Source organism: Camelus dromedarius, chromosome 22 (genome assembly GCF_036321535.1).
Source record: "Camelus dromedarius isolate mCamDro1 chromosome 22, mCamDro1.pat, whole genome shotgun sequence".
Classification (NCBI taxonomy): domain Eukaryota; kingdom Metazoa; phylum Chordata; class Mammalia; order Artiodactyla; family Camelidae; genus Camelus; species Camelus dromedarius.
In genome coordinates this window covers 19,533,243-19,603,391 of record NC_087457.1, presented here as the reverse complement: position 1 = coordinate 19,603,391, position 70,149 = coordinate 19,533,243, and the positions used below count along the sequence as shown (strand labels likewise).

Here is a 70,149-nt window from a genome sequence, read left to right as displayed (position 1 = left end):
GAGAAAGAAAATTAATCCATGTAAATCCAAGATCACAATCTTCCTTTAGTAAACTAAATCTTTTGGTTGATCTTGGAAAAACTAGTTCACCTACTCTCTTTCAATTATACCATTTACCAGTCTAATGCACTAAAAGTCAAAAGATAGAACTGGATAACTTTACTCCTCCACAGGCAAGACAACCTCTTGGCCTTCAGTTTCCTCCTCTTTTACAGATGGATCACATGAAAATACTTTAAAAACATAAAGTATGACCCAGCAATTCAAATCCCAGGTATAGACCCCAAAGAGATGAAAACCCATGTCCATACAAACACTTGTACACTAATGTTCACAGAAGCCTTATTCATGGCAGCCAAAGAGTGGAAAAAAGCCAGTGTCCATCAGCTGATAAACGGACAAATAAAATGTACTACATCCACTCCACACCATGGAATATTATTCAGCAATAAAAATAAATGAAGTACTGATACACACTATGACACGGATGAACCTTGAAAAATATGCCGTGTGAAAGAAGACAGTCAAAAAAGCAACTATACTGCATGGCTCCATTGATACAGAATGTCCAGAAGAGGCAAAACTATAAAGACAGAAAGTAGATTCAGAGTTGCCTGGGAGGCACGAGGGCTTGAGAAGTGATGGTTTACATGAGGGTTTCTTTATGGAATAATAAAAATGTTCTAAGATTGTGACGGTGAATGCAAAATTCTGAAGTTACTAAAAGCTACTGAACACTATAAATGAGCAAACTGATACGTGCATTATACCTCAAGTTTTTTTTAAAAGTAAAGCATTTGTATGATAATTGAGTATTTTGCTTGAAGACTGGGGATCTAGAGAGATACAAGGAATACAGCAGCACTTCCCAAACTATGTGCAAACAAATCACATGGGGATCTTGTTAAAATGCAGCTTCTGACTCAATAGGCCCTGGGTGGAGCCCGAGATTCTGCGTTTCCAGCAAGTTCCCAGGGGTGCAGAATGCTGCTGACTCATGGATCATATTTTGAAGGATGTAAAAGAAGAGGATAAAGTCATTCTCCTTGAAGAATTTAAACAAGAATTGGTGAGACAAGACATCCAGAAAACAGATTTAAAAAGGTATATTTGAAAGAGGTGTGTGAGCACGCAAACTTTAAGTGCTGTTATTCAAGTTTGTGAGGATTATTCAAGTTTCAGCACTTAGAAAATGACCATAACTTTTTTCAAGCCCTGACTCAGTGCTGACTTATTTTGGCCATCATTGCCTGACTATCCCTGTCTTAAACCCACAATCCTTTCTTCATCTCTATCAGTCTCACAGGTAAAAGTCACAGGGCCTGGTCATGTCTTTGATCTCTAGTTTTTTCCCACATGGCTACTCTGTTCCTTACAAGGATGCTGGACAGGTGGTTCACAAAAGAGTGAGGGTCTCACCTAGGTGCAAAAGTGACTTAGGGAAACTCTCTGAGAGTATCACAGATCTTAGAAGCTGAACAGTGCTACACATTTTTAGTAATCAAAAAAACAGTGACTTGAGGACGTTAGGGCTCAGGGCATCCAACAGTGATCACAGTACAGCTCAGTGATTGACAGAGAAAGCATGACTTCTCACTCCAGGATTGTGGCATGTCACATGTTTCATTGACTTTTGTTTTTAATGCAGACACATTTCCTGAGGAGGTCTTATGGATGCAAAAATGAGTTAAACAGGAAGATGTACATATTTCTATCTCTCATGTGTTCTTTAACAAAAAATCGAATTTTAGCATCCCTCAAGATCCCAGATTTTACCAAGAACTGGATGTTATCAACTCAGACAGAAGCTTGAAAGAGGTTTTATGATCTTCATGGCCCACCTGGCAGCCTCTGCCCACTTTGAAGATTTTCAGTACTTGTCAGGGCCCTCGTATTGTCTTAACTTCCTCTGACCTTTCTGGATGACAAGAGCTGGGGGGGAGGCGTGGCACCCACAAAAATGCACCCTGCTACAGCCAGAAAGGGTCCACTGCAGGCAGCCCCTGGCTCCGGATGCAGAGAATAGTCATTCTCAGCCAAAGCAAACACTTCCCCATCTGGGAAGCCCACTGAGTGACAAGCAGCTTTTGATGCAGACATCACTTCCCCAGAGAGCTATTTGTTTGGAGGCTCTGGAGGAGAGAGGAAAGAAGCTTGTCCGCCAAGATGCCATGCTATCATATTTTTGCTTCCTGCAACATGATCCTCATGAGTTTGGGTAGCAGTGGTTACCTTGGCACTTTAAAAGGAAAGTTGCCTCTGAAACCAGATTCTTCCTGGCAGAGTCCTGACATGCTTTTATGAAGGCTGATGAAATAATCTGCTGAGGCTTGAGCTTACTTTCACAGACCTCTCCAACAGAAACCAGGCAGAGATCAGAACTCCACCGACCGTAGCTGTGAGGGACGCAGGGATAGGTTCGTGAGGTCTGTGGATCCCTTATCCCAGAAAGACTGAGAAATTATTTTGGAAAACTGAATTCCTACTGTCAGAACATCACACTGAGAAGCAGCTCAAAAGGAAGGCACCATGGGGCCATTGCCAGGCAACAGAAGTGTGTCTTAAAGCTGATCTGAATTTGGGGAAACCCAGAGAACAGAGCACTACATAATGGAAATTTTTGCTCAACAGTATTCCTTAAAAATCACTGATAAACATTACAATGACTTGTAAACTTACGTACACTTATGAATTCAGGTGGTTCTTGTTAAATTTCATCCTACGTTTTACCTAAGCACTGAAGAAAAAGTGCACCTCCTGTCTAGGAAGTCACATGAAATTCTCTATTCCAAGTAACTCAATGAATGCACAGCGTGGAGTTCTGCTGAGACAACAGGGCGCCCAGCCTTTCAGCCCTGAGCCCTGAAAGGCTGAGCCCCACTGCAGGTGTCCAGTACTGGGGGGTACTGGGACAGCCTCACTACAAACCTCATGAGTGCCACCAAGCTGGCGTCTTAATGACACTCGGACTCAGTCTAAAGGTGAAAAATCTCCCACTAAAGAGTGAAAAATAAGCAGCTTGAGGAGTTTGAAAACTCCTGCTCCCTTTCTGTGCAGGGAGCCTCATTTTGGGGCAGGAAATGGTATTTGGTGTTTTAGAACAGTCTGGCCAAGAAACCACACCGCTCTGTCCGGCTGTCCTGCCTGGGGCTGGACACTAGGCTGACAAGCCTGAGGGGAGGGAGACACCACAGGAAAGTGACTGTGGAGTCACAGTAGTGTCAAGTTGAGTTTGCTGCCTGGGACATGCCCCACATGCCCATCACAGGCCCCTCGAGGCCTCAGCGCAGGGGAGGCGGCAGCTTGGCAGAGCACTGATCAGGGCTGAGCAGATGGTCCAAGAGAGAATGCTCTCCCTCTGGGTACCAAGGGGGATACTGTCACTCTGGGAGTGCACGTAAGGTAATTCAATTGAAAATGATGTCAATAAAACTTGGGTGCATCTGTTACTACCCACCTCATTCCCACACATCTCAGAGGGTCAGATGGTGTTTGCATGACATGCTTGAGAAATTGTAAAATGTTCCTTTAAATTTAACTTTTGACATTTGTGATGGAGCTCACTGTAGTCACTACTGCAGCGGAAAAACAAAGGACAGCTTAGGTGTAAAAGACAGAGGCTTTGGGGGTCCCTGCGTGAAGGCCAGTGCATCATTCCTCAGAAATGTGGAGAATGTTGGGTCTGACCACAGATGACATGGTTCCAGGCTGGGTCCTGTCACTCACCAGTCATTAGGACTCTCCAGCAAGTCACTCAGTTTCTCTGAGGCTCCCTGTCACGCTCTGTGCTTGGGGATGCTGTGCCACCTTAGAGGGCTGCTGTGAGATAAGGCATGTGGAAGTGCTTGGCTAACTGGAAGGCCCTGGGTGATGTGTGAGCCACCATTTTTCCTGAGCAGTGGTCACAGCCATCAACTGTAAACCACACATCTTCATAAATACCAGCAAAGCATTTATTAAGCACCCACTGTATACAAGATAAGGGGTTAGGGAATGGGGAAATGAAGTTGTCTCAGACGTGGTCAATGCCTGCAAGGGGCTCATGGTCAACTTAGAGAGGAACATACTACATCACCACTCTTGTTATAATGAGATACAAAACAAAGCCTACCTCTCCAAGCAGTGAGTCAGGAGGATGGGGTCGAGAGTGACCCAGAGTGAGGGAATGCAGGGCTGAAACGGATGCTGCCTTACCTGGGCGAGGTGAAGCTTGAGCTGAATGTTGAAGGACAGCCAGGATGTCCATGGGTCCCCAGGAAACATTCAATCACACAGCAATGCTTAGCAGAGACTGGAAGGCATGCAGTATACATGCCAGTCCTGGTTTACACTTCACCTATCAGTTCACCTTTCCAGACCTCGATTTTCTCTTAAAATGTAGATTTTCTGTCTTGATTCCTAAATATATCAGAGAAGTATTGTAAGGAGGTAAAACGATATTTAGAATACCAAGACTCTAAGTTGTTTAGAAAAGTCAGGTAAACAAAGAGACTATTATTATGTCATTCATAGTTTTCCAGTATTTTCATTTGACGCCAAACTAGAAATCTGTGTTTATGCAACCCAGGGAGCCCAGGAATGGAAGGTTGCTGGTGTGAAGGCATTCCTTTCTCGGTGCTCAGACCACAGGGGTGTGTGAGCAAAAGCCTGATAAAGAACTGGATTACATGGCCGGTTTCTGCTCACTACATGTCGTGGTGTCCGCTTACAGACACACAGACACCACACAGAGCCCAGCGGTAGCCACTGCCAGGGCTTGTGGCGTGCTCTTAACATCACTCTAGAAATATCAAGTGTCTTTCTCCTACGTCCCTTCCTTCCCTTCATGGTCATGTTAGAGGTACCACAGAGGAGAAATTCCAGACCTTCCAGGGCTTGTTCCCTGGAAGGTGATAATCCCAACTCTCCAGCAAACTGCTCCTGGAGAGCTGCTCCCAGAGGCCTACGTGCACCATGGTGAAAGCCCCTTTGTAGGTACCCTGGTGAGCTGGATGCTGCTCAGAAATAGTTATCCTCCCCCAAAGGGCAGCAAACCCCAGGGCACAATGCCCTTGGTTTTCTTCATTCCAGTGCTTTCTCCAATGGGCTGTTGCCTTTTCAGAGCTGAAACAAAGGGGGTTGCCCGGCGATAAACCAGGGCCCAGCAGCTGGCTCGGGGCCCGTCTGCAGGATGAGGGTTGCAATCAAATGTGTGATTCATAGCTGGGAGGAGGCTGCCAGCTCCAGCTGCAGGGGCAGAGGCAGCACTGGCTAGAAGGCTCTCCCTGGTGTGCCCTTGTGTGCCTTCTGTGTTGGAAATACAGCTCCCCCTGCCCCTCCACTTCTCTCCACCCCACCTTCCTTGTCTCCACGTAGAACCGTTCCACCGGGCAGAACAGCCAGTGAGCCCCTTCACTCTGTCCAGACACAATCAGGTACTTGAAAGAGCACATGACTCACACTGAACTCAGCCAAGACCAACAGCTCAGGCTCCTTTTGTTGAAGAGTTAAGTCTAAGCTCCATAAACAATTTCAATGAGTGGAGTTCTTGCTGCTTACATGGCAGTGTCTACAGCCAGGGAAAGAAATGACCACACTGGAGCCACAGAAAAGCCAAGCGGCAGAGTAGCACAATCTTTTTCTTCCTTGAACGCTCTTTCTGGACAATCATCCTGAAAGTATTTTCCTCTGAGACCCAGCCATCATCAGCAGGTCGGGTTTGCTGTCAGGGATCAATGCCAAGCTTATCAAAGAAGTGCTGGGTTCCAAGTGCGAGAACCAGCAGTGCCACTCCAGGAGTGAGGGCCAAGGATGAATTTCATCACTGAACTTAGAGGTCTGCTGCCAATGCTGACTGCGGTTTGGGGTACACCTCAGGATTTCTATCTGGGAGGAAAAACAGTCCATCTCTCTCCATGGAAATGACATGGGTTGTCTAAGAACCAAGGAGCAGTTGCAGTAAGGTGTCAATTCACACTCTGGTGAATGATGCTCTTCGAGCTGCACAAATGATGCTTTTAACGCCTGAGTAGAGGGCGATGAAATCCCTGAATTCTCTGAATCCAGTGAGGGATCAAGTTGTTCCTCACTTTAAGAAAGCTTCTGCTGACACCCTGCTAAAAGAGAAAAGCAAAGTGCTCTTGCATCCCTGATCTACTAACTTTTGTGTGAGACAGAAGAAATATATATGCATCTGCTCTTTGGTGCACACGGAACACAGGAAAAAGAAAGAAGGAATTAGGGCATGGGTGACTACAAGGGACGGGTGAGAGCAGGGTGGGAAGGATGGAAGGATGGTGACAGGGGATGAGGCGTAGTGATACTTTGCTGAGTATATCTTTTAGAATAGTTTGGGCTTTTAGTGCCATGTTATGGTTTATATACTCAAAATCAGTAAGACTGAGGGGTAGTGAGAGGCGAGCTCCGTTACTCCTTTAGGAAAACTGAAAATTAATTCCATCATCATGGTGATGGGAATGGTCAGTAAAGAAAGGACATAGATAAAATGTACATTTCTTAAAGCCTTTCTGACTTTTTAAGTAATCTATGAACTCAGAAATTGAAATCTACCCAATCTAGAGCTCTACATCTTCCATTATCACTGGAGCTCTTTGAGAACAGAATAGATGTAAAGGTGTATATATGATCCCAGCAAAGGTCTGACAAGAGTGATGCTGTAGACTGAATATTTGCGTCTCCCGCAAATCCATACATTGAAACTCAATTCCCAGTGTGATGGTATTAGGTGATGGAGCCTTTGAGAATTGATAAGGTCATGAGGGTAGGGCCCTCGTGAATGGGAACAGTGGTCTTATAAGGGACACCACAGCAAGCTCCCTTGCCCCTTCTGCAATGTGAAAACACACAGTGAAAATATGGCATCTATAAACCAGGAAATGGGCTCTCATCAGAACTGAATCTGCTGGCACCTTGTCTTGGACTTCCCAGCTTCCATAACTGTGAGAAATAAAATCTTGTTGTCATAAGCCACCCAGTGTATGGTATTTTGTTACAGCAGCCCGACTGGACTAAGACACAAGAATATCCTTTTGGGGGTTGTGGGAAGTCCTCAGGGCTGGATCCAGGCAAGTGGTAAAGGTGGTTTGCCTCTGAATCTTGCTTTCTCATTTCCTGCCTTCTCTTCTACCCTCAGAAAAAGAGTCCGGTTCCCATGCTCAGTTCCCTCAGTCTGTCTCTATGCCTGGTGATCCCTGATAAAGCACTAAGTCAGGAGTCTGAAGAATGACCTTTAGGTCCTAATATCATACACGAACTTTTTGATAGCTAAGGACATTTGGTGTTCAGGTCAGTGTTTTTGCAGGAAATAGCTGTTACTGCTTCTGGTAAAGGATCTGGGAAGATTTGAATCCAGTATTTAGATTTATGTGATAAACATATATGTTCAAGTCCCATTGGGATTTTCCAATAAGCTGGCTTGTTGGCATGCAGAAAAATCCTGAGTACACTTGACTTTGCTTCCCCTACTCCAGAAAGTTGGGAAGGATGTAATCAAGTCTCCAGAGGAAAGATGCAGATCAGAGAAGACCTGAATATCCAGGATCCAGTAAAGATCCAAATCGATCATGGAAGTTCTGGTCATCCAACCCCAGTTCCCCCCAATCAATGACATCATATCTCTTTGGGTTAATTTAGACTCCTTTCCTGAAGACCTCCTTTCCAGGACACAGATCCTCCAAAGGCATCTGTTGCCTGGAGTAGGTTTCCTTGACTATCCTTTAACAGCATTAATTAGCACTGGAAGAGGAGGAAAGAGTAACTTGTCAAGACATTAGCAATCATCCATAGAACTTGCCCCAAATGTTTTGTCTTTCATTTTTAGTAATGACAGCAGCTGGTTTAAATTTTAGTTTGCAATAAATCAATTCCATTTACTTCAGCCTCTATTAAATACGCCACGCAGATTTTACCTTATAAACCTACTATTCTAATAAGCCTATCATTAGATCTTCAAAGATTTATAGACATTCATCAGAGCGCGAAAGGGCTGCTTCCTTTATTGGTTGTATACTTAAAGAACACATTTTAGAGAAGTCATTAAAGTAACATGTGCCTTCCCTCTTCAGAATCTTCATAATTGTTTTGTGCACATGTGTACATCACAAAAGAGCTTTCTCCAGCCCCTAGCTTCTGAAAACCAGGACGTGACACGCAGAGCGGTAACTACAGTTCCCCAGAGCCCTGTCTTTTTAGATCTGAGCCATGTATTATGATAAACAAATAATCCCTGAAGTGCTTATCTTGCTTCTGGCAAAGATATAATAATTTCGATGATTGCTTCGAAACGCCTACAGGAAAGAATTTAGGAGAAGAAAAAGATTCCACAACTTGGCATGAAAAAGGAAAAGGCCCGTTAACAGCCAAAATTACAATGTGGAAAGGATGTGGGGGCGACTTGACTCAGAGTTGGAGGGGGAAAAACCTGGAGATGTAAATACCAGTAGCTGGGTCTAAAGCCAAGAAACATAGGAGATGAACTCACAGACAACAGGATTATTAAACAGCCAGATGTTACGAGACTGTCATCATACAAAGGTCCCCACTTACTCTGAACCTCAGTCTCGTGGAACATACTCTTGTTTTTGGACTTAATCTGTTTGGTGCTTGAGCTCTGTATGAGGCAGAGCCATGCATCCTTGGTATATTTTGAGGTAACAAAAAACCAGTGATCATGAGCCCCTGAATTCTGTGTGACTGAAGCTATTTGCCAAACTGAATATCTCTAGCCACGTGACTTACCATTCAGGGAAAGAGCTGATTCAGGGAGTTGAGTAGGTGGTGAATGCCCTGTATAACCACCTTGAAGAAACTAGGCCTGAACGATTCTCACCGGAATTTCACCTACGGTGGATATAAGAAATTGCCCTATCTAGAAAAATGCCTTTTTATTTTTATGTGCTACTGGGAACATTATTTGATGCCTCTAAAACAGGAAATCCTTGACAAAGTCCCTTCAAAACCAAGCACTGGGAAAAGCTTTGTTCCTCCCATAAACTGTTTCCTAAAATTACACAAAGAATTCTACAGTTGTTTTCCACTTTTCTAAGTTGGTGGACAGACAGCTCAGAAGTAAGTTTTCTGATTACCACCTTTCTTCTCATTTAGAACTTATTGCTAGAGTTCCTTCTCTTTCCACCTTTACTTTTCGGTTCATTTTAAAACCTTTCCACCATCTCAAGTTATTTTTTTCCTGAAGTGGGTGGCCTATAAAAAAAGGTGCAATTAATTCAGAGGTTTAAAATGTGCCTCTTGAGACATGTATTTCCGAGTACCGCTGCCTTCCCCTGAAAGAATATGTTTCCTCCCTTGCCATTGTTTATTTATTTGAAGTAAGAAAGGACAAGAAAGCAAAAGACAGTAAATCAAGGGCGGAGGAGGGTTTGCCTGGAAACTTTCCAGGAAGAAACAACTGATAAAATAATATCCCCTGAAAGAGATGAGTCCTATGGAGAATTACGATTCCCATGTCCAAAACTCTTTCTCTTGTACATAATTGGAAGTTTGTTTTAGCCAGTTCAAGCAACAAATGAAATGACAAATATGCTCTGTAGCCATAGGTTTCCCTGAGGATGCCTGGAAATGTGGGTTTGTTCTCCTGGAGTCCCCCACTGGAAGGCGGAGCTTGCAAAAGGAGTGAAATGAATATGCAGAAGGGGACTTGAGAGATTTCCCCATCCTGGCTGCTAGCCACATTCCTAGGTTTCTACAACATCCATTAAGATCTTTGCATTTGTTTTATAACTGCCCATAGTTGCTAACAGGTTTGAGAAATTAATTAGTTCTGAAGTCGGAAGATTGCCCTTTAGGTAGAAATACAAGGGTCTTGAGCTGTTTCCCTTCAAATGAGTAATGAGTGACTTTTTATGTGTCAAACTTTGAGGAGGAAAGACCTGGGGCTTCCTAATTTTCTTTGTTCATTTTTAAAGGCATGGTAACAAATAGTGACTACAGTTGGTAGTAGGTGCCAACAAGTCTATTAACTGAGTGAGCTTTTAAAAATGGAAACCCAAAGGAGCTCAGAAGAGCAGCGACTAGTATTCTAAAAGAGGGAACACCTGAGCTCTATACTTGCCTTTGCCTTTTCTTAGAACAGTAGTAGCAGTGGGCTGTTTTCCACCTGGCACCCCATCCTTTCCTCCCGACCCTGCACAGGGAGGCCGACTGCATCATCAAGGACCCCTTGCTGTATGACATCCCATTGGTTTTGGCCTAGAGATGACAGGCAGGAAACAGCTTGAGTTAATAGGTAATCCTCCCCAACACAGCCCTTGCTTTTGCCTCATCCTCCTTTGTTTTCCTCTTAACCCTGTCCATACCTCTCTAAGTCGTCCCGTTAAGGTCTTGTTATTTGAACCACCTGGAGTGGTTTCTGTTTTCAGCCAGGCCTCTGATACCAACGATAACCAGCTTTGGCTGTTTGGAAATGGGTTTTGAGCAGTTAGGATTGAATTCTGAAACTCTAGGATCACACCAGCTGTGTCTAGGTTCTTCCTAAGAGACTGTTAGGTGAAGAGAGAGAAACAGGGAAGATTACTTGGTCCTGACAGGCTTGGGGCCTTGCGGGCTGTTGCTCTATCCTATAAGAAGTGGAAGATCAAGGATACTTCAAGTGGTCTTGAAGCCAGTGCTTCAGAGGCTTATAAACACTTTTATCCACCAAAGATATTAACGCACTTGGAGATTAAAAAAAAAAAAAAAAAAAAGCTCTGCTCACTACTCAACCAAAAAGTTTAATTAAAAATGGAGGCTTTAAAAAAAAAAAAAAGGCATTTGACAAGAGGGTAAAGAGATTCCATAGTTAGGCCAGAGTCCAGGCTCCGTTCTGCTGGCCACATTATCCTAGGGACCTTGCAATGAGCTAGAGATATACAGAACTGCAGGGAAAAACAAGATTTGGTCACCAGCAAAGCCCATTAACAATTCCCGAGAAATAAAAACATAATAAAGTCTAACCTTTTTTCACCATTGTGCTGCTTGGTCTGGCTTCGCTCGCTCACGGGGTGCCTTGTGCTGAGGCCTTGCGCTGGACCCTTGAGAGCAGAGCTCCCGCTGGGAGACAGCTTCTCCTGAAACTGCAGCTCACCGGTCGCGCAAAAGCGCTGCGCCCGGCACTGCGATCTGGAGCCTTCAAGCTGGAGCCTGCGCACGCGCGGCCACGCTTCAGCCACCCCTCGCGAGAACACTACCCCTCGCGAGAACACTGCCCCTTCCCCACTGCTGAGAACCTTAAAGCAGCCGCTTAAAGGGCCTTTGAGGGAGAGCGTGGGCTCTGCAGAGCAAGCTCGCTTCCCGTTATTTGATTATTTGATCAAAAAATAACTTTCCTTGGCTTCTGAACAAGGGGAAAAAAAGATGAGGCCAGACCAGAGTGGGCAATGACATTGTCAGCATTTTGTATTCATATATTTTATATATATATATATATTACATCCAAGTACGACAGTCATTTGTACCATTTTTCAGGGAGATACAGATGTTTCCAAGACAAGGCAGGGCACAAGGGTCAGGAAGAGGGTCAGGCATGGAGGTGGGCGGGGGCTGCCTCACAGAAGCTGCAGGAGCTTCAGGGATTGTAAAAGGGCTCCGGGCTCCGCTGATGCCAGATACTGGCAGCAAAGCCAGTCCTCCAGCTCCACCCCTCGCCGGCGGTCCACCGCCTTCTCCGCGAACTTCATCATCATCAGGGCCCGCTTCATGTCAATCCAATTGTTCAGTGTGGTGCACAGCACCTCCTCCGAGGTGCCCGGCTGCTCCACCAGCTCCCGCCGGGGCCCCCACAGCAGGCACTGCAGCACGCGCTTGGCCTCTCCGATGCGGATGCGCTTGATGGGGTCGGCCTCCAGCAGCAGATGAGCGAGCTGCTGCAGGCCGGGCGAGTAGAGGGACAGGGCGGGCAGGGGGGGCAAGTCTTCCTGCCGATAGTCCTGTTCCCGAAGCTGGGCCCGTACCTCGAATGGGTTGGGCTGGTGGAGCAGCTCATAGATGAGGATGCCCGTTTGGAACTCATCAAACTTGCGGTACTGGGAGGCAGACACGATCTCGGGGGCCAGCCGGGCCTGGCTCTTTTTCTGCTGCAGGTTGGTGGTGCCTCCAGGCTTCTGCTTGGCCTTCAGGAAGTTGCTGATGATGAGTCGGGGCAAGTGCTTCTCACTGGGCCCTCCCTGACAGGCAGGGGCAGCTGGAGGGGTGGGAGAGGGGCCAGAAGAGGGAGTAGCAGCAGGGGCAGGGGATGTGGTGGTGAGAGGGGTGCTGGAGGCGGCAGAGGAGACAGGAGGGGTGGGATGAGCAGGGGAGGCCTGGGGGGTGCAATGCACCAGCAGCAGGTTCTCCAGGCACAGGTCTCGGTGGATGATCCCGTGCTCCTTCAGATGCTCCAACCCATTGCAGAGCTGCAGGAGGAGGAAGCACACGCGGCGCTCGTACACCTCAGGCTCAGACTGATGGCTGGTGGCTGAGCCCCGCACAAAGTCCAAGGCAGTCTGGTGGGGCACCTCTCGGGTGATGACCACCACGCAGTCCTGCTCCTGGGCAGGGGGATGTGAGGGCAGGGCAGACAGAGGGTCCTTGGGTGCATCGGGAGAGGTGAGCATGCTGGAGGGCACCGAAGCGACAAAGTGGCCGCAGTCCTGCTGGATGTTGAAGTGCACAGGCACCGAAGGGCTGCAGTATGAGGCTGTTTTGGGCTCAGGGGTTTTGCAGATCTGTAGGGAAAAGGAGAAGTCAGGTCAAGAGCCATCATTGGCGAATGGTGTTAGGACATTTAGATATCCACATGCAAAAAGGTGAACTCAAACCCCAACCTCGCACTGTACACACAGATCAACTCAAAATGGATCACAGAGACTTAGGTGTGAGAGTCAAAACATACACATTTTCTGAAGAAAACATAGGAAAGAATCTTTGAGACCTTGGGTTGGGCAAAAATTTCTCAGATACCACACCAAAAGCATGGGCCATAAAACAAAAAAAGGATAAACTTGACTTTATTGAAATTCAAAATTTGTGTGCTTCATAAGATACTAACAAAATGGAAAGACAAGAAATAGAGTGTGAGGAAATACTTGCAAAATACATTATCTGATAAAATGATTTCTATCCACAATTTACCTAAAATTCCTGCAATGCAGTAATAAGATAAATTACCCAGTCAAAAAGTAGGCATAAGATATTTATAGGCATTTCACCAAAGAAATATGTAAATGGTCATGAGCACACGAGATGTTCAATATCATGAGTCATGAGGGAAATGAAAATCAAAACCACAAGATACCAGCTGACACCCACCAGAATGGCTATAATAAAATGTCAGTGTCTATTAGGATATGGAGAAATGGGAACTCTCATATTTTGCTGGTGGAATGTAAAATGGTATCATCACTTTGGAACACAGTTTGGCAATTTCTTAAAAAGTTAAACCTAAAATTATCATTCAACCCAGCAAGAGTGAGTTCCCTGCAGAACAGTGTGCAGTGTGGCCCATTGGAACTGGGAGGAAGATACCCTTCTGCACAGTGTGTGGGGCAACAGATTCTCAGGAAGCCAGGTAAGCACTTACACATGCAGTCAGCCTCACATGGGAATCAGCAGCTACCTGACAGCAGGTGTGTCTAACCGCTGGGATGCTCCCTTCTTAGGGAACTTTAGAGCTGACCCAGGTCCTAAACCTCTAGGACTTGGTCAAATTCTCTTAGGATGCCCGAGTTTCTAGAGCCAGGGAAATATGCCCTGCCTACTGGCTGGCATGACCAGCTGATTTTAGTGAGCCGCTAAGTGGAAGCCACACACTTTTCCTCTAAGAGTGAGTCATAGCAGCTGAAGAAGAAAAAAAAAGAAAACCAGAAAGCTCTCCAGGGAATAGGAAATCCAAAGGGCCCAAAGGCTCCCTCTGAACTGAAGGTGGGAATAAACACGTGAATGATCTCAAGCTCTTCTGGGGAATTCCCATAGTCTCTTTCTTGACTCTTCTATATCTTCCACTTGCACTACTGACAGCGCCAGCTGCCTGAGAATGCTGAGCAATGTGAATCTGCATCTGATGGCCACACAACTTGAGTCTTGAGCTAGACATAATGGCCTGTTAGGCCTCGATTTCCCTCTAATTACTGAAAGGGACTGACGGTGGTCCGTGGGCACCCCCTCTTAAAAGATGATGCAACCCCAGCCGTGCTTTATAGAAAGGTAAGGATCAGTGTGTAATCCTGAGAAGAAAGGCATCTCGCCTTCACCTATATAATATCATCCCGCAAACAACCTCAAAATAACCCTTCGGGCTGCTGCGTGGCTGCATTCAAATGCTTACAGCAGTGTTTACAAAGTGCCACAATGCTTACAGGTGATGTTTTTAGAAGTTCTATTGCAAGCACCTTTTCAAAGAGATTTATTTACATTGCAGCTTTACAAACCTTCTCAGCCTGAAACCTGGCATAAAAGAGTTCAGCCTCTGAGGAAACTTTTTAAAAGATAATTGGTGGGCTGAGAGGGTTGCACATTAATTTAGTGACCGCTCTACTAGAGAAGTAGAACAGAAATAAAAGGGAAGTACATTTTCTCCTGGACCTTGCTTTCTATGACACTAACAAAAACGATTTCAGGATACACATGTAAAGAGTATTGCTAGAGGCTCTTTCTTATCTTAGTCCATCCAGCTGTATTCGGTTTTTAAATGACAGTCTTTTGGAACACTAGGAAATTTGGAGGGGTCCTCAAAAATGGTCTTGCATGTGAATACTGACCACTGTGTGTGGACCTGTCTGATGTGCCATCCCATAGAAACTGACATTGTCACTCGCCTCCAGTGAAGACGTCTCACCCTCCTGATCTCTTCCACCATACCTACTCAAAAATTTTTGTGTTGTAAATCTCACTGAACAACCTCATGAGATACATGTTACTACAGAGGAGGAAACTGAGGCTTCAAGACATTAAATTATTTGCCCAAGATTATACAACTGAGAAGTGTTCTGGAGGTGAAAAGTATGGGCTTTGGAGTGAAAGGGCCTGACTTTAAACATGAACTAGCAAACATTGGCAAGTTACCATTAATTCATTATTTGCGGTGGTTATGTTCTATTAAGTAGCCACTAACACTAAATGCGTGAAGACTGAACCATTGCTCCTGGAGAAATACCGTGTGAAGTACTTACAAGCCTTTGGTCACAAGATGCTCACCAACTGGACAATATATTACTTTGTTTTATGTGTGTTTCTGTTTAAAGACGCATTATTCACGGATATTGTTGATTCACTAACACTGACTCACGGCCAAGAGTGTTCTAACTCAAGCCTAAACAAAGCTTATCTAACACCCTCTCAAAGGTGCTTCGCAGCCTTCCTGACTTTAGGAATACGAGACAGGACGTCAGCGTGGACATTTTAAACCGTGAAATCACCAACAAAAAGCACAAAAATGTGAAGATGAGGCACTAAATAGACACAAAAAGGACACTGGCTTACAGCATGAGAGCTGACACAAGGCAGAAGGCCCCCTTGTTCTACCTCAGCTGGGGGTTTGTATGTTGGGTGACTCAGACCCCCCAACTCTGTGCAAGTCCAGGAGTGAACACAAAAGCACCCTAGTAATGATGTGGGGTTATTAATAAATTTCAGCATCGAATTCACAAATTCAGAATCCATGATTACTGAGGATCAGCTGTATTTATAATCAAAGTCTGTTTTCTCCTCTGTATATTAGAGGCAGTGTTGCTCCTCACAGGGTCTTTGGGAGCATTAAAGGACACAATGCCTGGCCCCAGTGAGCACTTGGTGGGAAAAGTTGCTATGGTGACTACCCTTCCTGATCTGTCTGTAGCCAGGCTGTAGTGCCCAGCAATCCAGAGCGGACTGGCAGGTGACTACACAAACCTAGAGGATGCATCTGCAGGGGTCGGGGGTTGGGGGGCCTGGGCCCAGCAAACACTCCTCCCTCCGAGTTCCAGACAGTTTGCACAGAGATGTAAAGGAAGGAACAGAGTAAAGGATGCATTTCAGAATCAGTGAGCTGGTCCTCCAGCAAGACCTGCAGCTTCCTCACTGCCCCAAACCAGAGACAGAGCGCATGTGAAGTAGGGAAGCCCTGAAACAACCCCCCCACCCCCGCAGGATCATTCTACAGTGTTAAATTGGGGGTGGGGGTGGGGAATAAGGAGACTTCTCTTCCATCCCATCTCCTCTAACCCACCTCAAGTTCATTTTCAGGGGGTTCTGTGCTGGGGTTTTGGGTCAGGACCTTCATACAAACCTTTGGTTCAGCTCAAATTTCAAACGTTTCGCAGAGCCAAGTCTCACTTTAAACCTTGGTGCCATGGCCTGATTCGTGGTTGAAAATCTGGGCTAAGTCACATCTGTTAAATAAAAAAGGCCCAGCTGGCTTAACATAGGTGCCTAATTACCGAGCTGGAGTTCTGGCTGACTGAGGCATGAAACAGCTTCGAAAACACACACAGCTATGGATTTTTTTTCCACTCCGTACTCGTGGAGTAGGGCTACATGAGCAGGCTTCTTGCCTCGCTGCTCCAGGGCGCTGAGCCCACAAACGGAGGGACTGCGTCAGCCAGAGCAGGTGTGAGCCTGCTTTTGTTAAAGGGGACCCGCACCCAAGCCTCCTGCTTCCCAGGCACGGATGAAATGACTCAGCGACAGACAGGCCGCACGGGAAGGTGCCCCACTCCCCCTTCTGCGGATTCAGCAGATTCAGACAACTGTATTCCGTCTAGAACCATCACTAATGAAGTGGAACAGCTGCTCGTGCAGAAGGATGCTCCACGCCCAGCCTCCCCATCAGGAGGACAGGCACATTTGCAAATTGATATTATTGTTCCCTAGACTCTGAATACTTGAAGCTCTTCTCCAAATATTCTTCTCACACATTACAGAGATAGTCCCTGAGATGCCAAGGTTCCAGCAAAATCAAACAGGAGACCCCTGGGACTCTTTTCTTTATAGCACCAAGGTCTATCCACTGGTTTCCTTTTTCTTAACTGACAGGACAGTAACACAGGCTTTGGAGACAAGATAAAGCAGAGTTCAAATCCATCTCAGGCACCAGCTGGCTGTGGGCAGATTACTTAATCATTCTGAGCCTCAGATTCCTCACCTGTAAAACCTACCTACCCTGTGAGGACTCAAGGTCATGCAGTTGATACACCCATTCAAGAGTCGAGTTGTATAGTAACTGCTCAATCAATGCTATTACCTTATTGTTGAAGGTGATGCCTGGGTCTAACTCTCCTTCCAACTCTGTTTTAAGAATAGTATCTTAATTCTCTATTTCTCTTATTAGATTATAAGCTCCATAGCAACCACATGTTCACCTCTAGATACTCAGATCTATACAAAACACCCGGCTCATAGTAGGTACTCAGGAGAAACCTGCTGAATAAACGAATGACTTCTCTGTTACATTAAAAGGCCATTGTCTTCTTAATCCAACTCAATCACATGGGTTCATTCCTGAAAGCACAGAATGATCTTCTATTTATAGTACGAATCACACTGCACCATGTCCTGGGTCAGGTAGGGAGTGAAATCACTGAGCATCCTAGGAAACTAGCCTCCTTCTGGAACTGGCAGAGGGGAAATGGCTTCTCAAGCCACATTAATGCCCCAGCCAGGACCGGCTGGTCACGCTGTGGAATGGAAGTGGGGGTGGTACCTACTTTCACAGCGTAGGTGCTGCCAGGGTCCTCGGAGCAGGTGGCACAGTAATAAATGGCGTCCCCTGAGTCACAGCAGGGTTTGTTACAGGTCAGCTTGAAAAGGGACCAGTTATTCTCGCTGAAGTGCAGCTCCTTTTTCTGGCCGCCCATGAAGAGGTCCTCACACTTGGCCACAAGGCGGACCAGGGACTGGGCATAGAGCCCTCCCAGCTTGGCGTAGGTGCCCTCCTTGCTGCTGATGCTGCCTAGGAGGCTGTGCAGCTGGAGCTGGGTGCTGCCCGTGGAGGCCTGGCTGGACACACTCAGCTGGGATGATGAGGCAGAGGAGACCCCTTTGCCCTGGAGGCTTTTGCTGCCGGCCAGCCCTGGTGCCAGGCCCCAGTGGCCATTGCCTTTGAAAGTTTTCTCCAGAGGCTCAGAAGTGGAGATGTGATGGTGGCGGTTGCCGGGGCCCGAGGAGTGGCTGAAGTGGGACTCTTCGTGGACACAGACATTAGTTTCCGAGTGGCTGAGGTTCAGCTTGGGACTTGCTGTTCCTGGCTGGGGGGAACCTTGGGTCCAGAAGAAGCCATCTGGCGAAGAGGCTGCCCGGCTCACTAACTTCTTCTGGGGGAGAGGTGGGGGCTGCAGGGGGCCGCTGGGGGACACATCCTCTGTAGAGCCCGAAGGGAATGGAACAGGGGCAAAGAGCTTCTTCCCGCTGTTGGTGGGCGAGTGAGTCGGCTCAGACGACGGGCCTGAAGAAGAGAAACAGAAACCATCAGGCTAGAGGCCCATGCTGCTCAGTTCCAGGGTCCTGTGGACTTTTACTTTTTTTTTTTTTGTCAAAGCAATTTATTTTATTTTGTTTTTATCTATTTCTTGAATAGACAATATATCCATAATGAATAAAATTAAAAATGCAAAAAATGTATACAGTGCCAATGAAGTCTCCCTCCTACTCTGTCCCTGAGCACCCAGTCCCTCTCATCAGAGGAAACCCCTGCTGGCAATTTCTCATGCATCCTTCTGGAGAGCTGCCGAACAAGCAACACAGATTTCCACAACGGAAAGCAAACAGTGCCCACTGTTGGGAATATTCCTTTTCTTCACTTGCCACCATGGCTTGCAGACATTCCACTTCAAATGATGTACAGATTGATCTAATCCTTTTTAACAGCTATCTCATAATATATGCTCATAGGCACGTTATCATAATTTATTTAACAAGCTCCCTCTGGATGGACACTTAGGTTACTTATACTATGTTGCAAACAGTGCTGTAATAACAACAACAAACTTGAACGTGTGTGGCTTGGCTGGGTGTTTTTCAAAAAGTCAGGTTTACAGAAGGTACAATTTCGTTACAGTAAAATTCCCCTCTTTTAGTGAGTTTTGACAAACACCCTGGAGGTGTGGGGGGCAGGGCAGACCCACAGACATAGAAAACAGAGGAACATGATTTTATAAAAGAAGAAACAGATCTCAGGGGAAAGGGCATCCTTCCCAGGCCCCACAGTCCCAGGACTGGTGTACGTGGATACTGATGTGATTCTGGGAAAGTGCCATCACCACTTCAGGTCTCCGCAGAGCACAAAGATGTTCAGAAAAGTCACAGACAGTGAGACAGAGGGCCGGTCCAGACAGTGCAAGGACTGGACTTTACTCGTTGTATCAACATATGAGATGGAGAGTTCACAATGAAACAAGATTTCAGGTAAAAAATAGGTAAGAAAAGGTAAATGAAATTGGAGACAGGAAAGGGCCAACTGAAATAATATTCATTTCCTTCATTCTAAGAACTGACTCAAAGATGCACCTACTATTTTAATAACAGCTTTTAGGAGGATTAAAAAAAATTAGCTGTACCTGTAGATTGTAAAATACATCCTATTATCCTGAAGGTTAAAATGTGAAAGAAACTCGGGTCTCAGATTCAAGGAAATAGGCAGTTGTGCACCTCATCCGGTTGACTGTGTGTCACCTAAGGGCAGGGCAAACAAGCACAGAGGCCCAGGAGCAAGTGGAGAAGGGCCCTAAAGGAAGTGAACCGTCTGTTAGCTTTGCATCACTTCACTCAGAGGCACGTGGCCTTTGTAGGGCTGCTTCTGAATAGGTAATAACCTTCTATGCCTGAGTCCCTCTCTGCTTTCTCCTGTCCCCTGAGCCAAAGAGGGGACACGATGGGCTGGCACCAAGCCTCTCACATCAACTTGGGGTCTCCGTACTTGGGACACTCCACGGGCAGGAGAAAGTGAGGTGGATGACCACATGCTCAGGCACTGACATCCGTGCCCAGCCCTACTGATTGGGGGCAGCATCAACGAATGACAGGAGGAGCCTCCCGCCCAGTACCAGCCCCAGTGCAAAGCCCCCAAGAGGACGGAGTTGGTACACACAGTTCATTGAATATAGGATCTGGGAACCAATGGGTTTGTGCAAAGAGATGCCTGGTGCCACAGAGCAGGGCCATGGGGCCACCATCTCAGCAGACCCCGAAGGAGACCCGATGTTTCTCCTGGTCCTGGTCTCCAGGAGGCGATCACTCTGGCTTCCCAGTGGTTTATCAAGATCATAACAAGTTTTCCTTCCCAACTACCCACACTGCTAGTGACAGGCGGACTGCCCGCCAGCAGGGCTGAATGAGTGATTTCTATCCTTTCCAGGAGGCCCAGGTTAATTATAAGCCAAGCAGCGGTGGCACAGTCGGGACCAGTCAGCTTTACACGCCTGTGTCTCTCCCCTCGATTGTAGGAATGGAGACATGAAAGAAACAGCCAGCGGAGGAGGGGAGATCTGGACTGCAGCTGAACTCAGCAGGCTCTGAAACCCTGGAGTCCATGGGTGCCCCCAGCCCAAGCTCCCCAGGGCTCAGTTAGCAATGTGGACAGATGAAGCCTAGGGCAGCTGGGACAGTTCCTCTCCCATTCCCTCTAGCAGCAGAGGCTGAGAGAGGACGAGGAGGATCACCCCCTAGCTCTGAGGCTAGCAAAGAGAGAAGAGAGACCCCTTGTGTATGGGGCCCTCGAAGAACACAGCCTCAGCCACCAAACACCCAGGTGAGGAGCAAAAGGGCAGCGGGATGGAAACATGTCAAGTTCCTGGACTTTCTGCATTCTGGACCGCAGAAGCCCACCACCATCGTGGTGTCAGGTTCTTTATTTGTTATCAACACACAGAAGATAAGGATGGGGGAGGGAGGGAGTGTGATCAGAATCCTGGCCAAGGCTTTCATCGGCGCCTCCAGCGACAGGGACAGCCTATGGTCAGGACTCCTGGTCCCCCCACCAACCGGCCAGGGGGGTTTGTGACAAATCAGTGTCTTGGCTGGCCCCCTCTTTAAGCCTCGTGCTTATTCCCACCCCTTGACTGGCTGGCTTTCCTGCACGGCTCTCTTTGACACTTCTGACGTGACCCTTTCCGCTCCTACTCTGATCTGAGGGTGTACAGCGGGATGAAACCTGAACATAAGCTGTCAGTCTTACCTGGCAGAGTTTCCTCAAGTGGAAACTGATTGGTCTGCAGCCCCACGCAGGCCCCTTCCAGCACTAATAGTCTATCATTTCAGCCTCTCTCTCCATTGTCTCCTTATGTGCATGTGGTCTCAAAGCTGCCCCTGAAATAAAATACCTCTAGGCTGATGGTTATCTTGCTGCCACCATTCCTTTATCTCTAGTTCCCACAAGCTGCCGCTGGAAAACTTTTCAATCTATAAGGAGCAGGAATCCTTACAAAAAAAAAAAAATAATCAGTAACACTTCTTATTCCCTGGATTACCAAAGGGAGCCAAGAGGTTCTGCTTTAGCACAAAAAAACTACTTTTTGTGTTCAGGCAGTTGGAAGGAAGTGATTTTCTCCCTTGCCCTGTGTGTGTTCTAGTCCTTTCTTGTGGGAACTGTGTGAGTCAGTGGCTTTGATGAGCTCTGTATCCCATAACCACTTAGGTAAGTCAGGCCAGGAGCACTGCGTATTAGAAGGAAGGGTGGTTTCAAGGACAAGCGTGTGGGCAGGTCCATTTTTCTTTATTTCTTAGATGCTGTGTGTTTGTCACTCAATGGTCACTGCCTAAAGCACATAGTAATCAGAGGATGGCAGTAAGGACACTCCCAGCCACGCACTTCCCCAGCAGGTATAAAGGACTTTAGTTACACAGACATCATCCTGAAAGTGAGGCTCACTTGAAATGTGCACTGTCCCATGTAACTGGACATTACAAATGCATATTGTGATTTTTGCATTTCAAAAAGTTGCCTAGTTTGGTAACAGGCACACCACCTTCTGACCTGAGGCATTCTTAAATCCACAGCTGGTGAGACGACCATAATTCACTCTGATCACCCACAGGCACCCCAAGACTGCATAGCATCTCAGCTGTTAATGGTCTTAGGGCTACTCAAAAATAGGTGTCTACATGTGGCCCTTCTCAATGAAACTGATTTCTCCAGCAAGAGATAAGCAGTAGCTGTCTTCTGTGGGATCAGAGAACACCCCTGAAGACCCGTACTGGTTGCATCATTTTCCTGACTCTTGTGTGGGGCACCTCCTTACCAGCAGCTAGATTCTTACTGTTTGCAGCAGCTGCTACCTTCTGCATTTAGAAGAGCCAGAAAGAGGAGGGAACAAATATGTCTTGACACCTAAAATACTTTCAAATTTCACAGGCAAACCACTGGTTCAGAAAAACACGCCTAAAAAAATCCTGAAAAACTCTGGCCAACAGCCCAAATTCTCAAGGCTCAGATCCAATGGCACATGGAATATATCAAATATATTCTGGTTTTATGCTGGTGTTAGATCACCCTGTTTCCAAATTCTGGGTTACAATTAAAGGTATAAAAAGGGTGAGAATGGAAAATACTTTTCTGGGAAGTCTGCCTACATCATAGTTACAGCTTTGGTAGGTTTTTAAATGACATAGCGTACTAACTGGGCCAGAGAGCTACGAAATCCATTTCCTAAATTTTCCTTTCAATTTCCAATTCTGCACATAGATCCTGCAGCCGGCAATGGAGTAGAACATCTCTGCATCTCTTTGGTGTCTGTACTTCGGAGAAGAGAAAATGTTTCTAAAGGGAAACTACTCATCACAAACGGTGCACTGGGTGGGGGATCTTAAAACAACCAAGGGGAAGGGATCCTAGTTTGGTGCCATTATATTTAGAAAGCACAGAAAGAGGAATCAGGATTTCAGCAGTCAGGAAAAAGGGCTATGCAGATCTGCAGGCCAAAAGTTCAAACCTAGCAATGTGAGGTTTTCTTTATTATAGAGTCCTTTCTTCTGGCTGGGCTTTAATAGGTACTTTCATTGCTCCTTACAGCCAAAATGAGAGCTGGGCTTCAGGAGGAAGTGGTCAGTTCAGTTTTGAACTGTATAAAAGAGCCATGTGGCTCCCTCAGTGCCTGGCTCTGCCTTCTAACAGCAGTTGGTGTGGAGCAAGTGTGGAGACAAAGGGCAAGGTCCCAGTTAAGAGTCCCTCAGCTCCAAACTTCAGTTTTGGTGTCTGACTATTCTCCAACTTAAAGCAAGGGAAAGCAAATGGAAGTTTCTTTTGTTCGAAAACAGTTAGTGTTCTATGGATTGTTTTCTAAAATGAGGACAAGTGATTGTCTGGCTGGAAATGGCTGTATAGATTCATCCACTCACTCACTCAGTATTTCCTGAGCATCCACTAAATGCAAAGTATAGGGAACAAAGCAGATGGAGAAAACCTCGCTCACACCCCGTGGCCTGGTTCTACCCCTTCATGTTAAAGGTCAGAAGACTAAAGCCGTCTGTGGAGGCACCTTGCTAGCGTCACACAGGAAGTGGCAGTCTTTCAGGTTTCGGCCAAACCCCACTTCCCACCTCCAGGAGACGTGAAGGGTGGGGACAGAGGGGATGTTCTAGCCTCAGAGAGTAATTTTTTCCTCCAAAGGAAAACTGCGCAGCTTCTTCTTAGGTCCCACAAGCAAAACAGGTTTAACTCTAGATGTTTAAAAAGAAAAGAAACAGGAAAGCAGCAAAGCATTCCTTCAAAAGGAACTCTTGCTTTTTCAAGAAGGTAAACGTGGTCTGCAAATGGAAGTGTACTATTAACATTTTACAACTGAATGGAAAATGTGGCATTTCTAAGGAGTCTCTCAGGACCACTTAATCATCCCAAGAAACAGCGATCAAGATGGGAAGGTGATTTACATGCAAAAAAGGAGAAGCACTGTCTCAGTCTGGAAAACAGGCTCATGGAAAATATTCTCTATCGACAGTCCACGTGTGACTCCAGAATCATGATCTTTTCCCTGTTATAACACAATCATGAAGGGGATTCTTCCAAGTTAACAGTAAAATTAAGTTAGTTCAAAGTACTTTCACATGCTATTGATGGAAGTATAAATTGACATTTTTAGAGGTCAATTTGGTAACCTCTACTTAAAATGCATATACATTTTGACATACTGATTCCAATTCTAAGAATTTATCTTACATATATATTCACCAAATTATTTCGATGTACGTCACAGGATCTTACTGAAGACTTGTAATGAAAGTAACCTAAATGTGCATTGACAAGAGAGAGATTTAACCAAATTTTCACACAATGAAAAAATATGCAGCATTAAAAAAAAATGAAGTAGATCTAGAGGTTCTGATTTGAAAGACTTCAAGATATAGTAAATACAAAAACGTGTAGAATTGGAGTTTTTGATATTTAAAATATGGGAAAAAATTTCTGGAATGATATAGAAAAAAAAAATGTTCCAAGTGGGGATGGGAGCTTATATGAGGATATCTGAAGACTCTGACTCTTCATATCTTTCTCCATTGTTTGGATTTTTGTCATTGACTTTATCAAAGTAATAATATATACTTTAAATTCAGTTTAAAGGGAATAGTTTAAACTAAGATGAAGCTTCATTAGTGATACTGTAAGGGCTTGGACCACAGACAATCTGAAAAACGAGTATTTCTTCCTTTGGGATAAATCCTCCATCCTTCAGTAATAGACCTTCCAGAACAGAAGCACCAGCACTTGGCTTATATTCAACAAGTATCTATCAAACCGATGACTGAATGAATGTCTAGGTTTTAAGTATTTTCTTGGCATTATTATTGAGAAACACAAGCTGACTACTGTCAGGATATTTAATTAACTTTCTGTGTCTCTTGTTTGCCAGCTACAGAAACCAGAAAGCCAACACTGCCTTGGTACCTATCTTCATAGGAGTTTATAATTATATTGACTACTTAGTGAATATAGTTATTTAGACCTCTTATCTATCACTTGTGCCCACATTTTCAGCTCAACACAGCACTCATCTCCTGTACTGCAGGAACCTGGCCTCCATGATGGAACTGAATTTTAATGTTATCCTAAATCAAAAGGGCAAATGATTTTAATGCAACTATGAGGTTTGCATATTTTAAAGTAACCATTTAAAGCCCAAGAGTCTTCTAATGACCATTTGTAACGATCATTCCCCAACCCCCATCCATCCATTCAGGACAGATAACCTTTCCCTTAGCAGCATTCATGGATTTGTTGAAACACACACACTGTGTCCCTCCCCAACCAAGCATAAACCCAACAACTGCTTACATGGATTTTTCTTTTCACTAAGCTCAATGGAACTGATGTCCCCCCTGGACAAATGGAATAACAGATGTGCTGTGGGGAGTATGAAATCTGATATAAGCACAAAGAACTGGCATTAATATTGATACAAAAATATTTTGTAAACATAAAATTTAGACAAACTCATTTTTTAAATCCCACAAGGTTGTAGCTTTTAATACATTTGTTTTTCTTATAAAGTTAAAAACTTTTTTTTTATCACAAACCTGAATAGTAGACACTAATTTTCACTATTAACCCTGACGAACTTCCAAGAAGTTTACACAAACTACTATATGATATGACCTGGAATGACTCAGTCCCCAACTCACTCAGGCCAGCCTAACCCACAGATCCAAAAAGTCAGTGAAATGCATCGTTTTCATTAGTGAATTCTTACCAACAAAAATCAATGGATAGTCTAATGGTATCTTTTGATTTAATATATGAGAGAGGGGTACACTACATGCTTGAACTAACTCTACCTCTCCTATTCTGATTCTCTCTCTTAGCTTCAGCACTAAATAGTAGAAACAACAACAAAACTAAACAGTAACAAAGGCATGACAGGTAAATACTTCAGCTACCAGGTAAAAGTGAGGAAGGTTTCCCAGGATGGAAAGCCAATTGTTCAATAACAGATTGAAAGCCAGCTGCCTTGGCTAATGAGGAGAAGCTGGATGCGGGGTTTGTCACATTTCATGACCAATGGTTCCAGATATTTTCCAGATTAAGAGACATTAAAAACGAAAAAGAGAGAGAGACATAATGCCTTTGGTTTCTTGCCAGTTTCAAAGCATGGTTCTCGGTACAGAGCCATTCATAGCAGCAGCAGATAAACTGGTTTGCTATGAGGAGCCAGAGTCTGGTAAGAAGGTATAGACCTTTTTGTTGACCTAGGAATCTAAATGTTGAAGTGCATTTCCATTGAATAACTGGCTCATGATATAGAAATAACCATGAAAATGAATTCTTTAAAATTAAAGTGCAGTGGATTTATAATGTTATCTCAGTTTCAGGTGTACAAGAATCATGTATTCATTTTAATTTGAAAATGTCCTAGTTAGGTGTCACCATTCTACTCATAACCCCCTTGAGTGGCTCTATTTCCAAACTCCACAGATTGCTTTGGAGAGCTTTGTACAATCCAGCTTCCAGCCTCCCACCAACCTCATGTCCCGCTGCCCCCTCATTTGCTTCCACTGAAGTGTGTCAGGATGGTCTCACCCTTTCCCCATGTGCACTGCTAACTCTGTGCCTTTTCTCCTCTTGAACTGTTTCCCTAAACCTGCAAAGCCTTCTTCTCCCCTCTCTACCTCCTCAATTCTAACCATTCTTGAGATATGAGCTGAAGTCCCATCTCCTTGAAAAGCCTTCCCTGAACTCTCCATCAGCCTTCGCTGATTCCTCTCTCTCTGGAAGCTTTTATAGGCCCTCTTGTTTTGCACAGATCAATTTCCCAGCTTAGCCCATCCACCCATGTGTCATGCATTTTAATCTTACCCTTCTGGCTAGAACTTAAGAGCCCTGAGAGCTCTTATTTGCTGGTCTGAGAAGCAAAGTGCTGGGGCAATGAAGCTGAGTTCTCACCAACAGCAGCTGGCCTGTGGCGGATGGAAGACCCCTCCCCCAGAACTGGTCACAATCGCAAAAGAGCAGGTCAGGGCTCACCAGCACAGAGACTAATTGGTTCTCTAATTGCCCGGCTCAGCCCTCCATGGAATAATCTACCTTGCAGATTTTTTGCACAATAGAATGGGAAAAGGAAAAAGACAGGAGCCCAGGAAAATCTACAGAGAAAGTCCTCTTTTGCCATATCCCACTCAGTCAAGGCTAAGATATTTCCTGTTTTTAAGTCAGATCCATCAGAAGTTTCCCATCAGAACAAACCACAGGCTGACTTATAACATATGCTTTTGTCTTAGGGGAACTAATCTTTTAGATAGAAAAATGTTGGTGACAGTAAATTCACAATGGAAACTTCTACTCCAAAAATGCCTACTGAGAATAAATACTTCCTAAGGACTGAGAAAGGTTGTCATGCCAGCACACGTCCAAACCTAACACGCTAAAGCAAGTCGATGAGAAACGCAGGAGGACACACACACAAAGAATGTTAAAGGGTGCAGGTTTACACATCGTGACTACAGAAAAACAAGAGCTTCTTTTGGGAAATACAGTCGCCTCTCTTATCTGAGGGGGACTGGTTCCAGGACCCTCCTCGGATATCAAAATCTGAGGATGGTCAGGCCTGATATAAAATGGAGAACAGTCGGCCTTTGGTATCTGGGGGTTCTGCATCCGCGGATTTAACTGACAGTGGTTGGAAATTTTTTTGAATCTGCGAATGTGGAACCCGCGGATGTGGAGGGCCAACTGTACACGCAATCAGAACATACCCACATTTGATACCTTAGACCTTAATCCAGAAAGTGGGATCGATAGTAGTCTAATGAGGCCTCCGTGCTTGAATTTAACAAACATTTATGTAAACAACTGCTGTGTGTCCTCACGCATGAACACATGGGAAAGAATGAGAGAGATGGAGGAGGGGGAAGGAGAACTTGTGGTTGGCATGCACCCAATCCCCTGTGAACTAATCCCGAGGGCAGAAATGGAAAGCAGACCTTTACATAGATGGCTCATTGCTCAAGGAATCAGGAGTCTTTCAACTTCAGCCTCCTCCCACCTTGTTGCCATGTGGATGCACATGTGTGTGACTGGACAGGGCCACACCGGGATGAGGCACCTTGTCATAAACCCAACAGGGAATAAATGTCAACTGCTCCTCAGAGGAGCCTATTTCATGGGGAAACTGGGACCAAGACAGTAGGCCTAGCTCAGCCCTTCTAAATCTAGGCAGTTAACCCGGGCCTGACCTTCCTGACTCTGGAGACTCTAAGCCTCTCTGTCATGGTCAAGTCTATTACCTCCATCACTGCAGGTCCTGGAGTCGGAGGCCAGGCTGTCTGTGGAGCCTGTGGTGAAGCCGACGTGGACACCCCGGAAGGAGGGGCTGAGGCTCTCGGCGGAGCCCTGGCTCACCTTCTCCAAATCAGAGCTGCTCTTGTTCATTTTTAAAAGGTGCCTGGAAAAATGCAGAAACAAATAAAAAAAGTAATTAATCTGGTTTCTATTCAAAAAATGGATTATGACCCTACCATGCTCTTAAAGCCTGACCAGTGCCGACAAGTTTTGAAAAAATGATTTGGGAAAGAGAGAAGAATATGGGCTCTTCTGAAACCTTATGCACAAGAATGGCAGGCAATTTCTCCAGTGAGGTTAAGGAGAAGTGAGTCTATAAAATTTAGAAAAGCATTGAAATCATGATGTAGACGGAACTGCCTTCATATTCTGGCCGACCTGCCAAAACATTTACATCATCTATTATATCCTGTGTAACATCTCTACGAAGAAAAATTGAACAGTATTGTACAAGCCAATGTATAGAACTATACAGAGATTGGATAGGCTTTGCCAAGATCACAGGACAAGGGAACTGCACAATTAGACCAAAACCATGGAATTTCTCTTGTGCCTAGTACTGTCTTGATATAGCTTCAGAGGGTCCACCTTGTTCCTTGGAATTAAGGAAAATTTTATTTCAATTTTAACCAGACTCCCAGTGCAATGCTGAGATGAACCATGTTAACATAACCCTTATTCCAGAGCCATAGAATGAAGCTGCCCTCAGGCTGTCTATGAAATCTTTGGTTCTATCTCTAAGAAAGCTGGACCGGCGCATCAGGGACAGGAATACCAAGTTCAAGAAAAAAGAACTCGTCTTGGAGAAAACAGTTTCATTATTAAGTAGAGGGTTTAGCTTATTGATTTCTCTTTCCCTCTTTCTAAGGAGTACATGAATATTCACTCTGACCTGACATTTTCCCTACACAGTGGGACAGACCATAATCAATCCAGCCCCTTCCCTGTTGGTGGTAACCCAGATTTGTCTGAACTTATATTTCCTGATGACATTCCTGCTCCCACCACCGCAGATCTATATCTCAATATTTGCTGTAGGAAATACACAATACAGTATTGATTTAGCATCAGAACTGCTTTATTTAATGCATATGACCTTACAGCCAAGAATGTATCGATTATTCTTTGTGTTCAACATTGCTCAGCCCAGTTTTGCTCCTCACGGTCATTGGAATCCCTTGTTCACCAATAGAAAAGTTTAGAGAAAGTTTGTCTGCTCTCATGAAAAGTGCTGTTTAGAAAAAGGTCTCTCTCCCCACCTCCAGCCCTTAGAATCACATTAAAACATGTTATAAGCTGTTACAACTAAGTGTGACAGTGATGACAATATTACAACTAATAGTATTCTTTATATTTCAACGTCACTGCAGGGACCTTGGGAATATCAAATGTTCAGGAAGTGTTACGGCAGTAGATTATCTTTATTCTCTGGCAAAATATAATCATATAAAGTTTCATAACATATTTTTATCCTCATCAGATCCATCAATAATGGCTTTCTCAGATGAAGCCAAGGTATGAAGTTGTGAAGAACAAGTCCTCAGTCTAGAAGAAAAAAGTCAAATCTAAGGCAGTCCAACTAATCTGCTCTCTCCAAAGTGGTCTCGGGAGTCTCCTGGTGTTCAGGCTCAGAAGCTTCTCCCAGGCTCTGCAATGGGAGAAAGTCCAGCACCATAGCTGCTGATCGGCACAGAAAAACACTGGATGAAATTTATGTAAATAGATTAAACTAAGAAATACATTAAGTGTGTGTATGTGTGAGTATATACAGACACACATACAGACACACACGTAGTTCTTTAGTATAACAGTGAAGCATTAAAAGAAAGAGAAATTCTCAAGTGTCAGCTGCAAAGAGGGAACTGTGATATTCAAATGACTCCTAGTGAATGAATGGCTAGGTCAATTTAGTGAGTCAAGGTAGTTTACTGACTAGCAGTTTATTTTAACAGTACAGAACAGACCAGGAAAAAAATGAAAATAAGAGTAATGATTTCTGAAACTTTGTCATGTGAAACTTTTATTTCAGGTGTGTCTATGTGTGTGTGTGTTGATTACAATGTCAAATATATTTCTTTTGTGGGTCCTGGTTTAAAAAAAGGGTTAAAAATCATTACTCTAGAATAGGGATAGACAAGCCTCTCCTTGAAGGGCCAGATCACAAATATTTTAGGTTCATGGATCACGTAGTCCCTACTGCAACTATCAACTCTGCTGTTGTAGCAGGAAAGCAGTCACAGACTGTATGTAAACGAACGGGCATGTCTTCCAATAAATCTTTATTTACCAACACAGATGGCTGGCCTGTGAGTGGTAGATTACTGACTCCTGAACTAACAGCCTTGTCCAATAGAAACAGAATGTGAGTTATACATAATTTTAAAAGTCTTAGGAGCCAAATTATAGGTGAAATTAATTCTAGTAATATATTTTATTTAACAAAATATATAAAAACATTTTCATTTCAGCATGCAATGAATATAGATTATTGAGATATTTTACTTTTTTTTTTTCATTCCAAGTCTTCAAAATTTGGTGTATATTTTACATTTATATCACACTGCAATTTGAGCTCACCACATTTTTGCTAGTGGCTAATGTACTGTACAGTGCAGATGTAGAGAAACTCGTACATGGACAAGGCTGTTCACTGTGTTATTAACAGCAAAAACAAAATCATCAACAGTTCAAAGTCCATCAATAAAGGAATAGATATCCTGGAGTACAGTCTTATAATGGAATACTATATAGCATTCAAAAATAAATGAACTTGATTTTACTGTACCAGTATAAAAATGATTCTTAAAATGTTGAATATTAAAAGCTCACAAAAGGCTGAAGTAAAGTGTGATACCACTTATATACAACTGTAAAACATAATAATGCTATGCATTTTTAATGTATTACATAGATGTGGTAAAATGGAAATAATAGACAGGGATGAGTCTGTGTACCAATGGGAAATTGAAATTGAAATTGGATGGGCAGGGATCTTCCACTGTACCTGTAATATTTTATTTTTAAAAAATCTAGAACACATAACAAAATATTGCTGTTTGAAAAATCTTAGGGGGGGGGACACATGAGTGATTTAAGTTATTCTTTGAAATTCATACTTCATAAATTGAGAACGAACATTTCCAGAAGGAAAGGAAATCACTAGTGCCTGAACGAGTCCAGGGATGGCCACTCCCATGGACCTGTGGCTGAGCCTCTGAAAGGCGAGGAACACGGGGCTGACCCAGTGAGACAGACTCAGTGAGGGTTGGTTCCACCACAGAATTGCCTCATGGATGGAAAAAGAGATTTCTCAGCCCTAACAACTTTTCTGGGACTTTGGCGGTTCACTCTTCTGCATCCAGTCACTATGAGAAGTCATAGCTTTGAAGCCCACTAAGTGAGTGTAGACAAAAATCAGACGATTCCTGCCGCTGTAAGATAAATTTTCTACAGTATGTGTATGTGTGTGTGGGTAGGGGGAGGGAAGCGTCCAAATGCAGACCTTGGTAAATCTTAGTAGCCCAGCCACAAGTAAAATTTTCCTGTTTTCATGGCTTGTGGCAATATTAACACTGTTCCTCTACCAAAAAAAGCTTAAGAAGCCCAGGTTCCCACCCAGACACTAAAATCCAACAGGCAGTTGGAATGATCAGATGTAATTAAGGAGGAAAGGGGTGTCCCTTTCTCTTAAATCTTTCATACAAACTGCATCAATATCTACCACCTTGGGAACCTGTGTGATTTGCACTCTTAGAGAACTGCTACCTTAATTAGCAAATGAACAAAAACCATATTGTGTTTGAAAATGAAAGGGGAAGCTGGCCATTAAAGCGGAGACTGACAGCCACGTTGTATTTGTGTCTCCAGACTGTGTGTGCAATAGATTTCTTAAGAATCCCTGCAAAAGGTTTAATATTCCAAAGGTGACTTTTCTGAGCCCTAATGGATTGTTCTGTCAGATGCAAAGCCAAATGACAATCCGAATGCACTCAGTAATGCATAACAAGACTATATTTATTTTTTTTAAAGGCACTTTTCCCTCATTAATGATAGTTTGATTTGCCTTTCATAAAACCGGTGCAAACCATTAAGATGAAATCTGATGTCATGTGATTTAAGGAAGTAGCTTCACGGGGCCAAAACCACATACTCTAGTCTTTCCTCTCTGGGTGGTGACTAACACTCTTATCAGCAGCAGGAGAGCACGGCCCGCACAGATGTCTTTGCTCTGCACTGTGATAAATAGCTTGTTCTTGCTCAAACTTCCTTCCCTGCCTCCCTGCGTTGATTAGACACAGTCACAGGAGAGCAGTGTGAAATACACAGCCAGTGGCACAGCATCCTTAGAGATCAGAGCCCTGCAGCTGCTGCCCAGTGTTTGCAGAATGGCTTTTCCCCTCATTGTCCTTAGAGAAAGAAGCCTTGCCAGAGTTTTCTCCATACTGTACTGGTAGAAAGCTGAAGAAAAAAAAAGTAATAATAATCCAGCCGGAAGAGCTATCTGCCAGACTTCCTCATTCGTAGGAAAGAGCCGAGTCTAAAAATACCCCGAGTTTTCAGAATGTCCAAAATTCTAATGGATGCAGGACCCCACTGTGGGGCAGAGACTGTATCTCAAACTTCACACGACTGCTAGAATCCTCATACGGCAGCACAGTCTCAAGTGTGACTGAGGCAAATTTTCATTCTCACGGCCCTGAACTTGGTTTACTTCATTTCCATTTGGTTAAGAATTTTTTGCCCCTGGAGCAGAAAATATGAAAAATCACATAACGCCAGTGTGCAATATTAGACTAGCTGTCCAGACCCTGGTACATGATCACAACACCCTGTCTTTGGATTGGTCAAGTTCACTGCTAAATTTAGTTTTTTGGAGCAGACCTTTGAGGTAGCTCTGAAAGCATGAACACATTACAAAACCCTATATACCTTGTTTAAATTACCAAGAAGTGAAAACAGATTAGTTTAGTTGCAAATAAATTAAATTGTGTCTAAATCAAAGAATGCGAGCCTCTTACCATCCCAGACTCCAGCCCGTGGTGCCGCGATCATCTGTATGGCCTCCGAGAGCCCAGGGACAGGCTGGGCCAGGGACAGGGGGCGTCCCGTGGAGCAGCACGGAGAATGAAGGGCCAGCTTCAGAGGCGGCCGGGAGTGCCTTGTCAGCCTGCTGTGAATTCGCCAGCTCAGAGCTCTCCGTTTCCCCTCAGTTCCTCTCTGACTTTTCTATAAAATGCACTTCCTGCAAAAGCACAGGAAAATAAGGACGGCTCTGCCTCTGTGACCTGCAGCTTTCAATCTCCAATTGTCCTGTTGGGTTTCATCATTAGAAGCAATTCCAATACCCTCTCAAATACACCAGGTTTCACCCCATTCATTCTCTACTATTTAGCCACATCCTAAAGTCAAAATCACTCAGGATTCAAGCTGAAACATGGGGTTTGGTTGGAGAAAAAGGGCACTCCGTTTTCTTTTATCTTATGCCTGTATTACCTGTCATGCACCCCGCATCCTATCTCTTCTGAAGACCATTCTCAGGTTTTTCAACAACTAAATACTGACTGCCTGCTGGACAGTGTCAGGTGTTGTGGATACAACAGTGAGTAGAGATGACACTATTCCTGCTTCAACAAACGTACAGCCTGGTAAACAGATATTTATCAAGCTTCTCTAAAAAAGTATACACGGATTCAATCCACATCTTCAGAAAAGATCTGCAGCCTTGGGGCAGAGCATCCTGACTCAAAATCTTTCCAAAACTCTGCTCTCGTAATGATGATCAAGCCCTACAAAGAGCTCTTCTTAAGTCTTGACCTCAGCCACCACCTTGGTCCTCCATGGTGACAGAAATACACACCCCAGATTTTTTTTTGACACTTTCAATTTCAAATATTTCCTCTCACTGTCTACACATTAGAACACATGCCTAGATTTTTTTTTGTCTCAAAAAATTACCATTTTGCTTAATTAATACCTACTACTTCCCCTCATAAATCCTTTGCTCCAATTGGGCTACTCTCCCATTGTCACCAAAGCAGCCTGCATTCCTGTCCCCTCCCCTCCTTGGCACATGGCACAGAGGAAAAAATTCTCTCTTCCCTTCAAACCTTTTCCATCCCAAAGATCCAGCACTAGGACCATTTACCTACAAACTCTCCCCAAGCCATTTCAGTCTCCTCCGACTGATCTGTCCCCTCTGGAACTCATACCAAACTGAGTCTGATTCACATCACTGAGCATTTGGTTATAATCCTGGTTAGATTATTCTAACTGTTTCATGTGAAATGGGCTTGTTACCACCACAATTATAAACTGTTTGAGGAGCTGTGTCATAGTCAGGACATGCTGGAACACAGAGTAATTATTAAATACTTCTTGATTAAGTTTATCTGCCTCTGTTTCAATAACTTGGTGGCATCTGGGAGGATAAATGTTTCCTTTAAGAAAAGAATTACACTTGCCCAGCAAAACTTGCAAAAGGCAGGAACAGTGAGCAAACAACAGCCCTCAGAAAAGCTAGAACCGTTCTCATATCTAAAAAATACAACAGTTCCAAAATATCCTGAATTTACACAATCTTGTAGTTAAAATTTTTATTTTTCAAGAAAGGGGATAAGAAATGCAGATAACTAAGCTGGAAAGGTTTTTATTGTTTTTATCATTAGTGCTTTCTGATGAAGATGCTTTGGGGGTTATTTTGCAAGTGTCTGTCTAAGTGCCAAATGAAGGAACTAATGGATCCAGTCTGCTCTGGGGGCATGTTTCCCCACTGATTTATTAGCACTTATAAAAATAGGAAATCAGTTTCATTTTGGGTCAGATGACCTCTGTGGTCCCCACGGTGCAGGCTTGTTAATTTGCATTTGCAGTTAATGCACTAGTGACTACTGGGGCTCTACAAACTGAAAAGGCCTTTGGTTCAACCTGAAAACGAACCTACTTTGCATTCAGTGGAAATAATTTTAAAACAGGAATAAAGCCATACTTATTTTTAAAGGTAGTGGCATGTGTATACACACACACACACACACACACACACACACACACATTTAGGTTACTAGTAACTTAATTAGTAACTAGTAACTTAATTGATTAAAATGGCAAATGGCAATTTGCAGGCATTTGCCCTGACTATATACTATATGTGTACTTTGGCATTGAGAGATACAAATAGTTTTAAAAGATGAACTTTCACATCTCGGAAAATCAGTCTCTTATTTGTGGCCCCAAGTCTGCATGCTCCTGTACTTTCCTAAAGAAGTTCTAGTGCAGCAGTGAGGAGGGCAGATGCTTGTAACTACCTAGCGTGGAGAGGTTTCAGCTAAGGCTGAGGACAGGGAGACCAGCTATGGAGAAGCAGGTAAGGCTGTGCAGAAGAACTCAGAGGCTAGACCCTATCACCTGGTCCACTGCACCTGCATCTCCAATCCCATCACCTGAGAACAATGAGTCTCCAACTTCCTGGAAAGTCAAGGAAGAAACTCTTACATATGTTCACACAAGCAGCAGAAGGGAAGAGAAGATGAAAAGAAGGCAATGATGGTCAATAGGCACATGAAAAGATGCTCAACATTGCTAATTATTAGAGAAATGCAAATCAAAACTACAATGAGGTATCACCTCACACTGGTCAGAATGGCCATGATTAAAAGGTCTACAAACAATAAATGTTGGAGAGGGTGTGGAGAAAAGGAAACCCTCCTACACTGTTGGTGGGAATGTAGATTGGTGCAGCCACTACAGAAAACAGTATGGAGGTTTCTCAAAAAACTAAAAATAGAGTTACCATATGATCCAACAATCCCACTCCTGGGCATATATCCAGAAAGATACATGCACCCCAATGTTCACAGAAGCACTATTTACAATAGCCAAGACATGGAAACAACCTAAATGCCCATCGACAGATGACTGGATAAAGAAGATGTAGTATATATACACAATGGAATAATACTCAGCCATAAGAAGAATGAAATGATGCCATCTGCAGCAACATGGGTGGACCTAGAGATTATTATATTACATGAAGTCAGACAGAGAATGCTAAATATCATATTACTTATATGTGTAATCTAAAAAAATGATACAAATGAACTTATTTACAAATGGGAAACAGACTCTCAGACATAGAAAACAAACTATTACCAAAGGAGGAAGGGGAGGAGGGATAAATTAGGAATTTGGGATTAACATATACACCCTACTATACATAAAATAGATTAAAAAAAAAAAAACAAGGTCTCACTGTATAGCACAGAGAACTATATTTAATATCTTGTAATAACCTATAATGGAAAAGAAAATGAAAAAGAATGTGTGTGTGTGTGTGTGTGTGTGTAACGGAATCATTTTGCTGCACACCTGAAACTAACACATTGTAAATCAACTATACTTCAATTTAAAAAACTAAGAAATAAAAAAAGAAGGCAACGAATAATCAATGGAAGCAAAGACTGAACAACTGCAATCCACAGAGGGGCCCCTCCCACCAGCTGCTCTGCCACAGGCCAGCTCAGTGTGGAAGGACCCTCTGGAGCCTTTGGGAACAACAGTGATGTCAGCATTTGAACAGCTTCCCAGACGGATTTCGGAGTCATCCAGGAAGGCCACTGATGTGGTGAAGAGCACGAATATGAGGGCTCCATTGCCTGGGTTTGGGGTCCTGGTTCCACTGCTTATTGGCTGGATGCCTTGGAAAAGGCACTTAATCTCTCTGTGCTTCACCTTCCCATCTATAAAATGGAGATAACACTACATATCTCCTGGGGTAGTTAAGAAGATTCAACGGATTAATTAACAAGTGCTAAAACAGCACCAGGTACATAGAAAGTGCTAGTTATACAGAAAGATGGATGGATGGATGGATGGGTGGGGAGAGAGAGACAGAGAGAAAACTTCAGCAGCCTCCAGCAAACCCAGTAATTCTCTTTGCTACCTGGATGGAAGCAGAAAATAGATGGGCTAGAGATTTTGACATCTCTTCTTTTACTATGATACTTTGAAGAGACCCAGAGAAGAAAGTACATCAGGGTGATTCTTCGAGGAATACACTGTTCTAAAATAACTAGGAAGAGTTCATTTGTCCACCCACCAGACCTCAGTTTGAATCTACACATTCAAGAGCTTGATAATCTGTAGTGTAGCCCCATGCTCAGGGGCTGACCTACTCCTCAGAAAACCAGGTAGTTTAGCTCCATTATACAAAAATTTAGAAACAAAAGAACTTCTTTTATTACATCAGCCCATCTCCCCGGTATAGAGTAAGAACCCTCCATGATTCCTTCGCCCTTCACACCACCGCCCCACGCTCTAGCACACGGAGGACTCTGGTGATTGACTAAACCAGAACAATAGTGAGTTGTTACTCACCAACCTGGGAATCACTGCTGTTCAAGTCCTGACCTATTCCTGTTGGAATTCATCCACCATGATGATCTGTGCCTGGCCAGAATCCTTTTGTTTCTAGACTATTGGTTTTGGCAACGCGGCTTTCAGAATTATCTCTCCCTTTTTCTCTTGACTCAGCAAATGCTTCAAGTCCACGTCGTTGACCCAGCTTCTGAGTCCAGCTATTTGGTGTAATCCGTGTGTATTTATGTTAGACTTCATTCCTACCCTCCTGACTTGGGAGATTCAGGCTATCTGTAACTAAAGTCCTGGGATGACCTACTGCTCTACTCCCACTCCGGTCCAGCCTGTTGCCTAGTAAGGCTAAGGTGCCCTTCCCGCTCCCAGGTCAGTTCTTCAGCAACCCCCTAACCTCCTCCCCGACAGCTACATCTGTCCTCAGACTTAGCCCTACCCTACATAAGGGATCTGGTCACCCAATTCCAACATGGGGTGGTGTGTTCCCCTACCATCAATCCTCGGAACAAGCTGGGTGTTCTACTATTCAACTCAATTCTGAGACTACCTACCCAGAGATAGCATCAGATTTCACAGGTTAGTAAGAGCTCAGTTCCACAAGCCCTCTGTTGTTGGAGGTTCCAAAGATCCCCTCTTTAGGTTGAATTAATTTGCTGGAGAGCTTACAGAACTCAGAGAAACACTGTACTTAAAAGGATATAACTCAGCAACAGCCAGATGGAAGAGATGCATAGGGCAAGGTATGGGGAAAGGCCAGGAGATTCCATGCCCTCTCCCAGTGCCCCACTCTAACCTGGAAGCTCTCCAAACACTGACCTTTTGGGTTTTTAATGGAGGCTTCATTACAAGCGCATGACTGATTAAATCATTTAAATCATTGCCCTTTGGAGACTGATTCAACCATCAGCCCCTCTCCCCTACCTGGAGGTGAAGGGGGGGTAAGACTGAAATATCAACCCTCTAATCACATAGTTGGTTCCCCTGGCAATGGCTCTGTTCTCAGGTGGGGGTCCAAAAGTCATCTCATTAACATAACAAAAGACACCTTTATGGCTCTCGGCACTTAGGAAATTCCAAGGGTTTTAGGTGCTCTGTGCCAGAAATGGGGATGAAGACGAAATATATTTATTATAAATCACAATATCACACTAGGTAACTCCAAACATTGTCCATCCTCACTTTTGCACTAGGCAGCCCAGGGCTTCTCTAGTAAAGTACACAACCATACAGACTGGGACCATGATGAACACTTCCTCCCTGACTTCAGCCAGCTCTTGGAGCTACCTGGCCAACCTTTCACTTGACCTCTCATTTTCCAAAGCAGCTATCCCAAACATTCATCACTTTGCTTATATTTTTAATCGGCATCCTTAACCTCTCTCAAGTAAGTCCTCCCTTTATCACTGCATGATGCAGCCTGTCTTCATGTTTGTCTGTACTTGAGGTGCAGAGAGGTGAGAAGGTCACATGCCTCAATTAATGATACACTTTCCTACTGATTTGCATTATTTTCATTTTTCCCTTCACCCTCATCTCTAATTCTCTAATGTCCCAGTTTCTCACTTCCAGGTACTTACACTATATTGTGCCACTTTGTGTTATAAATTTATATTAATTGCACTGTGACAGATCTGTTTCTGAGTTATTTCACTGAAGACCACTTTAAGGTTCATCCATGTTTCTGTCTATACATTTAACTCATAGCTTCTGACTGCTATTAAGTATTTAATTTCATACTCATGACATCTTACTTTGCTGTCTCTCTAAAGATGACTACCTGTGTTTGCTCCAACTCCCTGCTAACTATGAACAATGCTGTAATGATCTTCATTGTATATGTCCCCTGTGTATGGCTCTCGAAGGCATCACTCAGGAATGAAGACCGTTCGTGCACAGTGTATTCTTACACTTAGTTTTCCTGGGTAATTCATTTTAGCTCACTTACACCAAGTCCTCAATACTTAGTGATTAAATGACTATCAAGATCAAGAAAGTCTCAGACTCTGAACTGTTAGAAGAGTCTCTTTCACTATCTTTCTCTGATTTTATAGGAAGCGTGGACAAGCATTGAAGGTAGGATAAGAAGCAAGATCAAGAGTCTGGATTTAGGATTCACTATACAGACAATTTCCTGTTTCAAGTTTTAGAGAGAATGTGAATATAGAGAAGGCATTCTGAGAGATTTGAAGGAGGGGGGGAGGTCGCCAAGTAAATGTAACAGATCAGCAAATACTCCTGTCCTGGTTTTCTTCTATTTTCTCCTAGGGAGATGCGTCTTGTCCTCAGTGAACGTTTCTATAAAAAAGATGGCCTATCACCAGTCAAAAAGACTCAGAAAAATTGTATGTATTATGTATTATGAAAACAATAGTTTGTTTTCAATTTTTCAAATTTAAATTTACATTATAATATTTAATTTCCAGCTTCAAACTATTCCTCTGAAAGATTCTGACATATCTCTGGCCCCTACCCCCTTATCTCATAATCTGGGGCATAAAAAGTCAGTGCTACAAGCTAACGAGGGTGAGGCTAAGTGAACATACATTATTTAATAAGATTTAAGGACTGAAAAAGTAAATTTAATGTCTATAAAGAGAAATAATACTTTAAATAATGGATAATAGACTTAATGGTAACTGTCATTACTAAAATACAAAGTTCCAAAAATTCATGGAATATCCATAAGCACTCATTAACAGGAAACAAAACATTTTGGTATAGCAGCCTGAAATTGGAGGCTATCATCAAAGAGGAAGACCACTGCAAACACTTTGCTTAGGGCCATCTGGGCTAGACAGACCACAGACGCCCTCCCGGGTAGGGAATTTTTAAATTAGTATGGGAAACGGTTATTGACCACCAATGACTTTGCATTACGGATGGTAAATTTTAGATTCTTAAACTGGATTGGTAAATAACTGGCACTTGTGTCTGCACTCCCCCCTGCGTCACCTGCAGACAGTACCAAATGATGAGGTCAAGCTTTCCTGAAGGGGGTGCACGTGGCCTCACCATCTCCTGTGTGGACCCCAGACTGCTACTCCAATTGACTGCAACTGGTGTGGAGGATATGACCTAACTGCCCTGGTGGTTCAAGAACATGCAGTCACAACATCTTCCTTTTGATCTGCACATATTTATAAGAATTATTTTAACTTACCTCCCTGCTATGACTGATTTTAAAATTCCAAAGACTTTCCCCCTTCTTTTCTGATCTTTAAGGTCTTGTTACTAATTAACATGACAATTTAGTCAACTATTCTTGTCTTTATCCAAGTGTAACTGAGCAGGACCCTATTGTCATATGTGACCATAGGGTATTTGTAACTGCTTAACTGTATACTAATTTAAAGGGTTTTTCTCCGGATTTTGCTGACCAGAATTGGGCAGGGAGGGAGGGAGGAGCTTGGGTGATCTGCCCATCCCCCTCATTTTGCTCTCAACACCTCAGAGAGAGCAGCTGGGTGTTTTGTGCATCTTCTTGTTCATAACTCACCTCAACTACTCAGGCCTGCAGTTATTTTTAGCCCCTTATGGTTTCTTTGTATTCAGTTGTCCTAGCCTGTACAAACTCTGCAGCAAGAGATCTCAGGCCTTATTCTGCCTAAAATGCCAGAAGCATATATCAACCAACTTTAAATTGCACAAGTTTTTCTCTAGACCTCTTTTCCACAGACCCCTTTCCTAAGCACCTTTGTTGTAGGCACAAGAATCTAATAAGACTTCCAAAGTGCGAGGTGAACTTCAGACTCAGCAGAATAAAGGGGACTGCTGCTTCTACAAAAACAAAGACAACTTTGCAACAAGTTGCTACTTGTATGTGATCTCTGTGGAAACCAGGGCTGCCCCCCGAACTCTTACTATAAAACCCCTACCTTCTCTCCCTGACAGGCTCACACTCTTGAAGGCATCGGCCAGCCCACTGTGACCTCCTTTGCCAGACAAAGAAATAAAGCTGTCTTTTCTATTTCATCCAAAACTGTCCTCGAGTTTCAGTTTAAGTTGGGTAGAGAGGTCTTGTATTCGGCAACACAAGGTGGTTGTATTTTCATTCATTTAACTGCCTACAGAGCACCTGAGAGACGGGAGCAATTCTAGGGGGCTTCTACAACTCAGGAACATACAGTGGTCACACTGCCAATTGCTTGCCTAAAAGACAGGTTTTAGACTTAAGGAAAAAAAATTTTAAGAACATGCATAATGGGCATGAAACGGCTAAAATCTAAACTGCCAGGAAGGCAGCACGATCATTTGATAGTGACAGATACTAAAATAAACTGGAGAATAAAACATCTAAGTTAAAAGGGAAGGATTTTTTTTTAAGTGGTCTTTAATCTGGAAGTTCCCCTTCTTTTCCAGTGAAGAACACTTGTTTGTATGAGTTGGCTGGTTAGAAAAGCAGAGAGAATAAACTGTCCAGAGCATTAGACAAAAGCTAATAAAGCAGATGATTTTACAGAGCTGTGTGGGAACAAGAACACCCTTAACACCCAACGTTTTTAGGAATCTGCCCAAAAGTCAACGGAAAGAAATAACGAGCAATTTTAGCCCAGAGGATGACAGCTCTGATCTTAAACTCTGAAAATTATTAGCTGCAGAAGTGGTTGCAGAGGAGTCTTTGTAGTTGGTCTATCTAACCTGATACAGGAAAATACAAGTCTTTTTATGAGCACATCAACGATCACCAAACAACAACAAATTTCTTGCACCACGAATAGAGAAAATTTCTCACCAGTTGGCTCCACACCCCAAAGGTAGGCTGGCTATTCTAGGAACAAAGTGCTTCTGATCACCTTATGGGCAGAGGGGGCTTGATCCTACAGCCCATGCTTGTGTTTCCTGACCCACCTGGGAAAGCATGGAAAAATCTATTCTCAGAGAAATGAAACCACACCCTAGAATTCCTTGCAATTCATGGGTGGGGGAAAAAAAGTCCTTAGGTGATTACTGCCTGAAAGGTACATTCTTGTGGCAAGAGAGGGCTGGGCTCCACACACCTGCACAGCTAAAAAAGGAAAAAAAAAAAAAAGCAAATGTACAATCGTTGGAGAGTAATTAATCCATGAAAGGATGCATTGTGCCCTCATGGTGTTTGCCCACCTTGAAGCACTAATAATTATTAACCTCAGTTTCTTTAACTCAAGGTGACAATGTTTATTGAGCAAGACTGGCCACAGAATTATAATGGGGTGTCCAGTGAGAAAATAAGGCCAAGATCTGTAGCTCCCTCTGGCCTTTTTTTGTTTTTGGTTTTGTTCTTTTTTTCTAACTCAATAATCTGTTATTGAATACCTACTATATCCCAAAGTATCCTATGGGAAAGCCAAAGAAAAATGTATAAAACATGCTTCCTGTACTCCCAAAAGTTTATAAGCTCTCAAGGAGTTACAAACGTGAATCTGATTTAATGTTAACCACCAAAACAGAGTTAAGAACATAGTACTGGAGCAATCAGAAACCTGGGAATCAGAAAGATACTCTGATACAAATATTTAATGCTACCTGATCCTTTCTCCATATTTTTTCACGTGCAAAGCATAGAGTTAGGTGCTTTTGGAGAAACTGAAATAAACAGGGCATAACCAAGTATTTCCTGAGCATCTATATGTGCCAGGCACCAAACAGGATATTTTGGAATTCCAGATGGCTATGCATGCTTTTTACCTTCAAGGAGTATCTGGCTTTTTTTTTTTTTTTTTATGGTTATCTATATGCCTGTACCAAGTGTGATCTTGTATCAGGTCAAAGGACCTTAAAGGAAGGGCTATTTTATCACTACTCTTGGATACCAAGCTGAGCTTACCTTGGCCTTACTGCACAGAACAGGGAATTTGGTGAGAATCTAGATGCTATGATAAGCAGTCTCATCAAAGGCAATCAAAGCAGGAGTTAGCCTTTGGGGGTCATACTGCCCACTGCTGGCTTTAATTCATACCGACTCAACTCTCAGTGGATTTAAGGGGCAGAACCCCAGTCACTGGCTTTTTTAACATCTTGCACAGAGCGTAACAGAAAGTAGGAAGTTAGTAGATATCTGATAAATTAAGGAATCTCTAACCCCTAGCTCTAGCCATTGATGCCTGCTCAAAAATGGAGAAAATGTCGTAAATATTTTATATATACTACTGTTCCACTCAGTGTTTTGTTTTTTAATTACAGAATAGGAAGATAGGAATCAATTTTAATTCTCCCTGCTTTGGCATCACTAGATGTCCAGTGTCAAATTCTATCCACAAACACATGGGAAGGGGCCAACTATTAATTTGCCCCTGGCATGGAGCAGAATATAAACTTGCATTGTTGATACCTGCGCTCTGCCAAACTTTGTGTATGTGTGGAGCAGGGGGCAATTTCTCTGCCTGACATATGCCCAGGATTCAGTTTCCCCTGGGCCAACTCGACCTTCAGCCAATTTATTTCATTTTTGCCAAAAAGTCAGAGAATATTCTTGAAGCACAGATAGTGCTTTCTGATACAAACTGTGATTTTCAAAGTGCCACCCAGAAAAGCCTGTTATGTGCAGATTGGGATTTCCTAATAAATTGTTGCCATTCCATTGTGATCAACTCCAGTCAAAAGTGCCTCAAGAATAAAGCATTTGGAGGCTTCATCAGATTGGATATGGGGTCTGCAGACAATGACCCATCACATTCATCCTGCTCCCACCTGCAAAGTCCTGCTAAGAGACCCCATTATTGAGAGACCACACAATGAAGACACTTTGATTCCTCTGGTTAGCGAAGTGGCCACTTCTCTGGACAGAGGAGACCTCTATCTCTGACACTGTCACCACCTGTCAGCTGAGAAGCAGCATGGGAGGGAGGGGAATTAAGAACGAACGGAAGCCCCAGGACAGACTCAGTCTTTACTCCCCAGAATCCCTGTAGAGAATCTCTTAGTTAGTAACGGGTTAAACTTATAATCAGCACGAGCGATAACTTTAAAACAAAGTAATCCCTCACTTTCCTGGGGATACCATTCTTTCTTTTGGTTAGTCTCACCTGGGGCCAGACCATTTGGAAACCAAAACCATATAAATCTGTCTTATTTCTCATTCACCTGCTGTCCTCTAATCCCACCTCTGAGTTCAGGTCTATCAGCCTAATCTGGTGTTTCTTTGTGAAATGTTTGTCTGCACTAATCAGATGAGTTTTCCCTCAACTGAAGTCACTTGTCACTCAGAAGTCGTAAGTCATTTAAAACCAGGTTTGCATCTGTAAGGAAATAAAAGGCATAAATAAATTTGATTTTTTCCCATCTTAATTATTCCCCCAGGCACTGTATGCTTTCATTAAACTGCCTTACGTCTTGAAGGTGACATTTAAACTAAGAAGTCCACACTTCTTTCCTTCAGGTTCCCATTTCCTAACCAGCAGTATGTGTTGATCACATAGTGCCCTATATTAGAGCAAGGGTGACCCAGAGACTCAGTGGGGCTAGTTAGTCTAAGTAGGTGAGAGCTTGTGCGGGTAGGAGGCTGCCTTGGCAGCAGCAGATGAAGAGGGACCCAGACTGACTTACCTGCCCGGGAGGAGGGTTAGACAGGTACTCAAACACTTCTAAATGGTTTTCAGAGCATTAAATGAGTATTGAGAACCTTTGTCTTACACGGCATTATAGCAAGAATTTTCTCAGGAACCCTAATGGGACTTTACAGAGGACAATGTCTCAGACCAACAGATAAGCTACAGTGAAACATTCAAAGCAAGACCACAGGAAAGCCAAGTCGCTCTCAACACCTATCTTTCCTTCCCTTCAAGTCAGTCAGTTTTGCAAAACAGGACCACAGGCAAACCAGAAAATGATTCTTTGTTCTTCTATAATGGCCCGAGAAAGCAGATGGATCTGTTTAAATGAGTGTAAGTAAAAGTAACACTACCCTGCATGGAACAGTCCCTTCCTCTAGAGTCGTGAGTGCACATAACACATGTCGTGAGAACCATTATCTTTGTTCACAGGTGGGGCTGATCATTAGAAATAGGGCCCATTTGACAGAAGGCCCACGTGAAGAAATTAAGTTAACTTTGGATGTTGCTCAAAGAGGTTCCAACATTTTTCCATCTTGGAAAACTGACATCAGCCTGCCAGTTACCAGCATGGTACTGGTATAGGTACTGGATCAGCTATGGGCTGCATCCTCATCAATACTCTGATCTGCCATCACCCTGAACGGCTAGGTTTGAAAGCTGTGGGTTCCTGGCACCCTCCTCAGAAGCATTCAATAAGGACATCACAGAGTTACCAAATTAAAAATCAGCTTGTGGTCCTAAGCCTGCCCTCTTACCTCCTCATGGGAGAGATGTGATTCAAAAGATAATGTTGGCTATGCTTGAAAAATCTCCCCCAAATGAATAGATACAGTTTGACTTATTTGAAATATTATCAGATGCTCTTTTCTTTCCCTGTGTTCCCTTAAGCTAATTATATTTCCTAGATTTTTCTCCCCAAAGCCCTGAAAATAAAAACTTTTTTTTTAAGAGCTGGAACCCAGAATCTCTGAGATTCCCACCTGGTTTGAGTTGTATATAATCTAATGGTTTTGTCATAAACTCTGATTTCAAACCAGATGCTAATGAAAATTCTACACGAGCCACACTGCTTCGGTGACTGGGGTATCTCCAAGCCCTATGACTCTTACACAAGGAGGTTTCAGTTCCTTCTCCAAGGTTCAGGTGGTGTTTCTGGGATTGGGCCAGGACCATTCCTATAGGGTGTGGTGTCCCCATTACCATTAAGGTGGCTTTTTGCCTACAAAACTCATCTCTGTGTTGGCTTCTATTCTTCTCATTTGAGCCTTTCAACAACAGAGAGTTATAAATGTACTGTTATTATTATCTGATTTTGGAGAGTCTCTTGGAGGCTCAGTCACAGTGAGTGGCTTACTCAAGATCACTCAACCTATAGGTGAGACAGAGGCAGCATGAACTTGATTTTCTGACTCTAAAGCCTATACTTCCTACCAACCTTCTCAAGCCTAAGGCAGACAGATAAAATGCCCACGCTTTACTTGTGTGCCCTGCCCAGTCTTGAGGCCTGCTGATGTGCCCTATGTGTTTGGAAGCACAGACTTTGGAGGCACACTGCCAGGTGTGGCCATGTGACCTAGGTAAGTTACTTCAGCTCTATCTTTGTTTTGTCATCTGTAAATTGGGGATGGTAATTCCTACCTCCTAGGGTTGTTCTGAGCATCAAATGAGCTAATATGTCTAAGTCCCTTGGCTCCATGGCTGGCCCACAGTAAGTGCCATATAGATGGGGGCTCTCCTGAGCTGTGGGACCCCTTATTCATTCAGGGTGTGAACACTGTAGCCAATGAGTCCGCGACCACCTAAGGATCCAGAGGATGGATGTCTACTCCTCATGGCAGGTGGCCAACTCAATACTAGAACAAAGTAGTGGTCCCAGAAAAAGTCCATGCTGAAATACATCACAGCCTGAGACGCCTTGATGTTCAAAGTCAAGTGTCATTGCTGCTTCTCCCTGTGGTCAGTTGCCTGCTTCTGACATCAACCTGGAGGCACACAAGCCAAAACAGAGCCACTGGAGATGACACAGCTAAAGAAAGTCTGTCATCTTTTGAAAAACAGCAGGTTGATCCTTTCCCTGATAGAAATCCTTTTTGCTCTAATAGAGGGACTTTTTTTTCCCCCCAGAATTTAAATTCCATGGACAACATAATACCGTAAAAAAGGCATTTGTTTTTCTTGGGCCTTTGAGAAGGACTTTAAACTGGCAGGAGAGAGCAGTGAAGTGGTGGAGAAAGCTGTGAGTTTCAGCACGCTAACATGAAACTAGATTTTTTTTCTTTAAAAACCCACACCTGAGGGTTTCAAACTACATGCAGCACCTCCTACTATTCTGCTTTTGGCTCCAAGGCCTAATCACCATTAGGGTCACAATTTATGAAGCACACTGGCGTGGCTCCTTTGCCTCCCCATCTCTTTGCCTCTAGAGATTCTGTAGCATAGCCTCCTCCTGCCTTCTTTTGCATGTTTAAATAAATGGAGAATTGCAGGAGCTGAGGGGAAAGGCCGCTACAGATACTTCAGAGGGATGGGGAGAAAAAGAGCACCTGATTACAGGATGATGGGCACCAGGAAAGAGCGACAGCTTGGCAGTGCTTCTTGGAAAGATGCCTTCGAATAGCCATTCCCAAGCAGAGCACTGCTCCTAGGCTTGTGTGCTAAGCACCAAGTCGCAGAAATTTACATAAAGCCACAAAATCTCTGGGCCAACACTGGTGCCTGGACTCAGGACTCCAAGCCTGTGTGGGATGACTTCTGTAGAGACAGCAAAGACCAAGGTTTCTGGAAGAGCCCTCTGTCCTTTGGGACAAAACCTGAGCCGCACACACACAATTGTACTCACCGCGACTTTGGAGGCGGTGGGGGAGGTGAGAATGCCTCAATCCCACTTCTGTCCTTGGGGAACTCAAAGGCAAAGGATGCCGATTTGCTCATCCCGGTCCCGATTTTGCTGTTCTGCCCAGAGGAGCTGTCTGTAGGGCGGAGACGGTGCCAGGTAGAGGAGTTCGAGGGGTCCGTGGGGCCATTTTCCACCTCTCTTCCCCAGCTTTGACTTAACAAGTCCTGCTCCACCTCCTCCTCTTCCTCTATCCGGCACTGGCGACTCCAGGCCCCAGTCTGGTACCAGGGCCGCCTCTGGTCCAAGGCTGATGTGGTGGTGGCGGGCGGGGGGCCCTTGACAGAGTCACTGGTAGGGACTCCCTTGGCTCGGCAGGAGGAAGCAGGGTCAGCGAGGCTCCTGGATGGAGGCTGGAGCCCAGTGCCACCACCTGAGTTCCCTTCACTGAGGTCAGACAGTGGGGAGGCAGAGGAGGACACTGGGGACCCTCCAGGGCTGCTCTTGGACAGCTTGGGGGGGATGGCAGGCCTCCCCTTGGGCATATTCTCACTGGCAGCTTGATGGTGGCTCTCCCTCGAGCTCAGCCCCTGCCCAGATAAAGGCTCCCCTTCGGCTGCCTGAGGGGTCTGGCTCAGGGGCCCACGTGGCCACTGCACCCCCACCGAGGAGTCAGGGCTGCTTAGGTAGATTGTGCGGTGGTCCTCCTCTGGGTGGGCCGCCATGACCGTGATAGTGGCTGCCACCTGGGGGGCTACCTCTGGGCCTTCCCTGTCCTGGCCCCAGCCAGATACTGTCTTCTGAGCCCAGGTGTTAGCCGTCCGCACCTGGCCCTGGGCAGCTACCATCTGTTCCACCTTGGCCTGTGGCTTGGAAGGCACTGGAACAGCTTTCTTCCTCTTGGTGCTCTCAGCATAGATGGGTTCAGGCTGTGCAGCCTCCCCAGGGTGGGCTGGGGGTTGGGACCCCCCTGTTGGCCCAAGGCACCTGCTGGAGGCCACCCCACGGCAGCCAGAGTCCTGCTGCTTCCCTGGCCCAGGTTCCCTCAGGAGGGAACAGTAGTCGCTCTCAAAGTGGGGGGCCGAGGGGCTGCTGGCGCGGCTGTTGGCACTCCCGCAGGAGAGGCCATCTGAGGAGCTGGCAGCCTCCGACGTGAGGGACTGCTTCTTGGGGCCCAGGCGGGGTGGGTTCTCTGTTGGGCCCTGGCTGCAGCACTCCCTGGGGAAGCTCAAAGCCTGCTTCCCCTCTTCGATGGGCCCTGAAAACATCCTGGGTTCCCAGCATGCTGGCGAGCAGTCCCCACCACCATGTCCGTGTCGGGAGCCATTGGCCTGTGAGGCATTCCCGGTGCCTGGGCTCCCGGGGCAACAGTCCAGGATGGAGCAATATTCTCCCCCTTCGCTGTCCCCCGAGGGCGAGCACCTTTGATCACTGTCATCCTCGGAGGGCAGGGATTCCCGTAGGGGCTGTGCAGAGGGGTGGGGCCCAGGGCCCTTGTGGCAGCCAGATGTCATCCCAGCAAAGGTGGCCAGTTTCTGGCGGAAGCTCTCCTGAGCGGAGGTCAGCTCTTGGTAAGGAATTGTGGTTTTAGCTTCTCGTCCAAGTTTGTCATCGAGGAAGCTCACGGGGTGGAGGGCGGCGTTTCGCTCCCCCCGGGGCTCTGGGCTCTGCAGGCTGACCATGGCACAGGCAGGCGGGCAGCGAGGGTGGCCGTCTGCAGGGGCCGAGGGCCCAACAGGCTTCTGGATGCCACGGAAGCTGCCCAGGTAAACTACTGGCACATCTTCCTGCTTCGGGAGGGGAAGCTTGCCGGGGGCTCGTCTCCAGATGACCTACACAACCCCAAGGTTCAAAGACTTACATTAGACCTTGTCAGAGAAAAAAGGAAGAGAGAGAAAGTGAGAGGGTAGGGCCGCGACATTGTAAACCGTCTTTCTTGCTGCCTGCTGTGGAGCAGCCGGGCAGCACGCCTCCCCTCTGATCTCTCCCCACAGCCTTCTCATCATCGCCAGGGCCCCTGTGGAGTCATTGGCCTTCCCAGGCTCTGCACTTCCCACCCACGTCAGTAACTCTTCTGCTTAAGTCTGTGAGGTAGGGGAAAAACACGCTAACGAAGAACATTTTGCCTTATCCCTCGAAACTGCTGGATGAGGTAAGTTCTCCTATGGGCTTTGAAATAGAGTTTGAGGTTTTGTTTAATTTTTGCTTTGTGTTTGTTAGTCTTTTGATAACCTTGTCACAGTAGGAAGAAACCAAAGTCATGAGGCTTTTAAAACACCTTGGGTGGGTGGTGGGGTCAGAGGACAGGAGGGTGGGGGTGGTTTCTGAGCTGGGCCCCAGCTCCCTTGCTTCACTCTGAGCCATGATCTTTCTCCCAGTTATAGGCAGTGACCTCGGCCCAGGCCTGCACAAGTGGCTGGACTAGTTGAGCTAGAGACAGAGATGTGGGCTGGTCATTCCCATCACTGAAGTCACCGACTCCTCCTCCTTCCCTTCTAAAGTGTTCCCTACCCCGACTTGTAAAGCAGCCTCAAAGTAGGACCTGCATGTGGCTCTTTTCCAAGAAGATTCTGAACAGGAGTCCCTGGTTTATGTCTATGAAGGTCGAAGGTATGGAGAGAGGCCTGGGGAATAGGTGTGGCCAGCTTCCAGAAAATGAAGCAACTCGGAAGGGGCCATGAGCCTGAGTGTAACCCCAGAAGATGGGTCACTTCAATCAAGCCTCCCCTGATTTAAAACTGAAGTTCACACACCCTTCCGGACCCACTCACCACGACAGTTTAGGAAAACCTGAACAGGCAAAGAGTTCAAAACAGGTCACAAGCAGTTCTTAGAATATGCCCTAGACATACAGCTTCCTAGGAGATGTCTCTAGAGGTGGCAGGCTCTATGCCCCTTCTAAATAATTAGACCTTTGGGTCACCTCGGGGATGAGCAGAATGGTCTAATCTCTACGGATATAATTGTTTTTAGTGATCCTCCACCAAAGCTGGAAAAATCCAAGCTTCCAAATTGGAAATATGAACACTGGCTAGGAATTGGATGATATTAAGGAATCACTGCTGATATTTTTAAGTGGGGTAATGATTTTTTTAAATAAAGACTTAATTTTAACAGGTACCAAAATGATGTGATGTCTGGAGTTTGCTTTAAAATCATGGGGCAGGGAGGGTGGGGGCAGGGGTAGAGATGAAACAAGATTGGTCATGAGTTGATGGTTGTTTACACTGATGCCTCAAGATGGTGGACACATGGGCTTCATTAAGCAGTTCTTGCTACTTTTGTATATATTTTAAATGATCGATTAAAAATTTTTTAACCTTTTATGAAAAGTTTCATTTTGGTATGCTTTGATACAGTCTTCAAAAACATCATTCATACAGTCGCCAAATAAACTTGGAGGGATGGGATGAATGGTTCTTAGCCTAAAGGGACTGAGAGAAAGGAGGGCAGAGAGAAAAGAGGGCAGCAGTCAGGAAGGAGAAGTCTTGGGGCGAGCTGAAGGGAAGCCATCCTGCAGGCATCTTGCTGGAACAGCCCTCCCTGGCTGCCCGCCAGTCACCAACTGTTACAACAGGAGCAGCCCCTGTAAAAATACCACAGGGCTGAGTCAGCCTCACCTGCGAGCCGTCGGCACTCACACCGGCCTCTGTCCATCCATCGGAGGCATCGGAGCTCATCATGGTGGGCTTCACAGCGATGGTGGGTTTGGAGTAGGGCGAGCTGCTCACGCTGTCATCTTCGGGGCGGCAGCTCTCAGGCCTGGGGGGCAGGCGAGGTGGAGGGGGCAGGCTGCCAGATCTGGGCTGGGGGCGGCTGGGCACCAGCTGGTGGTCGCTGCGCAGGCAGAAGCAGTTTTTGCAGGACCCGGGCTTCCAGATGTGCTCCACAAAGTCACTGCACGCAGACATTTTTGGGTTCTCGGGGTTCAATGGGAGGGTCTGGTGCATCTTGAGCGGTGGACAGGGTGCTGGTTCATCTTGTGCCTGGCTTCCTGGCGTGGTCTTTGGGGAGGCAGATGTGGCTTACAGGGCAGCTTCCTGGAAAGGCAGAACACTTGCCTGGTCAGAGATCTTCCCTGCCAGAGGATGGGTGCATGATCAATTAGAGTCTGATGATGTGGCTGGGGAACAGAAGTCAGAGGGAGGAGGAAAGGAGAAGAAAAAAGGTAAAGATTAGTATTCTATTTAATCTGAGGTCTTCACCCATTTGTCATGAGGCTTTCAGTCCCTCTCTAGTGTTGTGGCCTTATAAAAGCTGTAAAAACTAAACACAGCTCTGTTGCATGTAGAGCATAAAAGACACTTCAGCCCCCTAAAATCCTGAGCGCTTGGAGGTTTGGGGACAGTTAACAGGAAGAAATCCCACAGGGCTGTTGACGAGAAGTGTGTATCTCATCCATGTATCCTCTGCTGCTGGGGGTCTGGAGTCTAGGACTCTGCCACACAGAAACAAGAACCACCAAGTAGGACAGTAGATAAAAATCATGGCTTCCAGAAGATAAGCCACAATTTTTCACCAAGAACTATGTGAGTGGGGAGGCAAGCCTGGGCTCTGAAATCAGCACTGTAATCCGTACTTGTTGAGGAGGCAGAGACACAATAGGTGAGAGAGGTGTGCTGGCCTGCCCTCCGAGGGATCCTTTTGGGGACGTCTGGCATCTTGGGATTTCACGCCCCCTTCCCCTTGCTTAATATGTGATATTTGACCCAGGGCTCAGTGAGATCAATACAGCCAAAGCTGCAGACCAAGGAGGGAAACAGAAAGAGAGATTCATAGTCAGGACAGTCCTGTGGTCTCAAGTTGGGTAGAATAAAACAGAAGGAAGAGATGACCACAGTTATTTTTCCCTAGGAAAACCCTGGAGGTGAGGCTGGGTTTGCTGCCTCTGAGAGTTGGTCCGAAAGCAGAGAGTTTACACAATAGAATTCGCCTGGTAATTCACTATTGAGAGGGAACTTGTAGGGTTGCTGATTTTAACCAGTGAACCTGAATAACACTCATTAGGTAGCTGTCATCCCCATTTTACAGATGGGAAAACAAAGGCAACGACATGAATTAAGACCTATCCATAGGCACAGAGACTTTGGGGCTTCTAGAGAGAGAAGCCAACTTTGCCAGCAGCCCCTCACATCACTTCCCCACACATTATACCCAGTCGATTGCCATTTCCTCATTTCAGTGAACTGATTTCCTCCTAAGGAGCATGTTTAGGAGAAAATCATCCTGAAGAATCTATGGTGAACAGAGTCTCATTAGACAGGGAGGGTTTGGTGCCGGGGTCTGCTTTCCACCCTCCTCCCGTGAGAACTGGCTCTGAGGCTGATACTCTCTAAACCATCAACAAGACTAACCAGGTGGAATGAGCCAGGAACCCCAAAGATCATTCTTCAATCTCTGTGGGAAGAGCTCTCTTTCTGGTCTCCCACACTCTCAGACAGGGGTGCTTATTCAACAAGGGCTGAAGCTAAATTTGCCTCTTTTCTCTCCAAAGTTAACCAGGAAAATCAGTGCATCTTTAAGCTCAATGAATACTCAGCAATAAAAGACACGCATTTGTCTTGCGCAACTCTGTTATTAGGATTGTATGCATCAAGATGATTGCAAATTGAGTTCTCCTGTGAAAACACCTAAGTAGCAGGTTCATTCCTTGCCAAGTTCACCAGAAGAGGTCACTAAGCTTCAAAAAGCAGAGGAAGAGAGCAAGGATTTTTCTTCTACAAGGCCAGGCCACCAAGTGATTTAGGCTGTGCTGCTGAAATTTGAAAGGAGGGAAAAGTGGAGGAAGCATTTTGGTGTTCAGCAGAGCAAGTCTCCACACTCTTGCCCCAAGGTGGGGAGAAGGTCCTTTCCTGGGGATCCTGGCCACAGAAAAGACAGCCCCCTACCTCCCCGCTCTGCTGTAGGCAGAGGCTCCCGCACCCCTGGGTGGGATGGAGAGACAGAGCTTGGAAATCAGTTCTGGGTGAGCTCATCTTGATCCTGCAGCTCCTCAAAGGGCTGGGCTCTCTGAGGAGGTGGGCATCCACAGACAGGCAAAGAAGCCGTTTCCTTCTTAGCAGGCAACTGACACAAACTTGTCGTGGTTGCCTGGTGCCAGAGGTCCTCCTCCTCTGTAGCTCACTCCAGCCCTGGGACTTCTGGGAGGCTCTGGATTACCAACACTCAGGAAGCTGCCTTCAGAACCCCTCAGCAGTTCATGAGCACTGTCCTTGCTCCCACCCTCAGCTCTGGAATTCTCTGGCGGTGGGCACAACTTTAACCACATAGCTCTCAGAGACTGGAAAGGTTTTCCAGGCAAAGTCTTTGAAGACCTGAACAGAAGGAAGCCCTGGGCTCCTCACCATAATTGACTCACTATACATCCTGCTACAACTGGTTTCTCAGTCATATCAAACAGAATTTATCACCACATCAAGCCAGAAAGGATTCTCTTCCAGTTCCATCTGTCTAGAGAGGTTTTGTGCTTGGAATTCTCTATTTGTTTTAAGTTAAAAGATGGTGAAAATTCAAGTGGAACTCACAAAACAGGAGCTGTGCCTGCCTCCCAGGGCCAGTTCTCCACAGCCTGGAAAGGCACCTTCCCAGCCCACATTCCTTACCTCCGAGGGCGAGGCAGCCCCCAGAATTATGCAAATTCCCCCATTTCAGTGGGAGGCAGCAGTGCAAGATTAGAAAAAGATCTCAGCATTCGTTCTGATCCAAGTCATGATAAAATATCTTTGCCTCTGCAAACTTCTGCAACAGATTTGTGGCTACAGTTTGCAAGACTGAAGCTGTCAGATACACACCCACCCCATTAGAAAAAGAATCTGAAGAGTGGTGGCCAGATCCATAAAATGAAATCTTTGGGCTCCAAATGCCCCTCATACTTGCATCAAAGGTTGCTCACACCTTACCCTGAAGTGACAAAAAACACTTACCTAACAATGTATATAATATATTACAATTAAATTAATGCAACACCAGCAAAGAGAAATATGCATGAAAGTGTTTGTGTGATTTCAACAGTCCGTTGACAGGGGCTGCCCAGGCAGAAAGGAGAAAGTGATGGCCTTACTTCTCTCTCCCTACCCACCACACACACACACAGGGTAAATCATGATATTCGCCCAACTTTTTTTCTTTTTTCCTTCTCCAGTGCTATGTAATCTAATCTCAGCAGTCGGAATGTGGTTTTTGTGGGTTAGAATCATTACGGTCTAAAGCAGTGAGGATACCCGCGTTCCACAAGATCCCACCATAGAGAAATAACCGCAGAAATCCTTAGTGCTTCCTGTCGAATTTCTGGCTCAAAAAGGGAAGGGGTTGTTACGGATAGTTCAGGCCAGTGATCAATAAGGTCTTCCCAACCTGACTTGGGCTGAATGCCTGGAAAAATTCCTCCCTGCAAGACCTTTGGGCTTTCCTATCGCTCTGCAAAGCCATGTGCTTGCTGGCGGAGCTTTACCTGAGAGAAATATACACAGCAATTTGGCCCTGCCTCCATTCTCATCCAGGACCGGAAAGTGGAGAGGTGGTATTTTCGAAGTGTGTGTGTGTGTGTGTGTCCCGCTGGGGAGGGGGCAGCACAATCAAAGGTTAAGAACGCGCTCACAGTGCACCTTTTGGAGGGCTCTGCCACAGCTCAGGAAAAAGGCATCATCTCATTCCCTCTGGAGACTCCCAGGCTGGCATCCAACCGGGGCTGCCTAAGAGGCAGGTACTAACCTGGAGCCCCAAAGCATCACCCCCGGGGACCTGGTCCGAGCTGCCCCGCAGTCTCTCCCTCTCTGCCTCTGTGACAATCCTGCAGCCGCGGAAAGGCAGTCTCCACAATAGCAATCCCTAAAGCGCTCCACTCTCCTGCCCCAAACAGAGCAGCCAGACCAGCGAGACCAGCAGAACAGTCGGTTCCCCTCCCGGAACTCGGAGGAAAGTTTCCCCATTCGAAAGAGCGCGATTCTCGAATTAATCGAATAACCTCCGGCTCCCCTGTCCTCGGGGCTCAGCGCTTCCACCTCGGGCGCAACCCGGGGCGCACGCGGTCCGGACGCTCCACCCTCCCCCAGGGGTCGCCTGTCACCCCGGGGACGCTGACGGAGGTCGCAAGCTCGGCGATCGCCGCGCTCCCCCGGAGCTCCCCTCTGCGGCCACGTTTGCCAGACAAAAAGAGGCCGACTTTGGAGAAGGCGCCGCGGGCTCACCTCGGGGCCGCTCTCCCCCGGCCTCGCCGCCTGTCGCCCAGCCGCCAGCAGCCTAGCCGGGTGCCTCGGAGCATTGTTTGGAGAGTGTGTGCGCGCGGTGCGTGCCCGGCCGCGGGCGGTGTCGTCTGCCCCGCCCGGCGGCCGGGTGGCAGCTGCGAGCGCGGCTCCGCCCCCTCCGCCTTCGTTGGCGCCGCCCGCCCGACTCTCGCCGCACCTCCGCTGTCCCTGCCGCCACCCCGCGCCCCCTCCCCCGGGCGGGCTGGCTCCCTGGCCCGGGATTCCACCCCGCGATCTACGCCCCGCCCCCTCCCTCTCCAGACCCGGAGGCTCCGCCTCCAGCCCGAGACTTGGCGCCGTCTGACCCCCAGCTAGCGCCCTTTTGCACCCCTCTCCAAGGATGGCCCCGCCCGGTTTTACAGGCGCGAGTTTCGGGTGTCTGCAGCTTTCCTTTGACCACAATGTGCGCACAGGTATTATAGATGTCCTACATCCCTTCATCCAGCCGGCTCTGAGACACCCTGGGAGGAAGACGGGTACAGCCCCAGGGCTGGAGGGGGGAACCAGAAAGCGAGGGGTCGGGAGGCGGTCAAGATGAGGTCAGGATCCGAGACGGGTTCAGAAAGCTGCACCAAGATTGTCAGTGACTGTTGCCGGTAGGAGGCTGACTGGCGACCGGCCAGGCTGGGAATCCCGACAACGGGTTCTAGGTCTTGCTCCATCCCTCGACTGATTCGAGGCCTCAGGCAAATGGCTCAACCTCTTGAACTTTAGTTTTCTGAAAGTGGAATCCTAGGGTTGGAGTGGAAAGAGCTAGTCTTCCACCACTCTGGGACCTCCAGGGCTTCCGCAGGCCAGTATTACACCTGTGTTTACATCGTTTCCAGTAAGTGACTCATTCACTGAGATAGAAGGAGTTCGAGATAGTCCTCGGGCTAAAAATCTTTTAACAGAGACTATGACAGCCTACGTCCTAGTCAGTCCCCTCCCTTCCTGCTGCTGCCTACAACAGGCTCACACCTTGACCTGGGTATCAGGGAGCCAGGCCAAGGTCACCACCTTGCGCCCGCCTGGGTGCGGGGAATGCGGCGAAATGAAACAGGAAAAAGGCCCCAGAAAAATGCCTCTGGCCTTCTCTCTACTTCTTTCTCCTCCCCAGAGAGGCAGCATATAGAATTCCAATGTGGGTTCTCCACCAGGCAGCCCACCTGGATGAGCTTGTGAGCCTCTGCCCAGCTCAGAGGAGGAAGGCAGGCTCTCCCTGGGATTCCTGCTCTCTCCACTCTCCATGTGATCTGGCAGTGACATACCAGGACTGAGAGGGCAAAGAGATGAGTGGGGGTGGGGGGCAGTGAGAGGGAGAAGACTTCTATTTGAGGTTGTCTTCTGTGTGAGCAAAGGAGAAAGATAGAAGGGATATGCTGATTTCTCCTGAGTATGAATAGATTTGCAGGGAAGGTATAGAGGGATGAAAGTAGAACTGACATTTGTTAAATACCTACCCTGTGCCAATCAACCCCATGAGAGGGACATCATCCTCATTTCATAGAGAAGACTAAGGCACAGAGGGCCACATAATTTGCCATCAGCTGAAAAGTGGTGGTACTGGGTTTGGAACCAAAAGCTGTCTGGCTCCACTAATTGGCAATTCCACTCTGCCACACTGCCCTCCCTAAAGTACTGGCTGTCCAGTTCTAGTTTTCTTTCTTCTCAAAGTGAAGGGGAAACCATTTGAACAAACATGGAAGGAAAACTCTGTTTAGGCTCCATCAGCATTAAACAAAACTGAATGGTCAATCCTGCTCATTTACCAAGTATCCAGGAGGAGAAGGTGTTGATAAGCAGGTAGGTACAAAGTGACATAGTGATCTCTGCTGGAGAACAAAAATGACATCAGGAGGTGCATGCAATTCAGTTACAATGGAAGAGGGCCAGCCCGGGTATTTGAGAAATTCCTGGTTCCCATGATTCAGGCTGGATATTTCAGTTCTTCCTCTGTAAGCTCAGTGGGGACACTCACCCTACAGAATGGAGCATATAGGAGGCACTCACGTTCCCACTTGATTTTCTTCTCTTTACTTAATTTAGCTTAACTACAGTAACAGGCTAAAGAACATAATTATAAGAAGCAAAGGCTATAGTATAACAAGATTGGCATGGGACAGCAATTGAAGGGTTAATTCAGTCTTTCTGCAAAATAAACTGTTTTCAAGTGTTTTGCTGCTCTCACACAATATACATGCATTATACTGTAGTTGCTAACATATAATGTGCATCTTTTTATGCCAGTAACATGGCCTTAAAGCTGGCTTCATCTTGCCTAATGAAAAGAATCAAAAAACAGTTTAAAAGAGTCGCTTAGATCTGCACAAAATACCCATTCTCTTATGTAGTGATCCACTAGTGACTGTTAAGTACGTTATCTCCTCGATGAAGCTACAGTAAGCTCATGCATTTTAATAAACAATTCTTGCTGGAACTTCCAAACTGTACCCTGCAATGCAGTGCAATTTGTGTATACACAGCATTCTGCTTCTAGTTACTTATCAGCTCATTTTCATGACATTTTTAATTGCAGGGCTTGGGTTCCCTGCTACAGATCAGACCTCGAAGAAGAGCGATTTCTCTCAGGGTTTTAGTCCTCGAGCACCATTCTGTACGAGGGAGCAGTTAAATTGGGGGAAATTAGGACAAAGGCTGGGACAAGTGGTGCTTTGGGGTGGGTAAAGTAAAGCAGTTTGGAATTAGAAAAGCAAAAAGGTAGATGAGAAGCCACATGACATTAAATCACACAGAGAAAAGGCTAGCTGGGGTATCTTAGGGGTTAGTGTGAAGATGGGACCAAAGTAATCCAAGCATGATATCTCCCAGCTGGAGAAGAAATCTCAAGTAATAGGTGTTCAATTTCAGTCAAAAACCACGTACTGAGAGACTTCTACTTATGAAGCACTGGGCGAAGGACCATAGGGGGAAAAAGAGAGGTGGATAAGAGACAAAATGTAAGCTCTATGAGAAGATGATAAGCCGGGGCAGTGAGGATTCAAAATAGGAAAAGACAAAAACACAAAAAGTGGTTTCATGGAGGGAGGGGGCTTTGGAAGATGAGAAGGATTCCAATTCATAGACAATGGGGACTTTCCAGACTAAGAGAATGGTATCCACAAAGGAATGGATGTGGGAGAGGCAGAAGACTTTTTTAGAGATTTCTTATCCAGTCTGGCTGGAGTATGATTACTGGAGACAAGCCTGGAGATGGCGTGGGGCACTGGACAGGAAAGGCTTCCTGTCCAAGTGAGCCAACAGGAGAGGATGAACATTTCTGAGCAGCAGAATGACATCATCCAAGTTAGTTTTTCATAGGCTCTATCTGGATTTCATGTCTCAGATGGATTAGGAGATGCGAGTAGAGATTGGAGACAAAGAGACTGGCTTAAAATTTCTAACGCTGGTCCAGGTGGGAGGTCAGGGCTTGATAAGGGACATGGCAAGGGGAATGCAAAGGGTGGATGTTGGATGGATGGTTTTGAAACATCGAGAGGGAGATATGGGGATTGGCTGCTTCCTGATGAGTATGAGCAATCTGATATTAACTAATCATAGCTTACATGATGGGGTGCTTTCTCTGTGCCAGGCCTGGTGTGCTAAATGATTCACGTGCCTTCTCTCATTGACATTTCATGGAAATGCTGAGGTCAGTGCTGCTGCTGAGAGAGAGGCAGGAATCAAAGATAACCAACAGAACTTCAGCCTCAAGAGACTGGTAGAAAGGTGGTGTCATTAGTATAAATAGGGAAGTCAGAGGATTTCGTTTGTGACCTCTAGAATCTGAAGTGTATGGTAGCCATCTGGTGAATGAAGATATCCTGCTGGAGGGGTGTTTGAAGCCACTAGAAGAATGAAAGAACTTGGGAGAGTCTGGTGAGGAAGTAGCAAGGATGAGATGGGGAGGGGGAAGGTGGGGGACACAGTATCTAGGAGCTGTCTTCCAGACCTTTTGTAATCCCAGGCAGTGTGAAAAGATGTCTCTGGGAGAGAGTGAGGAAGCCTTATCAAGAGAATTCCAGGTTTCAGTTAAGTGCATGAGGTGGGGCATGTTCGAGACCAGCTTTAATTCTCAGTTACTTTGCTTAAGGCAGAAGGAATTTCCCAAAGAACCCCATGGAAGAAGTAAATCAGATGGGAGCACAAATGGGATGGGAAAGGTAGTCTTGACAGGGATGCAAGTAGGGAAAAAGTGCATTTAACAAAGGGAGGAGGGTAATGGCAGGTGAGAGAGGATGAAACTCCTGGAAGCCGTAGGCATGTGCTGGGCTTGCCTTGGTGGCATTTGAATCCCAAAAACATCATGGCGGGGATCAGGAGGGTCAAGAGAGAAGGAAAAACTGAAAATTTGCTGTGAGAAGTCCTTCTGGGTTCCCTCTGTCCTGCTAGAAAATGATACAGCTCCATTTCCCTCTCTCTTTCCTCTCGATTAATAGTCAGCTCTTTCTGTTGCCAACCCAAAGTTCTCTCTCTTCTTGGAGGTGTGGAAATTCAAGTAATCTGATCCATTAGTCCCTGTCTCATGATTATGGCATCACACCCTTGGGTCCCAACTTTTTAAAAAACCTTTCTCTACATCCTATTCTTCCCTGTCTTTAGTCCTAGGCAGTACTACACAGGAGAAACTGTTCTAAATAATTTACAGTATCATATTCTAAGCACTGAGTAGATGCCTCCCTTTGAAAGCTGTTATTCAAATAGCTGCAGATGTCAGAAATCTCAACCCACATGGGACTGAGAGCCAAGGGTTCAATATTGTTATGATCTTTCTTTGTGCCCAAGTGCCATAGAACTCAGATGTCAGGTGTTGAAGATGGAAAACACTTTCCTCCCCAGCTTTCATAGTATAATTGCAGTTAGATGTGTACACTGTGACAGATACCTTATGGCAAACCTCATTTTTTTTCAGAATGTTACTGTCATGGGTTGAATTGTGTTCCTCATCTCCTCCTCAAAATATACTGAAGTCCTAACCCCGAGTTCCTCAGAATGTGACCTTATTTGGAAGTAGGGTCTTTATAGATGTAACCAAGTTAAAATAAGTTCATTAGGGTGGGTCCAATATGACAGATATCCTTATAAAAAGGGGGAAATTTGGACCCAGAGACAGACCCACACAGAGGGAAGCCAGTGTGAAGACATAATAGGAGAAGGACCACATGACTGAAGTGATTCATCTGCCAAGCCAAGGAAGACCAAGGATTGCCAGTGTACTCTGGGAGCTAGAGAAGACACGGATTCTTCCCTGGAGCTGTCAGAGCTTGGCCCCTGCCGACACCTTGATTTGAACTTCTGGCCTCCAGCACTGTGAGACAATAAATTTCTGTTGTCTTAAGCCACCCAGTTTTTGGTACAGTGGGCTCTCTGTTTCCTGGGGTTTCAATTCACAGTTGGTTGAATCCAAGGATGTGAAACTTGTGGATACAGAGAGTTGACTGTATTCATTGAACTATGTCATTTTATAGAAGGAACTTGAGCAACCTCAGATTTGGGTATGCGGGGCTCCTGGAATCAAGCCCCCAAGGATACCGAGGGACGACTGTACTTTGTTAGAGTGGCCCTAGGAAACTAATGTAGTTACTAAAATTAAAATGTTCCAGTGAATGATATGCAATACCGCTTCCAGACAGATGATAAAGATTTTTCAAAACTTAACTCAAAAGAACATGACATACAGAGTTACATTAATAGCCGCCATGAATGTAATGCCAGACAGCTCACTGGAATAAGGTCTGAGTGTCCTTTTATTCAACCTGCCCTGGGACAAGAATGGTCCTTCTTGCGTCCACAGCTCCCTCCTCCTCCAGCTTTCAGGTTCACAGTTAGGGGAAAGTCCCAGTTAGCTGAGTTTGCATTTGCATGGTTGAGAAATTTTACTTCCACGCCCAGGCCATGTGAATTAAGCATCTCAAAGCTCATAAGAAGATTGTTCTTGGTCCACAGTCACTTCCAAAAATGCCGTTAATGGACATAATGAGTCCTCTTGGTCTAATCCTTCACTGGCAAATGGGGACCCTGAGGCCCTAAATGACCTATGTGACTTGCTCAAGGTCTCATAGAACATTTCGTAACACTTCTTCTGAGCTTTCAAGGTTGTTTGGTTTTAATGCAAACCCAGCTGTGAGTTGAGGATGTGAAAATGAGAACTATTTGAAGAATTAATCCATCACACCCACTGCTTGACTTTCTGACTGAGCTAGGGTCAGAGTTGAAAAGAAGCAGAATATTTTACATAGGGAAGGGTCACAGAGAAAAAACAAATCCATTTGAAAGATCTGTTTAGTTACCCTAAAGAAAACTTCCTAATGGCTCAGCTACTTGGGAAGACATTTGGACAGTTTCTTAAAAAGTTAACTGTAAATCTGTCATATGGCCCAGCAGTTCCACTACTGGATATCTACCTAAGAGGAAAGAAAGTACATCCACACAAAAACATGCACACAAATGTTTGTATAATACTATTCCCAATAGTCAAAAAGTGGAAACAACTGTCCATCAACTGCTCAATGAGTGAACAATATGGGATACATCCATACAATAGAATACTATTCAGTAATAAAAAAGAATAAAATACTGATACATGTGACAACATGGTTGGACCTCAAAAACATCATGCTAAGTGCTAAGTGAAAGAAGCCAGACACAAAACACTACTTAATATATGATATCATTTATATGAAACATCCAGTAAAGGCAACTTTTCAGAGGCAGAAAGTAGATCAGTGGTTGCCTAGGGCTGGAGGTGGGAAAGGGATTTGGGAGTGTGGATGAACTGGAAATGGGCATGGGGGTGGATCTTACTGAGATAATGAAAATGTTCTAAAACCGGATTGTGATGATGATTGAATAAACTGACAAATTTACTAAAAATTACTGAATTGCATGCTAAACCTGCTTGAACTTTATGGTATGTAAATTTCATACCTCAGTAAAGTTGTTTACAAAAAGAGAAAGATGGCATAGTATTCAGCCTTAAAAAGGAAGGAAATTCTGACACATTCTGAAATGTAACTGAGTAGGACCTTATGGGTCCTCCCTGGACAGACCCTGCCCCCATATCCTCTGCTGTAGCTCCTCTCTGATAACAGTATCTCATGCATATTTCCTGAGTTTTTCAGATGCTAAAAACCACCACCAAATGGAAGAAATTAACTACTTGATGATTGTGAGCATGGAGCCCCCAGAACTTCTGGTGCCTAAAGATTGATGTTAACTGCCCTGTTACCTCAATATCAACCAATCAGAGAATTGTGCACAGCTGATCACATACCCTGGGATGCCCCTCCCTCATCTGGCCTTTAAAAATGCTTTGCTGAAACCCTTTGGGGAGTTCAGGGATTTTGGGGGGCATGAGCCACCCGTCCACCTTGCTCAGCCCTTTCTCCACTCCAAACTCTGATGTTTCAGTTTGTTTTGGCCTTATGGTGCAGCGGGCACAGGAATTTGCGTTGAGTAACAACATGGAGAAAACTTGAGGGCATTATGCCAAGTGAAATAAGGCGGATTGTTGTTTGATTCCACCTATATGAGGTACTTATAGTAGTCAAATTCATGGGGACAAAAAGTAGAAGGGTGGTTGCCAGGGCCTGGGGGAGGGAGGAGGGAGGATTGTTTAAAGGATACAGTTTAGGTTTGGGAAGATGAAATTCTGGACATGGGTGGTGGTGATGGCTGTACAACAATGTGAATGTGCTTAATGCCACAGGACTGTACACTCAAACATGGTTAAAGTGGTAAACTTTATGTTATAGATATTTTATCAGAATTAGAGAGAGAAAGGGATCACCTATGTCTCTGTGAGTGAACAGCCTGTTTTTGAAAGATGAAGCAGGTCTGAGAAATCTCAAGTATCTTTAGGTCAATGAGCATTATGCCATTCAAAAGGTCATGGTTTTAAACTCCTATACGAGAGGGATGGATCCATAATCCTATAAACATCACAGAAACTCCAGGCTGATTGCTGCCTGATAAATCATGGTTGAGAAAATATCACATGCTTTACTGTGGTTCAACAGCCCCATTACTGTCGCTGTCCACTCGTCTTCCCCAAGGCAGCTTCATTTTCAGTTTTACTAGGTCAATAGGTTTCCACATGTCCTGACCTTGGTGTTGTCTTTGTTCACTTTTGCAGGAAGCCTTCTGTGTAATGTTACCTTTAAGACCTAGTTAGCATTTGCCAAAACCTAGCCATAAGGTTGTCATTACATGGACCTATATCTTAAAGGGTTTTACTCACATACAGGTAAGCAAGCCGGTGCTCCAAGTTTTCCTGAAGATTTTTCAATGGTAGAAAAAAACAGGTTTCTATTTATCTAAAAAGAACATGTCATTTGCCACCTATTGTAAAGTTTTATAAACCTGTTGAAAGAGTGTTTCCTTTGCCTATTTACCCTTGAAGTGAGGTGGTGTGTTTTCTCTCTCTTTTTTTTCTTTCCTTTCTTTTTTTTTTCTCTTAGATTCTCATAGGAAATATACCACAAAAGGAGGCTAAGATAATTTTTTGGACATTTACAGCATTTGACTAAAAACCAGCCTTGGCCCTTTCCAGGAGTAAAATCCCATTCTGATACAGCACAAGGGACTCTTGGAGAAAGGTCTTCTTTCTGTGGTACACCACATGCTGAAACCAGAAAAAAAAAAAAAAAGACTTTAACCTGTTTCCTCCTTTTAAGTTTGAGTACATGAACTCAGTCATACTCATGAGACAGATATTGCCTGATTTCTGCATGGGGTGGGGTGGGGTGTTGTGGGGGAGCAAATAAACCTCCCATCTAGGACCTGCAGATGCATGCTGCCTCCTTCAATTTCAGGTCCACAGCACACAATAGACAGATTATTTATCGATGCCAACCCCTGCGCCTTCTAAACTGACTCTTATTAGTAAAATTATTTCTTCCCAAGTCATGTCAGAGAATTAACATCCTCATTTTGCATCTCAGTAAAGTGGTGGGGGTAGGGGGCCAGAGGACTTGCATAAGCAGACCAGTTAATGATCAAAGATAGACGATTGGAGGAAAAAACCATGATTGATTTGTCTTCCAGATCCTCTGTATAAAACCCCCAGCTGGCTTCGCAAACAATGTCACCATTGCTGCACTTTGTGGAGCCAGGATGATCTGCCTGTGGATTTACATTCCTAACTGGTGCTGGCATATAATAATGGTAGCCGAGAGGCTCCTGGAGGGACACTTGGTAGAATGTCTGGTGGCCACAGAATGTAGCAGAGTCAACAAGCTTTGCAGTCACCAGTGAATGGGGGACGGGGTCGGGGGGCACCATGGCTAGGAGACAGAGGAGAGCAAAAGCTTGAACTAATTTACTGGAAAGCCCCAGGCCTTGTTAAGGAGTCTTTAAGATAATAGCTCTTTTGACTGGCTGTTCAGTTTTTTCCCTTTTAGAAGTAGCAGTGGTGGTTGGCTGGGAAAGATGTGGCGAGAGCAGGGTAGGAAGGGGGTCAGAAGACACGTGATGGGGCTGATTAACAAGAAGGCTTTGTGAGCAGTGGCAGAGGGGACACCTGCAGCTCTTCCAGACATGCTTTGCCCAGTGGGGGTTGTTTGAATGAGAAAACAGCTTCCAAAAAGATGTAACACAAGAGCATAAAAGGAAAAGAAAACTGTGCATTTGTGAGATGAGGGAATGGTAGAGTTTTATCTCTGATTCCCCTTTAAATAAACCTTTTATTATCTAATATTCTCACCCATAGGTCAGGGCTCACCAGATGACGAGAGAGAGGACTCATTACCAGGGCTCCAAGCTGGTGTTTTGCTCAAAAAGGAATTTGCTTTCAAACAGACGTGTATTCACTAATCTCTTTTCTTTAAAAAAAATAAATAAACACAAAATCTCTTCCAACTCAGCTGACTAAATCTGAGTGGAGATGACAGCAGCATTCTCTGCATGATTCCACAGAGTGAGTGTCCAGAATGAAAATAAATGTGACTTTTCATATCAGAGCATAGTGTTGCTTTGTTTGTAATTCAGTTAAAGAACAGGCATCACAATGCTCTTGTATCACAGAGGAGAGAGTAAAGAGAGCCACTTCTTTGGGGCTGAAATTACAGCTAAACCTGTGCCTGACAGATTGGAATCAGTATCTTAAGAGAGCCAGAAGGGGACAGTTCTTGGTTTCCAAGGGGCTATCCTTGGGGTGAGGAGGTGGGGAGAAGCAAAAGAAAAAATCCCCATACCTTTCGTGATCAACCAGCTTAGCCAAGATCTATTCCAGATGGTTCTTTCTCATATTTATTGGCATTTTCCAAAGCTAATAGAGCTTTGATAAGTATCAACTGTGTGCTCATATACATGAGATATCAATCCATCTCTCAATCTATCCATCTCTCCTTATTGAAATGCTAAGTTGCCAAATAAAGTCATCCACTTATATTTGGTTTTAGCAGGACTTGGAAGGAATTAAGTGAGGTGTCATCCTTGTCAACTTTGGAAAACATTCCCTGACTCTGGAAGCTGAGCTGGATGTCTCTTCTTGGTGCTTTCACTGGCTTCAATTTCCTTGTCTGTAAAATACAGTTAGTGATACATTCCTCAGGAGGTTGTTTTTAAAATTAAGTCAGCAAAGATATGTAAAATGCCTAGTCTGGAACCTGGTGTTTTAGTCCATTCAGGCTGCTATAATGAAGGACCATCAACTGGTGATTTATAAACAGAAAACAGCATCACAGTTCTGGAGGCTGGGAAGTCCAAGATCAAGATACGAGCAGATGCAGGGTCTGGTGAGAGCCCACCTCCTGGGTCACAGAAGGCTGTCTTTTTGCTGTGTCCTCACACAGTGTAAGGGTCACTGAGGGAGCACTCTGGGGTCTCTTTTACAAAGGCATCAATCCCACACATGAGGGCTCCACCTTCATGACCTAATCATCCCCCCAAATACCATCTCCTAATACTATCACCTTTGCTGGCATCAGTCCATGAATTTTAGAGGGATCCAATCAATCTATAGCACTTGGCATACACTATACTTTCAATAACTGATAAGGGTTGTTAAGAGCATTCATCAGAAAGTTAAATCCATTCATGTACTCATTCAATACATTTTTTATTGAGGACACACCCTGTGCCTGGCTCTAAGCAAGCCACCGATGATACAGTGATGAGCCAAACAGATGTGCTTCCTGATTTTCTGAATCGGACACTATAATGGAGGGGAGAGTAAGGGAGTACACAGTGAGAGATCCAAACAGGACCATGCACTTTTGATGGCAAATGGTCACAGGAGCTCTGAAGGGACAAAGCTCTATAAGGTCATAAAGCAGGGGAACTCAATCATCTAGGGAGTCAAAAAAATATTTCCTCTGAATGAACATCATTGCTGAGTTTGTGAGGATGAAGAGTGACCACTTGGAGGATGGGACACGAGACAAAAGTGGGCTCTGGGAAAGGGTGTCTGTTCTGTTGTGGTTTAATTTCATACTCTTGGAGGATTAGATTTATTGCTATTAACTTGGAAGAACTGAAGTCCAGTACTTTTTCTGGCATGAGTTACTATCCTCTGGTGTCACAGGGATGGGTATGGAGGGAAAATAAATATAATACAAGGAGGAGGTTTGGGGGTCAATGAGGAAGACACCTGGGGGAGGGTTATGGAGGCAAGTAAGAAGGCACCAGTAGGGTTCTGGAGCTAACGCAGAGAACACTGACCGGGCTGTCAGGAAAGCTGAATCCTGTCCCTCGCTGGGGGACAGATGAGAAAACTGGGCTGCAAGGGACAGAGTATTTACCCAGGATATACACTTAGTAGGTGGTGAAACTTAGACTAAAATCCACGCCTTTGTATTCCAGGTCTCTTGACTACACCACAAATAGAAGGTCCAGAGGAAACAATTGCTGAGGTCCCTTCCAGGTCTAACGTTCAATATTATGAAAGAGCCCAATGGTGCTTCTTCAATAGTAGAAAGGAAAAAGAAAAGAAAAGAAAAGAGAAAAAAAGAAAGAAGGAAAGAAAAAAGAAAAGAAAGAAAGAAAGAAAGAAAAAAAGAAAGAAAGGGAAAAGAAGGAAAGGGAAGGGAAGAAAGGAAAGAAGGAAGGAAGGAGAGAGACGAAGAAAGAGAATAGAAGACAGAGATAGACAAAGAAAAAAGAAAGAGAAATGATAAGAGAAAAGAGAAGAAAAAAACTTAAATTCTATTATGACTTTTCTATTTTGGAATATGTCCAATTTAATCATTTATAGAACCATGAAAATCCACATCAGAGCAAACATCAATTGAGTGTTCTGTCTCCAGCCCACCTTAAGGGCAATCACTAGGAGAGATGCGAGACTTCCCTGCCATATTATCATAATGGTTATTCCAGCCAATGCTTGATTATCTGTGCCAAACGCAGGGCAAGCCAGGGAGACGTGAACCCCTGAGAGAGTTCAACACTGTTCTGAGTCATTAGCTCCAATATCCTCGCAGCTCCAAGAGCAGCCAAGCTGGAGGTTTCTGCGGAGCTTCATTCCCTTAACCACTTCCACGCTATTGTGTTGAGCCTATAGGTTTGGAAAGGAGAAATAACACACAGCAAAGAAACAATTTATTTTACTTTGCCCTCAAGGCAGACAGCAAGTTCATCACCCACTTGAGAAAGAAAAAGGGTCTTGAGTGTAGACAACGCGTTATCCTTTTATTTCTTGCACCAAACCTCCTTTTGGAGGTTTGGCTACTCCAGGTATAAGGCAAATGTGCTTCTCCTCAAGGCCTTACTGGTATTTCCTTTTTCCCTAAGCCACAGCTACCAGACACTGATTTTCATGCCAATGTCTGCCTCACTGCCCTCCTCTGCCACACACACACACAATTTTTCTGTTTACACTTTTGTAAGAAAATTAAATATGCTGCCAGTTAAACACAGTATCAAAGGCCCTCAGTTACTTATTTTTGTTTCTCTATTAGAAGAAAGGAATCATGATAAAAATTGTGCTTTGCAGTTTGAATGGAATTTAAATATTTTTAGAATAAAATATTGGTAAGTGATGGATATCTTCTCCTCACCGAAAAACCCTTATTTTATAAAACAAATGTTTAAAAAGTTGAATCTTTTTTTTTTTTTCTGTGGAATAGAGACTCAGGAATGACACTGAAACTTGTTGTCAGTAATACACAGCAACAGCTCCTGGGCTCTCTGTGGTGTAGAAAGAGAAAATGAATAACTAAAATGGAGATATTCTGATGTGATACTATATACAAAAATATATCATCTATAAAAACAGCATATTAATAGCACCCTTATTTTTAACCAAAGTTACAGTAATATAGAAGGATCTTTTCAACACTTATCCCAAATTCCATTATTGAAGTATTTCCAAGTGCCAGAGGAATATCTAGAAATGTACAAATCAGACAGTATAGTGGATTTACAAAAGGGTTAAGAGAGAAAATAAGGTTGGTTTTTATTAGCACACAAACTACTTCAAAGAAAACTAGATACCTTTTAAGGAGCAAAGGGCCCTATTTGGGGGACTAGGCCATTAGAAAATGTTTGTGTTCAGAAATGTCATCTGTGAGTCACAGAATCCCCAGTCTAAGGTTTATACCTTAGACTCAAGATTAGCTGGCTATACTGGGTCTTGTCATTGGAGAGTAACCTCATTTACTTTAGAGAAGACATTGTGTTTTAAGAAAAGACATTATTGCCCTTTGTGATACTATCACCTGTTCAGGTTACAGATACATCCCTAGTTCCTCTTAATAACCTATGATGTGTATAAATTATGAGTTTATATTCACATTTTTGAATATATATATTTTGTCTGTATCTCTCAAGGTTAACAAGTTCTATAAGGTTTCCAACTGCTTTGCAAAGTAACACTTTATTTTACTTTCTGCAAATGCTGTCATTTTTTATCTCCAAAGGGTAAGCGCCCCTCCACTCTGGGCTCCAGAGAAGCAGTTTATATTCTCTTACTACTTCTGCAGGTTTCCCTTAAATCTCTCTTAAACTTCCCCTAAGCTTCAGTACACAAGTTCATCCTAGACATGCCTCCTTAAATCT

The 70,149-nt window shown here is 44.8% G+C and overlaps 1 protein-coding gene across 2 annotated transcripts; it reads right to left on the bottom strand.

The window, feature by feature from the left end:
* Window positions 1–11,387: 11,387 nt before the first annotated feature.
* On the bottom strand, window positions 11,388–56,272 carry PRAG1 (PEAK1 related, kinase-activating pseudokinase 1). 2 transcript variants are annotated; one of them, XM_031440187.2, is made up of 6 exons: window positions 56,119–56,272; window positions 51,553–52,055; window positions 47,939–49,764; window positions 28,150–28,307; window positions 17,652–18,388; window positions 11,388–12,698 (listed from the first exon to the last, which is right to left on the bottom strand). In XM_031440187.2, exons 2-6 carry the CDS (start codon window positions 51,880–51,882, stop codon window positions 11,541–11,543), a joined length of 4,209 nt encoding a protein of 1,402 aa, XP_031296047.2. In that variant the 5' UTR covers window positions 51,883–52,055; window positions 56,119–56,272; the 3' UTR covers window positions 11,388–11,540. The 2 variants fall into 2 exon arrangements, with proteins under 2 accessions (XP_031296047.2, XP_031296049.2); XM_031440189.2 differs by having other exon boundaries at window positions 51,553–51,972; window positions 56,119–56,251.
* Window positions 56,273–70,149: the final 13,877 nt, after the last annotated feature.

Coding starts and splice junctions, on each gene's coding strand:
- PRAG1 (XM_031440187.2), bottom strand. CDS start 51,882: ATGCACCAGACCCTCCCATTGAACCCCGAGAACCCAAAAATGTCTGCG. Junction 28,308..47,938: donor CCACCGCCTCCAAAGTCGCG/GTGAGTACAATT, acceptor GCATTTTTCCAG/GCACCTTTTAAAAATGAACA. Junction 18,389..28,149: donor CAGGACCTGCAGTGATGGAG/GTAATAGACTTG, acceptor TCTCTTCTTCAG/GCCCGTCGTCTGAGCCGACT.